The following is a 72089-nucleotide window of genomic DNA, read 5'->3' on the forward strand; positions in this document are numbered from 1 at the left end:
AGAAGGAAATGGCAACCCACTCCAGTGTTCTTGTCTTGAGAATCCCAGGGATGGGGGAGCCTATTGGGCTGCCGTCTATGGGGTCATACAGAGTCGGACACGACTGAAGTGACTTACAGTTACAGTTACAATTACAGTATATTTGCCGTTAGGTCTTTTGTAGAAGTGGTTTCCTTCTACTAATTTATTTTTTTGTTTGTTTGCATGGGTCAAACAAACATTTATTTCTTTGTATGACTTGTGATTTTGTTGTTGTTGAACATTGGATATTTGAGTCTAGTAATGTGGTAACTTTGGAAATCAGATTCTCCTTTTCCCCAGGGTTTTCTATTTTTTAAAGTAATTTTTTATTAATTTGATTGATTGATTTTATTTTTGCCTGCACTGGGTCTTTTCTTTGTTGCTGCAAGCAGTCTTTCTCTAGCTGAGACAAGTGGGGGCTACTCTCTAGTTGCAGTGCACAAGCTTGCTTCTCATTGCCATGGTTTCTATTGTTGTGGAGCCTGGGCTCTAGATACTTGGGCTTCAGCAGTTGTCACACCTGGGCCTAACTTCCCTGTGGCATGTGGAATCTTTTCAGAGCAGGGATCAAACCTGTGTCTCTTGCATTGATTGTTTTAAAATCTATCTCTTTGCCAAGGACCTGCCTGAAGTGTAAACTTAAGGTCTTCTCAGGCATTTTCTCTGCTGTTCCCTGGGCATGAATGGTCACTCTAATTTTTCCCATGTGTACAGTTGCTTTTTAATACACTAGTCTTTAATACCTGGTTCCACAAAAGGGAAAAAGTGAAAATGAAGGAGGGGTAGGGAAGGGTGCTGGTCCTTTAAAACCCCTGGAAGTCACTTCAGCTAAAGCATACTGCAGCAGTAGAGAGAGGTACCCCAACAACAATAGCTCCCCCTCTTTGTCTGTGCCTTTGTGTTGAGAAGCAGAAATCCTCTTGAGTACAGATCCCCAATATTTGGAGGATAGGTACCTTTTTGCCCTCCCTGGCTCCTACAAGCTGTCAACTGAAAAAAAAAAAAAAAATCCACAGTGTGAGAGTTGTGAGTTGTTTTATTTGGGGCAAAATGAGGGCTACAGCCCGGGAGACAGCATTTCAGAGAGCTTTGAGAAACTGCTCCAAAGAGGCATGGTGGGGAGTGGGGGGGCGGTGGAGGGACTGTCAATATAGATGTGATTTTGGTGAAGGGAGGAATACACGCAATCAAGGACATATATTTTGCAGAAGGTTACTGTTAGTCACGAAGAGCAGACGTCACCATGAAGGATTTTAGTGGTTTTCTAGATACAAGGAAAGGCAAGGATTGGTCTCATAAAATCATCTCCTGAAAATATCTATCTGAAGACCTGTTCGGCCAGTTTCTCCCAGAGCACAGAGGACCTCTTTCCTGATCTCCACCCCGAACTCCTTTCAGGGGTGTTGAACATCAGCAGCTGCAGTGGCTCATAATTTGATCCTTGCAGAGGTAGATGGCAAGTGCCATTTGTAGGCGACAGAGCTGTGTACTACCATGTGGCTGGTGGTGGAGGACGTGTAGCTGCTACTGTGCAAAGAGCTGAAGTTGATCAAAATCAACAGCAATTTGCTGTCCAAGTCTTCCCCTAGAATTTACCAGCCTTCAACAGAGTCCATAGTTCTAAAATAAGTACAGCAAACAGATTCTGCTAGTGAAATTGTTTACGTAGGAAGACAGACTCCTGGTGATCCAAACTCTGCTATCTTCCCAGAATCCTTGAATTCACTTATTTTTATTTTCAGTTTGGCCAAGAAGTGTTTTTTTTTTTTTTTTGGCTATTCTTTGCACTCAATTTTTACCACATTCCACAGGCTTTGATAATTCAGTGTCTTCATTTTTTCTATTATGATTTTATTGTCCCTTACCAGATACAAGTGTTAGTTGCTCAGTCCTGACTCTTTGAGACCCTGTGGACTGTAGCCCTGCCAGACTCCTCTGTCCATGGCATTTCCCAGGCAAGAATACTTGCATTCCCTTCTTCAAGGGATCTTCCCGACCCAGGGATGGAACCTGGGTCTTCTGGATTGCAGATTCTTTACCATGAGCCACCAGTTCAGTTCAGTTCAGTCGCTCAGTCCTGTCCGACTCTTTGTGACCCCATGAATCACAGCACGCCAGGCCTCCCTGTCCATCACCAACTCCCGGAGTTCACCCAGACTCACGTCCATCGAGTCAGTGATGCCATCCAGCCATCTCATCCTCTGTCGTCCCCTTCTCCTCCTGCCCCCAATCCCTCCCAGCATCAGTCTTTTCCAATGAGTCAACTCTTCGCATGAGGTGGCCAAAGTACTGGAGTTTCAGCTTTAGCATCGTTCCTTCCAAAGAAATCCCAGGGCTGCCCTAATTTACTTTGGTACCTTTGAGGGGTTTTGTTTGTTTTTTGAGATTTAGAATACGGTCAATTTTTGGTAATTCAAACACATTTTAAAAAGAAGAAGAAAAGGAAAGAAAAAAGAATCCCTGATCTATATAGATACCAAAAATAGAGGCAGAAGAGGGAGGAGGAAAGGGGGAGGCTGTTACATGTAGAAGGGCTCCACGCTTGCTCCCAGTATTACCACAGGAACAGTGCCCCTCTGGAGAGGTGACTTCGAGGATTCCTAGAGCAGGGGGCCACGTGAAATCACCTTCTCCCCTCTCACGACCTTTCTTGGTCATGCCCTCCGCCCCCTCCTCTTCCAGACGTGAAACTCGCAGAAGGAGAGCCTAGGAACTCGTCCTGGATACAAGTGGGAGGCGCTGCAGTTGGTGAGGAGGGGCCTAAGGGAAGGAAGGGGCCAGCCTTTTAGCCCCGGTAGAACTCCCACCTCCGGGAGCGCTGGGCACCTCGCAAAGGGTACCGCCCCCGCCAGGCCTAGCTGGGGCGGCCCCGCGGCGGGGACGCGCCTCCGCCTCCCAGCCCTGCGGCGGGGACGCGCGCCGGACAGCTCGGGGAGGGGCCGGCGGAGGCGCGCGGCCTCCGGAAGCGCCTTTCCCGGAAGGTAGGGAGGCGGCGCCGGCCTCGGCGATGGCGGTTGGGCGGCCGCACCGCTCTCTCTAGCCTGCGGAGCCGCGCCGCTGGAGGATGGCCTCGCTCGGACCAGCAGTTACGGGCGAGCAGGTCCCGGGGGCTGAAGCGGAGCCGCCGCCGCCGTCGACTTCCTCTCTGGGGCCCCTGCTCCCCCTGAAGCGGGAGCCGCTGTACAACTGGCAGGCGACCAAGGCGTCGCTGAAGGAGCGTTTCGCCTTCCTCTTCAACTCGGAGCTCCTGAGCGATGTGCGCTTCGTGCTGGGCAAGGGCCGCGGCGGCGGCGGCGCTGCCGGGGGCCCGCAGCGCATCCCGGCCCACCGCTTCGTGCTGGCGGCCGGCAGCGCCGTCTTCGACGCCATGTTCAACGGCGGTATGGCCACGACGTCGGCCGAGATCGAGCTGCCCGACGTGGAGCCCGCCGCCTTTCTGGCGCTGCTGAGGTGAGGACGGCCGCCGAGCCGTGACTTTGGGCGAGGCTCTGCTTACCCCCCGGCCTCAGTTTCCTCCCGCGTCGGTGATGCTCGGGGAGGTCGAAACACATTCGTTAGCCGGGACGGCTGCCCGCCTTGTCGTTAGGGTAAATACTAGTGTCTGGGGCCCAGGAGCGTGCGTTTTCCCGTTTCCAGTAGCGGGGTTTTTAGGGAATTAGAGACGTGATGAGAACAGAGTTTGGGTCAAGTCGCCCTGATGGCCTATTTGCGATGTTTTAGGTTTTTGGGGGAGACGGGTAGTTGCGGAGTCTTGGAAGACCGATGACGTTTTAATTTTATTTTTTTGTAATTCTTACTCCTTTTTCATTAATATTAGTTGTCATGATCCAGGAAAGTGAACACCTAAACAAATAAGTTTGGTTCTAGCTAGCTTGCATTCCTGCAGACAAGATTATGTTTGCTAAAAAAACACAATCTTCCTATCAGTGTTAGAATTGGCTTTTTGATTATGTGAGGATAGAAGATTGACTTCTGATTAATATTATTTAATGGAGGGAGCTAATAGTCTGGCATTATTAGCTGTTATTCACAAAAGTCCATTTAGGAAGGTGTAAGTATTGTAAAGAAAGCTGAGCGCCGAAGAATTGATGCTTTTGAACTGTGGTGTTGGAGGAGACTCTTGAGAGTCCCTTGAACTGCAAGGAGATCCAACCAGTCCATTCTAAAGATCAGTCCTGGGTGTTCCTTGGAAGGAGTGATGCTAAAGCTGAAACTCCAGTACTTTGGCCACCTTATGCGAAGAGTTGACTCATTGGAAAAGACCCTAATGCTGGGAGGGATTGGGGGCAGGAAGAAAAGGGGACGACAGAGGATGAGATGGCTGGATGGCATCACCGACTCGATGGACGTGAGTTTGGGTGAACTCCGGGAGTTGGTGATGGACAGGGAGGCCTGGCGTGCTGTGATTCATGGGGTCGCAAAAAGCGACTGAACTGAACTGAACTGAACTGAAGTATTGTTTTATACAGTTTTATTAATGAGACTGAGCCCCAAAGAAGTCAAGTAACTTGACGGAGGTAACAGAGCCAGCCCATACCAGAGACCATTGGGTTTCATTATGAGATGGTTTTAGCTGCCTGAATAGAATGTATTGTTAAAACAGCAGGCTTGGACGGTACTGAGGCATAACAGGTAGGTCAGGGAACAGATAAGTTCTCCACAAAGGCTCACAGCTCACTGAGGAAGATCAGTAGGAAATGGAATACAAAGTTAACACAGGTAGAAAGTAATACCAAAATCCCATTAAAAAATGAATAAAGGACAGGATAGATCATTTAGGGAAAAAAATATAATTAGCAGCCAGTGTTTAACCTCATTAACAATTAAAGAAGTGCAAATTAAAAGTACAGTACTTTTCCTCTTCTTACAAACCCTCCAGTTTTTTTGTTTTATTTTGTGTGTGTGTGTGTGAAGATAACATCTGGCAAGACCTTTCCGACAAAGGTGGTAGGAAAACAGTTTGGCATTGTAGATTATTTTCCCCACAGGTAGGAAGTAGTCAAGTACTGAAAATGTTCCACACAAAAATATTTAAGCAGGACTATTTATAGTAGTGAGGAAGTAGTGTACCAGAGGGAATGGTTTTAACAGTGGTAGGTCCATCTGATGGTATGTGGTGCAGCTGCTAAGCAGAGCACCGAAACCCACACCAGTATTCTTGCCTGGAGAATCCCATGGACAGAGGAGTTTGGTGGGCTGTGGTCCATAGGGTTGCAGAGAGTTGACTGAAGTGACTTAGCAGGAATGCATCTACCAAGTAGGATAGTCATGAAGACTAGATAATAAGAAGACTAGATTATTGTAGGGACAAAAATGTGTATAATTAGCATTTGAAACAGTGCTCACAGTAATTAAAAACTGAGAAAAGAAACAGCAAAGATATACTTAGAGAAAGGGAGAGAGGAACTATACTGAAATGCTAACCAAAGTTGTGTTGGAGTGGCAAGATGGTGTTGACTTGTTTTTCATTTGTTTCTCATATGTTTTGTAATTTAGTTCAGTTACATTTATAAAAGGAAAAACAACAACAGCTCAAAAGCTAATATCTAGATCATTTTGGGATTTGGTTTGAAGTTGACTGGGAGCATTGGTTCTGCTGCTTTAGATTTTCTAAATTGGAAGTACTTTTTAATGAATTGTTGGTTCACCTTCATTGTAATCACCTGTTAAATTCTTAATTCGCTTCCTCCCTCCTCACAATATTGTAATGTTTGCCAGTGGGACCTTGAGAGCATATTTAATACTCTCCCTGAATCTGATATTGGCTGTGTTTGAGAGCCACTGATCTAAATATCGTTGGGTAGGTTTTTCTTTTAAAAAATACAGAGATTGCTACGATAAGAATGTAGAGAGAAAATACTGGTTTCATATTTTCACTGAAACTGTTAATCAGTCCGTTGTTTCCCACGAATAGAAAATAAGTGAATTCATCTGAGTCCTTGAAATTTTTCTAGTTTCAGTGTGGTCATGGGTACTTATACTTCTTCAGGCTCTAGTCATTGTTTTATTCTGAAAGTGATCTCTGGACTGATTTTTAAACTTAGGTTATTGGCTGGTTGTGAAGCAGAGATGCTGTACTTAACGTATTATTGTGTGACAAAAAAATGTCTCATGGTACTTACTGAGGTTGAAAAGCAGGTTAGCTTGGGCATACTTTTATGTTTACAACTTGAATTAAACATTACTTAAAGGCTTTTGAACTTGAGTGTGAAGCACTTTAAGTAACTGCTCATTTTGATCTGCCAGACCTTTAAGTGATGTTCTTAGTTGTTCATTTGAAAAACACTGCCTTCCTTGTACTATTTTAGATATTGGATACAGCAGTGAACAATAGGAAGTCCCTGCCCTCTCAGAGTTAATCATCTAGTAGGGAGAAACAAAGACAAAATGTCAAGTACAAAAAAGTGTTTTAAGGAAAGATGATCAACCTGTGGGAGAAGGACCATTCATCGCAAGGAAAAACGTGTTTAAGCCCCAAAATTTCTCCTGTTAGACAAACTGCAAGAGTAAACCAGTGTGATCTGAACAGATAGAATAAGGGGGAAAGTAGTAGAAGATGAGGTCAACAAGATAGGCTGGCCAGGATTGTGCACAGCTGTAGAGCCCATGGAAGGACTTGGATTCCCCGTCTATGGTGGGAATCCTTTGAAAGGTTTTGAGCAGGGAGTTGATAGGAAACGTGAAAGTGTTAGTCACCCAGTAGTGTCCCATTCTTTGTGGCCCCACCAGGACTGCATAGCCCGCCAGGCTTGTCTGTCCATGGAGTCAGGGGTTGCTATGATCTGGTTTAAAAACTCCTAGCAGTTGTTTGGAGATTAGACTGTGGAAGGAGTAAAAGGAGCAGGTGACAGCTGTTCCACAGGTTCTGTCTTTAGCTGTTGTCTTCCTTTCTCCCATTAACCTATGGCGCTACATACTACCCCAGCGGTACTGTGAAACGTCTACTCAACCCAAACCGAGTTTCCAACTGGACAGTCACAAATGAGTGTCTATTTAGTACACATGCAGATGGACTGTCAACAATAAAAATATCTTAACACTTAATGAGTGCTTGCCATGTTCTGCTTACTGTTGTTCCTGAGCACCTTGTGTGAACCCAAATTTCAGAACAGTCTTTGAGGCAGGCATACTTCATATGTCCTGTCTCAGGCAGCTTTTGTCATAATAATGCTATAAAGCACCCCAGAAATTGAGGGCTTAGAAAAACAATCGTGTATTCTTCCTCTGAATATTCTTGTTATGTGGGTCAGTTGGGGATGTCTCAGGTGGGCTTGGCTCCAGGTTGTAGTTTGGTTCCATTATGTTCCATTTGTTTCTCATCCTGTTTGGACCAGTCTTGAAGGTTCTACTCAATTCTCTTGATTTTTTTTTTGGCATTGCTTCAAACAGATCACGGAGAAGGCAATGGCACCCTGCTCCAGTACTTTTACCTGGAAAAATCCCATGGATGGAGGAGCCTGGTAGGCTGCAGTCCATGGGGTCGCACAGAGTCGGACACGACTGAGCAACTTCACTTTCACTTTTCACTTTCATGCATTGGAGAAGGAAATGGCAACCCACTCCAGTGTTCTTGCCTGGAGAATCCCAGGGACAGGGGAGCCTGGTAGGCTGCCGTCTGTGGAGTCACACAGAGTCGGACACGACTGAAGTGACTTAGCATAGTATAGCATAGCATAGCAAACAGATCACACTGCCTTTAGACTCAGCTCACTTCATTCTTCACGCTGTTAACAAAGTTATCTCTCTGATATCTAGACATTATCACAGTACTCCCCTGAATCTCTTAATGACTTCTATTTGCGTATGGGATGCATTTAAACATTTTAGCCGATATGCAAGACCTTTATGATTTGATATCTCTTCCTCTCCGTCTACTGAGTACCCCAGTCCTGCTGATGGTCTTTTTCTTATTTTAATACTTGCCTTCTAATGCCTCCTTGCCTTTGTACTTCTTTGTCCGCCTAGAAGGTTTACACACTTAATTATTACCCTTCAGATATACTTGAGGCTTTATCTCTTTATGAAACGTCGCTGCTGGCAGATTTGTGCTCTGCCTCATGTAATGTCTTGTATTGAGTTTTTTATCTGTTGCTGTAGAACAAGCCACTCCAACACTTAGTGGCTTAAACATAGTCTTATTATCTTTCACAGCTGTGTGAGAGGTTCTTCTAGCATATTCTTCAGGTCTCCCATGCAGTCAGAGTCTGATAGCTGTTGAGGCAAGGGTCATCTGGAGGTTTGATTCACATTATGGTTTGGCTGAGCCTTTCTCTCTCTCCATGGCTCCTGCAGCTGATCTTTGCAAGGTTAGCCTGACTTCCTGGCGAGCAGCAGGCCATGGCTCCTGAAAGCACAAAAGTAGGAGCTTCTGCATCCTCAGAGTTTAGGCCCCAGGCTGGCAGAGTGTTACTTGTGCCACGTTCTGTTGATTAAAGGGAATCAATCAGGACGAGCCCAGAATCATTATGGGACAGCTCTGTGTAAAGGTCTGGATCATAGAAAGCATGATTAATTGGGGCCATCTTTAGAGATTATTTATCAAATCATGCCTAATGTATAATGCTGTTATAATTATGACATTACTTTTTAATCGTTTTATTACCAAACCATGAGCTTTTTGTGCACAGTGTTGTCTGTGTTTGTATTTCTGGGACCTGTTTATTATTATATAGTCCTCAGTAAATGCTTTTGAGGAAAATGAATGAATCAGTAGTGACACAGTTTCTTGTACATAATCTTACGATTTTTCTATTTTACAATGAAGTTTGTACCTTACTCGTTTAATTTTTAAATTGGATTAAATGTAACCTAAGTTTTAAATTTTGGAAAGGCATTCATCTTCAGGAAAAAACCAGAAATAGTTTGATGACCTGTAATTATTTCTCTGTGCTCTTGTTCTTAGAGGTAGTGTATTAGGAATGTTAATTTTAAAATGCAATGTACTGTGGTAATATTATGTTTAATTTTAAGTTATAATTTGTAAATATTGGCTTACAGAGTTTTTTTTAATTGCAGCACTGTTAGTAATTAAATAAGATGTGAGAAAAACATGTATGTAAAGTATGAATCGGGGTGATTCTTGGATTTTTAAGTAGCCTTTTTTCTACTAGAAATGAAAATGATTTCCCTATCAATAGCTAGAAACTTGTACTGAGCTGTGTAGTTGACTAACGTGTATTTATTAAATCTTTGCGAGGTGCCAAAACTGAGCCTGGTGCTGTAGGAAAATATGGGAAAAAATATAGAAACACAGAGTTCCCTTTCTTACAGTTTATAGTCTTGTATTTATTTATAACTTGCATTGCTCCAAAAACAATTTAAAATGTCTACCAAGAAACACAGAGGTAAGAAATAAATTGTCAAGATGCTGCTAATATAAAAATACATGCTATACACATTCTACAGACTTAATTTTGATCATTTTAGCAACTATTACGAAAAGGGAAAGCTGGCCAGTCAGTTACAGTTCACAGTGTTTGTCAGATTAAAAACAGGCCAACTGCTTAAGGGATGCACAACTTTTATCTGATAATAGATCAGATCAGATCAGATCAGTCACTCAGTCATGTCCGACTCTTTGCGACCCCATGAATCGAAGCGCGCCAGGCCTCCCTGTCCATCACCAACTCCGGAGTTCACTCAGACTCAAGTCCATCGAGTCAGTGATGCCATCCAGCCATCTCATCCTCTGTCGTCCCCTCTCCTGCCCCCAGTCCCTCCCAGCATCAGAGTCTTTTCCAATGAGTCAACTCTTTGCATGAGATGGCCAAAGTACTGGAGTTTCAGCTTTAGCATCATTCCTTCCAAAGAAATCCCAGGGCTGATCTCCTTCAGAACGGACTGGTTGGATCTCCTTGCAGTCCAAGGGACTCTCAAGAGTCTCCTCCAACACCACAGTTCAAAAGCATCAATTCTTCAGCGCTCAGCCTTCTTCACAGTCCAACTCTCACATCCATACATTACCACAGGAAAAACCATAGCCTTGACTAGACGAACCTTTGTTGGCAAAGTAATGTCTCTGCTTTTGAATGTGCTATCTAGGTTGGTCATAACTTTCCTTCCAAGGAGTAAGCGTCTTTTAATTTCATGACTGCAGTCACCATCTGCAGTGATTTTGAAGCCCAGAAAAATAAAGTCTACACTGTTTCCACTGTTTCCCCATCTATTTCCCATGAAGTGGTGGGACCGGATGCCATGATCTTCGTTTTCTGAATGTTGAGCTTTAAGCCAACTTTTTCACTCTCCACTTTCACTTTCATCAAGAGGCTTTTGAGTTCCTCTTCACTTTCTGCCATAAGGGTAGTGTCATCTGCATATCTGAGGTTATTGATATTTCTCCCGGCAATCTTGATTCCAGCTTGTGTTTCTTCCAGTCCAGCGTTTCTCATGATGTACTCTGCATATAAGTTAAATAAACAGGGTGACAATGTACAGCCTTGACGTACTCCTTTTCCTATTTGGAACCAGTCTGTTCTTCCATGTCCAGTTCTAACTGTTGCTTCCTGACCTGCATACAAATTTCTCAAGAGGCAGATCAGGTGGTCTGGTATTCCCATCTCTTTCAGAATTTTCCACAGTTTCTTGTGATCCATACAGTGAAAGGCTTTGGCATAGTCAATAAAGCAGAAATAGATGTTTTTCTGGAACTCTCTTGCTTTTTCGATGATCCAGTGGATGTTGGCAATTTGATCTCTGGTTCCTCTGCCTTTTCTAAAACCAGCTTGAACATCTGGAAGTTCACAGTTCACGTGTTGCTGAAGCCTGACTTAGAGAATTTTGAGCATTACTTTACTAGCATGTGAGATGAGTGCATTTGTGCGGTAGTTTGAGCCTTCTTTGGCATTGCCTTTCTTTGGGATTGGAATGAAAACTGACCTTTTTCAGTCCTGTGGCCACTGCTGAGTTTTCCAAATTTGCTGGCATATTGAGTGCAGCACTTTCACAGCATCATCTTTCAGGATTTGAAATAGCCCAACTGGAGTTCCATCACCTCCACTAGCTTTGTTGGTAGTGATGCTTTCTAAGGCCCACTTGACTTCACGTTCCAGGATGTCTGGCTCTAGGTCAGTGATCACACCATCGTGATTATCTGGGTCGTGAAGACCTTTTTTGTACAGTTCTTCTGTGTATTCTTGCCATCTCTTCTTAATATCTTCTGCTTCTGTTAGGTCCATACCATTTCTGTCCTTTTTCGAGCCCATCTTTGCATGAAATGTTTCTTTGGTATCTCTGATTTTCTTGAAGAGATCTCTAGTCTTTCCCATTCTGTTGTTTTCCTCTTTTTCTTTGCATTTATCACTGAAGAAGGCTTTCATATCTCTTCTTGCCATTCTTTGGAACTCTGCATTCAGATGTTTATATCTTTCCTTTTCTCCTTTGCTTTTTGCTTCTCTTCTTTTCACAGCTATTTGTAAGGCCACCCCAGACAGCCATTTTGCTTTTTTGCATTTCTTTTCCATGGGGATGGTCTTGATCCCTGTCTCCTGTACAATGTCACGAACCTCATTCCATAGTTCATCAGGCACTCTATCTATCAGATCTAGGCCCTTAAATCTATTTCTCACTTCCACTGTATAATCATAAGGGATTTGATTTAGGTCATACCTGAATGGTCTAATGGTTTTCCCTACTTTGTTCAAGTTAAGTCTGAATTTGGCAATAAGGAGTTCATGATCTGAGCCACAGTCAGCTCCCGGTCTTGTTTTTGCTGACTGTATAGAGCTTCTCCATCTTCGGCTGCAAAGAATATAATCAATCTGATTTTGGTGTTGACCATCTGGTGATGTCCATGTGTAGAGTCTTCTCTTGTGTTGTTGGAAGAGGGTGTTTGTTATGACCAGTGCATTTTCTTGGCAAAACTCTATTAGTCTTTGCCCTGCTTCATTCCGTATTCCGAGGCCAAATTTGCCTGTTACTTCAGGTGTTTCTTGACTTCCTACTTTTGCATTCCAGTCCCCTATAATGAAAAGAACATTCATCTTTTTTGGGTGTTAGTTCTAAAAGGTCTTGGAGGTCTTCATAGAACCATTCAACTTCAGGTTCTTCAGCGTTACTGGTTGGGGCATAAACTTGGATTACTGTGATATTGAATGGTTTGCCTTGGAAACGAACAGAGATCATTCTGTCGTTTTTGAGATTGCATCCAAGTACTGCATTTCGGAATCTTTTGCTGACCATGATGGCTACTCCTTTTCTTCTGAGGGATTCCTGCCTGCAGTAGTAGATATAATGGTCATCTGAGTTAAATTCATCCATTCCAGTCCATTTCAGTTTGCTGATTCCTAGAATGTCGACATTCACTCTTGCCATCTCTTGTTTGACCACTTCCAATTTGCCTTGATTCGTGGACCTGACATTCCAGGTTCCTATGCAGTATTGCTCTTTACAGCATTGGACCTTGCTTCTATCACTAGTCACATCCACAGCTGGGTATTGTTTTTGCTTTGGCTCCATCCCTTCATTCTTTTTGGAGTTATTTCTCCACTGATCTCCCGTAGCATATTGGGCACCTACTGACCTGGGGAATTCCTCTTTCAGTATCCTATCATTTTGCCTTTTCATACTGTTCATGGGGTTCTCAAGGCAAGAATACTGAAGTGGTTTGCTATTCCCTTCTCCAGTGGACCACATTCTGTCAGATCTCTCCACCATGACCCGCCCATCTTGGGTTGCCCCACGGGCATGGCTTAGTTTCATTGAGTTAGACAAGGCTGTGGTCCTAGTGTGATTAGATTGACTAGTTTTCTGTGAGTATGGTTTCAGTGTGTCTGCCCTCTGATGCCCTCTGCAACACCTTCCGTCTTACTTGGGTTTCTCTTACCTCAGGCGTGGGGTATCTCTTCACGGCTGCTCCAGCAAAGCGCAGCCAATGCTCCTTACCTTGGACAAGGGGTATCTCCTCACCACCACCCTTCCTGACCTTCAACGTGGGATAGCTCCTCTAGGCCCTCCTGTGCCCGTGCAGCCACGGCGTGGGGTTGGTCTTCCCGGCCACCGCAATTCCTGATGCTGTCCCATCATAAAGAAGGCATTACTGAGATGAATAGTGTCCTTAACCTACATCTTTAGATATAAATATAGATGTTTCTTAAATATATTCAAGCCAAAGATATATTACCAAGGTATAGTTTCAGTTCAGTTCAGTCACTCAGTCACGTCTGACTCTTTGCGACCCCATGGACTGAAGCACACGAGGCTTCCCTGTCCATCACCAACTCCCGGAGTTTACCCAAATTCGTGTCCATTGAGTCGGTGATGCCATCCAACCATCTCATCCTCTGTTGTCCCCTTCTCCTCTTGCCCTCAATCTTTCCCAGCATCAAGGTCTTTTCCAGTGAGTCAGTTCTTTGCATCAGGTGGCCAAAGTATTGGAGCTTCAGCTTCAGCATCAGTCCTTCCAATGAATATTCAGGACTGATTTCCTTTAGGATGGACTGGTTGGATCTCCTTGCAGTTCAAGGGACTCTCAAGAGTCTTCTCCGACACCCCAGTTCAAAAGCATCAATTCTTTGGCGCTCAGCTTTCTTTATAGTCCAACTCTCACATCCATACATGACTACTAGAAAAACCATGGCTTTGACTATACGGACCTTTGTTAGCAAAGTAATGTCTCTGCTTTTTAATATTCTCTCTAGGTTGGTCATAGCTTTTCTTCCAAGGAGCAAGCATCTTTTAATTTCATGCCTGCAGTCACCATCTGCAGTGATTTTGAAGCCCCCCAAAATAAAAGTCTCTCACTATTTCCCTATTTCCCATGAAGTGATGGGACCAGATGCCATGATTTTAGTTTTCTGAATGTTGAATTTTAAGCCAACTTTTCCACTCTGCTCTTTCACGTTCATCAAGCTCTTTAGTTTTTTGCTTTCTTCCGTAAGGGTGGTGTCATCTGCTTATCTGAGGTTATTGATATTTCTCCCTGCAATCTTGATTCCAGCTTGTGCTTCATCCAGCCTGGCATTTTGCATGATGTATTCTGCATGTAAGTGAAATAAACAGGGTGACAGTATACAGCCTTGACATACTCCTTTCCCGATTTGGAACCAGTCTGTTGTTCCATGTCCAGTTCTAACCGTTGCTTCTTGACCTACATAAAGATTTCTCAGGAGGCAAGTAAGGTGGTCTGGTATTCCCATCTCTTGAAGAATTTTCCACACTTCCTTGTGATCCACATAGTCAGAGGCTTTGGCAGAGTCAATAAAGCAAAAGTAGATGCTTTTCTGGAACTCTCTTGCTTTTTCGATGATCCAGTGGATGTTGGCAATTTGATCTCTGGTTCCTCTGCCTTTTCTAAATCCAGCTTGAACATCTGGAAGTTCAATTCATGGTTCACGTACTGCTGAAGCCTGGCTTGGAGAATATTGAGCATTACTTTGCTAGCGTATGAGATGAGTGCAATTGTGCAGTATTGTGAGCATTCTTTGGCATTGCCTTTCTTTGGAATTGGAATGAAAACAGACCTTTTCTAGTCCTGTGGCCAGTGCTGAGTTTTCCAAATTTGGCATATTGAGTGCAGCACTTTCACAGCATCATCTTTTAGGATTTGAGGTAGCTCAACTGGAATTCCATCACCTTCTCTAGCTTTGTTCATAGTGATGGTTCCAAAGGCCCACTTGACTTTGCATTCCAGGATGTCTGCCTTTAGATGAGTGATCATACCATTGTGGTTATCTGGGTCATGAAAGGCAACTTGAATGGAGTTGTGGGCCATATGTTAGTGACTCAGTCGTGTCCGACTCTGTGCGACCCTGTGGACTGCAGCCCACCAGGCTCTTCTGTCTGTTGGATTTTCCAGGCAAGAATACTGAAGGGCCTTGCCATTCCCTTCTCCAGGAAATCTTCCCGACCTCCGGATCAAGCCCACATCTCCTGCATTGCAGGCAGGTTCTTTACCACTGAGCCACCAGGGAAGCCCTGTGGGCCATATAGTATAGTCTGAAAACACAATTCTTTGGTTCCTGGAATGTTCTTCCTACCCTCTTTTCATGTTTTGGATCTTAAGTAGAAGTTCTTGTGGGAACCTTTTCCAGCTCTTTTTGTCAGGGACCCCAATTATAGATTGTTACAGAACCATGTACTTCAGTTTTGTGGAACTGGTTTCCTTAAGCTTGAATCTATTCAAACAATGGTAATAAAGGCCCTGCATCTCAGCTCTATAGTTTATAACTAGTAATTTTTGCCTGAAAACAAACTAAGACAAATATGAAGACTTCTTCCTATCTGTCCCTTAAAAACTTAATCGGTTTCTCGTTTAAGAAGGGAATTGAGCATGTTGTTAGCCTTCTGTCTGTTCCAGTTAAAATGACTATATAGAGAAATACAAAAGAAATAAACCCATTACAGTGAAGACAAAAAGGGAGAGAGGTTGGAAGGCAGTGTAGAAAGGGACAAGGCAGTTGGAAGTGTGTTGATAATGAAGTGGAGTGGCTGGAGCCCAGAATCCAGAGAAGGAAGAGCTGTGGTGGAGGTGGGGGCTGTCTTTCCTGGCTGAGCCCCAGCATGGCTCTAGGTTGAGAGCTGGTGGTGAGCAAGGTGAAATGAGAAGGTCATCCCCTCAACCAGCTCTTGTATGCTAACCATTGCACGCCACCCCCACCCCTGCCCCTGCCCCCGCCCCCCTCCGCAATAGCTGACAGTCTCCTCTTGACAGAAACTAGACAAACCACCTGGGGAGAACGAGGATGCTGGCTTATCTTAGGGAATTCAGGGTGATGGCATTGAAAGGGGGTGGAGGAGGTGTGGTATCTGACCTAAAGGCTGCTTTCCCACTCTCAGGTAAGGTGTCAGACGAGCCTCCCACATACACAGCTCCCCACCCACCTCTCCATCTTGGAGAAGGTTTTAGCTGGAAAGCAGTCCTGCTTACACAACAGCAAAGAAAACACACCAGCTACTGGAATGGTCACTGGAGATAATCATTAAACTTTGACGTATAAGGACAATCAGAATATGAATGAATGATAAAGACCAAGAACAGCTGGTCCTCAAGGAAATAGGTAATTCAGGGAACAGAAAGGAACTTTTAAAACTTGGAGACTGAGAACATTTTTCACATCCATAAAAATGAGACATGGTACTGTGGAGTTAAAAAAAAGTACTCAAGAGGCAAGAATGCTTAGAAATTTAACTGTATGATTGCTAGGGGAAAAATAGAAGGGCTGGAACACTTGAAATCTTGTGAAATATAGAGGAAAATAGAGATAAAAAATGAAGCAGTATAAAAAATAAATAGCTAATGTTTACTAAGTATTTGTGTGTATTTTAACTGATACTAATCCTCACCAGAGCATTATGAAGAAGATACTGTTGTACAAATCTCTTTAACAGAGAGGAGCACAGTGATAACTTATTTAAAGTCATGTAGCTAGGAAGTGATAGATTCAAACTCAAGCAATCTCTTCTTGAGTCCAGGCAAATTAAGAGGGCTCCCACCTGACTGGCCTGAGAGTCTAACACTGAAAGCAGTCAGAGCCCAGAGATGGTGTGTTATGGTAGACAGCTCTTGTGTTTCCTCAGCCTGTTAACCCATCTTTAAAATGCAGGTAGCAGCACCTCCCTTCTTTGTGAGAGGATTAAATGAATTGGCATCTGTCACATGATAGAGACTCAACAAATGCTAATTTTCCCTCCTCTTTTTATTCATCCCCCTACCCCTAACTATAAGAGACTTAAGGTTTTTTTTAATTCCGTGCACTCATCACTAAATGACATGTGTCATTAAGTGAATATTATGAGGGTGGTACAGATGGATGGCTTGAAGGGTTTTGGAAAAATGTTTGAAAACAATGTAATCTTGAAAAACAGCAACCTTTACTTTTGCACCTGAGTTGTAAGGGAGTCACTCAATTGTGTCCGACTTTTTGTGAACCAGGCTCCTCTGTTCATGGGATTCTCCAGGCAAGAATACTGGAGTGGGTAGCCATACCCTTCTCCAGGGGATCTTCCCTACCCAGGGATCAAACCCCGGGTCTCCTGCATTGCAGGGAGATTCTTTACCATCTGAACCACCAGGGAAGGATGGGAGTGAACAGCTTCCACTGGAAGTAGTTGTAAGGATAATGATCTTATTGGAGGGATGCCAGCATTTGGTTAAAGTGGGAAGTTGGGGGATGTAACCAGCTAGAATTTGATCTTGGGCAGTGATTCTGGCCACCAGAATAGAGAAATTGAAAAGCAAAGAAAAGGGACATGAACTAGAACCTCCTTTCCTCACTCACTCTACTGTATAGTGTTCTGAAAGATATTCATGGTTCTAAGTCTTAATACGTATTGCTAAAATAAAATACTTGTTCTCAATGCCTTATTTCTCCAGCACCCTCAGCTGCTCTGAGTGTAACTGAGAATTGGGCAGTAAGCTCAAGGGTCTCTGAGGAACGGCAGAAGAACTAAAATGAATATGCAGTAGCTTCAGTATAATTCAGCAGGAACTGCCCAGGCCTTCTCTGAGATTCTTATCCTCTATGTGTACTTCTAGGAATCTGATTTATCTAGTAACAGGTAGAATCAGCTCCTGAGGCGGTGGGTAAGGTGGTATTGGTTTGGTAGTATTTCAAGAGAAAATTGGACTTATATACCCAAAAGCACATAGCAGTATGGGGTTATTTAAGATATCATTAAACTGTTTTATTCTTCTGAACCCCTGTACTCTAGTCTTTGGTCATAATACTAATTCTGGGATAATAAGGAAAGGTTAAAAGATGCCCAGAATAAGAAGATACCATCATCAGGAAATAAATGGATGTTTTGACATTTAGAGATGTGAACTTAAGCTGTCTGTAAGTTTGTTTAAGTGAACATTTTTTGATGAAGAAGAGAGAAAGCTGCTCTGGAGTGCTAAAAGGCCTTTAAAAATTTGGCTTGAAGACTTAACTTTAGTCTCTATAAATGGAGACTGCCTACCTCTCAGGATTGAGTCAGAGTAAAATGAGGTGATGTATGTGCAAATAACCTGGGAAGTCTGATGTGCTTTTCAAGTTATTTTTCACTTTGCTCATTATCTTTTCAAATATTCCTCAGAGACTTAACTCCAATGGATTGCTTGTCTAAAACCCTCCTGACTGTCTCTGCAATTTCCACTTGCTTCCCAGATTTCTGTATTCAGATGAAGTTCAAATTGGCCCAGAAACAGTTATGACGACTCTTTATACGGCTAAGAAGTATGCAGTCCCAGCCTTGGAAGCTCATTGTGTGGAATTTCTCACCAAACATCTCAGGGCAGATAATGCCTTCATGTTACTTACGCAGGTAAGTTGATGTAGCTAAGGTATGTATCTTTTAACTTTAAAAATTGTGTTTAATTGTATATGAATGTTTAATATTTCCTGGAGAATTAGTCTGAGATCATCATTTTTAAAGCATATGAAGTCTTCTGATTTCATTGAGGGAAATATATCAGGTTCATGTGATTTTAGAATAGAAAAACAAAGTAGAGTTAATGTATCATATAGGTGAAGAAACTGAAGAAAGTGTTAGTCACTCAGTTGTGTCCAACTCTTTGAGACCCCACAGACTGTAGCCCATCAGGCTCATCTGTCCGTGGAATTCTCCAGGCAAGGATACTGGAGTGGGTTGCCATTCCCTTCTGCAAGGGATCTTCCTGACCCAAGGATCAAACCCAGGTTTCCTGCATTGCAGGCATCGCAAGCAGGTTCTTTACCGTCTGAGCCAAGCCTTAATGTAAATAGGGTGTTTCATCTCTGTAAAGTTACATAGCTGTTTAGGGTTGGAGTTGAGAGTAGTGTCCAGCGTTGTTTCTGCTGTGATTGAGAGTAGGAGAGTATGAAGCTTTCTGGACCTTAGTGCTCTATTTTTGTTGGGTCTGAAATTAACATTGAGTATTTCAAGTCCAGAGCAGTTGTAAGATTTACTGTATTCTGTCAGCTTGGTGACCCACTTCTGGAGGGTTTAGAATTTATTTTTATTTTTGAACACCAAAAACATTTTGTATTGGGGTATAGCCAATTAACAATGTTGGGATACTTTCAGTTGAACAGCGAAGGGCTCAGCCGTAGATATACATGTATCCATCCTCCCTCAGACTCCCCTCCCATCCACACTAGGACAAAACATTGAGCAGAGTTCCATGTGCTATATAATAGGTTTTTGTTGGTTATCCATTTTTAATATAGCAATGTGTACATGACTTTTCCAGAGTCCTCAACTGTACCTTCCCCCTGGCAACCATGAGTTCATTTTCTAAATCTTTCTGTGAGTCTCTTTGTGTTTTGAAAGTAAGTTCATTTGTATCATTTCTTTTTTCATTCTACATGTAAGGGATGTCATATGATATTTTGGAGAAGTTAAAATTTAAGAATATTCTTTCTTTGACACTTATGAAAATTTTCAACGAGTATACTTTAAATACAGAATGATACGTGTATAGTCTGAATATTTACATACTGAACACATTTATGGAACCATTAACCAATCCTCAACATACACTATCTAGCACTTGTTAAATGCCTATAATCTGAGCTTCATACTTGAGATATAAGTAAATCGATTTTTTTTTTCTTAGATAAGGTAATGATACCCTTTTACGAATTGTTTACAAAAATCCTAAGCTAGTCTGTAACTCAGTGCCAGGTGGTGAATTGTGTCCTCAGAATTCACATGTTGAAATTTTAATCCCCAGGACCCTCAGAATGTGACCTTACTTGGAGATAGGGTCTTTACAGAGGTGAGAGAGTTAAAATGAGGGGGGTGGGGGGGATGTCTAAGTTGATAATATGTAATCCTGCTGAATATTAGTAGTGGAAATAATCACAGATATTCCTTAACTTAACCCTCTCATTTTGCACATGAAAAAACTAAAACCTGACTAGTTAACTACCTGCCCAGAGTCTCACAACAGGCTGGGTGGAGTCAGACTTGTTTCCCATTGTGCATGCATTCTGTCACATCACAAATGATGATACTTCTTTTTGTAAATCTTTGGTCATTGAGTATTTATAGTTACAGAAGAAAGAACATGCTGATGTCACCTCTTCTTGGACATAATCACAGAACTCCATGTCTGTGTGTATTGTACACCAGACACAGGTTATTCCATTTGTATATATTATCACATTTACTCCTTCTTTAAGCTGTGATGATATTTATTATTATTATTATCCCCCTTTCAAAGATGAAATAGAAGCTTAAAGAGGTAAATGTCTAACGTAAGGTAAGATAGCAAGTGGTAAAAGGTCTCAACCTTAAACCAGTAGAGTATGGTGATATTGATAATAACTGCAAGATGTATTGAGTGACTTAGTGTGTGCCAGGTCCCATTCTAAATACTTTGTATGCATTAATTCATTTAATCTTTACAATAACTTTAGGAGTTGTAGCTATCCTCGGTGAAGATTTTCTTATCATCCCCTTTTTATATAGAAGCACAGAGAGGTGAAATAACTCAATAAAGATTATATAACTAACAAGTGATATCTGTTGTTCAGTTGCTAAGTCTCATCCGACTCTTTTGCGACCAACCCCATGGAATGAAGCCCGCCAGGCTCCTCTGTCCGTGGGATTTCCCAGGCAAAAATACTGGAGTGGGTTGCCATTTCCTTCTCCAGGGCATCTTCCTGACCGGGGAATCACTTGCATCTCCTGCATTGGCAGGTGGATTCTTTACCACTTGCATTTTTTTTTTTCCTTTTCTGAACTTGTGATGAAAATCTAATGAAGAAGTTGATCATCATGATTCTTTGTTGTCTGAAGAATTTTATTGTGTGTGAAGAGGGTCACTTAACTACTTTCATTTTTTTTAATTCAGTCATAAAATTTAGAAACCAGTAGGACTTTCCTAGCTGTCCAGTGGTTAAGGCTCCGAGCTTCCACTGCAGAGGGCTTGGGTCAGATGGATCCCTGGCTGGGAAACTAGGATCCCATGTGCTACACAATGTGACCATAAAAAGAAAAATTAGAAGTCAATAAATTAAACTTTGACAATGAAAATCCACTTTCTAGTTCAGTAAGCCAAAGTCAGCTGTATACTTTTGCTCAACATGTATCTTACTTTCTTTTGCTTACCATTAAGTTTCTGGGATTCATTCCTGTTGTTATAGATCTACACACAGCAATATGGGCCTGAAAGTCTGCATTTCTAACAGACTTTCAGATGATGCTGGTGCTTCTGAACCTCATTTTGAGTAGCAAGGCTTAACATATGTCACTGAGGAAGAAAGGAACTTTTCAGTGCTTTGTTGGTCTTAGAACTCAACATTACTCCAGATTTTTCTTTAGTGGGGTCATGTGAATTAGCCCATGAATTGTCATGTGAATGTCTTGTTCCTGCCAAGTGAATCATTTGAACTGAGCATGTTCATTTACTTGAGAGGACCTATGCCAGCATCCCTCTAAAACAAAGAACCAGTGTGCTGTCCCAGCGTGGATTACATAGGGAATACACTCTGGGGCAATATAGTCATTAAAAATAGTGCCACACTCAAATTTAGAGAAAACTAGTTTTACTCCAAAGTAGCAGCAGTAGATTCCCAGGCAAATATGACATCGTATTGAAAGACTGAAAATATTGCTACTCTGAATAAAATAACTTTTACCAAAAATTATTTTTCCTAAAAGTGAAATAATCCATTTTTCTGCATAAATACTAACTCAACTATAAACACTGAGTTGGCCAGCTAGAATATCTGCCAACGTTAGAATTTTACTTACTTTTAAACTTGTTTTTTTGAATTATAATGTACATCCAGGTAAAGCACATATTATAAGTTTGACTTCTGACTTCTTAAAGCTCAGCTTTGCAGAAATCATATAGCAGTTGACTCTTGACCAACATGGCCTTGAACTTAGTGGTAAAAAATTACACATGTAAATTTTACCACTAAGTGGTAAAAACTAGTAAATAGTGCATGATTTGTGGTTGATTGAATTCACGGATATGGAAGAACCTCAGATGCAAAGGTCCAACTGTAAGTTCTGTGTGGATTTTCAACTACACAGAGATCAGTGCCCCCAACCTGCAAGTTGTTCAAGGGTCAGCTGTATACTCTTTTGCTCAACATATACATTACTTCGTTATGCTTACCATTAAGTTTGTGGGATTCATTCCTATTGCTGTGTGTAGTTGTAGATCGTTCATTCTCATTGTATAATATCCTATCATGTGAATTTACTTATTTGCTTTGCTGTTTGTTAGGCCTCGTTTTTGCTTAGGTTCCCAGAACCTTAATGCTCTAAAATTTTTGTACTTTATTCTCTTCCCCCCAATCAAACAGGAAATGGTGGGAAAAATCTGTTTGTACTGGTATGCTTGACAATTGATGTTATCATTTAGTGAAAAGATCCTAAGACTGGGCTTTAAGGGCTGGCTTCTCCTGTGGCTCAGCTGGTTAAGAATCCGCCTGCAATCCAGGCGACCTGGATTCAATCCCTGGGTTGGGAAGATACCCTGGAGAAGGGAAAGGCTACCCACTCCAGTATTCTGGCCTGGAGAATTCCCTGGACTGTATAGTCTATGGGTTGTAAAGAGTCAGGCACAACTGAGCGATTTTCACTTTCACTTTGGAACATAGCTGGCTAGAGTCAGTGCACCTCTCTGAGCCTCTCTTTTCTCATGTGTATAATGGGAAGATGTCTGCCTTATCTACCCTAGAGTGTTTCACTAAGGATCAAAATATGTAATATATAAGTGCATATATATACATATAGAAATAAAAATAACAGTTGTTTAATGGTAATTGAATTGTTATCTTTTGGACATTTGTGCTTTTCGCTTTTATTTCGATTTTGAAATGAAAGTTTTAAGCATATTATAATTGTATTTTAAGTATGAGTTTTTATATAATTGGCAGTTATAACTGTTTACAGTATTACCGTTGAATATGGACAGTCTGAAGTTAGAATAACTGTGAAAATAACTATCTTTTTATATGTTTAGGCTCGTTTATTTGATGAACCTCAGCTTGCTAGTCTTTGTCTAGACACAATAGACAAAAACACAATGGATGCAATAAGTGCAGAAGGGTTTACTGATATTGACATAGGTAAGTTCACTGTGAATTAAAATGTTAACCTTTTAAGTACAGTAATGTGTTACTAGTGAGCCTTGTTGGCAGAGGAGCTGTTTTTAAATCAGTGGTTTTTCCAAGTGATTTTTAAGTTAGCCTCTTTAAGAGATTTGCTTTATTTTGCTGAAATAGTCCTAAAAGTCTTAACTACCTCATTGCCTTTTAAAAGATATCAGATCAAACAAATTTTCATGCTCACCATATGCATAGCATTGTATCAGGGCCCTATAAGAAATACAAAGATGGGTAAGATTTTTATTTTTTTTTCTTTAGGAAACTCATCTATTTGGAGAATCAGGGAAGAAATATGTGAAAATTAAGATTAAGACATTACATAGAAAAGATGACATATGGCAAAATGTCTTTTTTCCTTTTCGGAACTAGATACATAGAAAATAATTACTATGCAAATCCAAAATGTGAATAGAGCTCCTCATAATGGGATGTTAGGAGAATCTTGGCACAGGAAGTTCTGACATGGGCCTTAGGGAATGGATAGTATTTGGGTAATGAAGAGGGGAGGGCATTAGAGGAAGGTAGAACCACATGAAGAAAGCGTGTGTAGAAGATGGGCAGTGCAGGGCAAGTGAAATCCAGGGTGTGGGGGCCATGTAGTCACAGACCCAGGAGTTTGAATTTTGTCATGTAGGGTAGCAGAAAGAGCGGATCCAGCCTATAACTCTAAATATCATCATCATCTAATGAGCTCAAAATATCTTTTATCTTATACTGGGCTCCAAATTTGTGTAGCCAACTATTTACTTTACATCTTCATTTGGAGCTTTTATAGGCATTTCCAATAGCACAGCTAAAAGAAAGCCATTGATTGTCCCATACTCCCTGTTGTCTTTTCTGTTCCTTTCCAGTGTTGTTGTTGTTGTTGTTGTTTTAACTCTTCCTTAATGGCACCACCATGCATAACTAAAAACCTAGAAGTTATTTTTAACTACTCTCTTTCATACCCCACATGCAGTTTATCAGCACATGTTTTCTGCTCTCCAGTCAAAATGTATGCTGAGGAAATTCCTGGTGATCCAGTGGCTAGGAGTTGGTGCTTTCATTGCTGGGCCCAGGTTCAGTCCCTGGTCGGAGAACTAAAATATGACAAGCTGTATGGTGCAGCCCACATCCCACCCCCCTAAAAAATAGTATCCTGAGTTCTGACTATGTCTTACTTTGTCTGTTGCTCCCACCTGGTCTAAGTCACTGTTCTCATTCACCTGGATAAGCTCTGTGCTCTCCTGTTGTCTCCCTGCTGCCACTCACTCTTTTTTTTACTTTATTTTTATTTTTTATTGGAGTATAATTGCTTTACAATGTTGTATTGGTTTCTACCATATGACATTGTGAATTAGCTATCAGTGTGTGTGTGTACCCTCCCTCTTGTGCCTCCCTCCCACCCCTTTAGGTCATCACAGAGCACCTAGCTGTGCTCCCTGTGCGATACAGCATCTTCCCACTGGCTATCTGTTTGCATACGATGAGGTGTATGTTTCAGTGCTACTCTTTCAACCCGTCCCACCCTCTCCTTCCCCTATTGTGTCCACAATTCCCACAGACACATCTGTGTCTATTCCTGCCCTGCAGATAGGTTCATCAATACCATTTTTCTAGAGTCCATATATATGCATTAATGTATGAATATTTATTTTTCTCTTTCTTGCATTTCACTCTGTATAACAGTCTCTAGGTTCATCCACCTCAGATCAACTGACTCAAGTTTCTTCCTTTTTATGGCTGAGCAATATTCCATTGTATATGTGTACTGCAACTTCTTTATCCATTCATCTGTTGGTGGACATCTATGTTGCATCCGTGTCCTGGCTGTTATAAATAGTGCTGCAGTGAACATTGAGGTACAGGAGTATTTCTGAATTACGGTTTTCTTATGGTATATGCCCAGTAGTGGGATTGCTGGGTCAAGTTGTTTCGTCTCTCAGTTGTGTCCAACTGTGACCCCATGAACTGCAGCACACTAGGCTTCCTGTCCTTCTCTGTCTCTTGGAGTTTGCTCAGACTCATGTCCATTGAGTCAGTGATGCCATCCAACCATCTCGTCCTCTGTCACCCCCTTTTCCTCCTGCCCTCAGTCTCTCCCAGCATCAGGGTCTTTTCCAGTGAGTTGGCTCTTCACGTCAAGTGGCCAAAGTATTGGAGCTTCAGCATCAGTTCTTCCAGGGTTGAATATGCAGGGTTGATTTTCTTTAGGATTGACTGGTTTGATCTCCTTGCTATTCAAGGGACTACAGAGTCTTCTCCAGCTGGGTCATGTGGTAGTTTTATTCCTAGTTTTTAAAGGAATCTCCATACTGTTCTCCATAGTGGCTGTATCAATTTACATTCCCACCAACAGTGCAAGAGTGTTCCCTCCTCTCCACACCCTCTCCAGCATTTATTGTTTGTAGATTTTTTGATGATGGTCATTCTGACTGGTATGAGATGATACCTTTTTGTGGTTTTGATTTGCATTTGTCTAATGGCAAGCAGTGTTGAGCATCTTTTTGTGTGTGTGTTGGCCATCTGTATGTCTTCTTTGGAGAAATGTCTGTTGAGGTCTTCTGCCCATTTTTTGATTGGGTTGTTTGTGTTTCTGATATTGAGCTGCAAGAGCTGCTTAAATTTTGGGGACTAATCCTCTGTCTGTTGCTTCATTTGCAGTTATTTTCTCCCAACCTGAGGGTTGTCTTCTCATCTTGTCCACTCACTCCTGCTTTCATCCTGTCCATTCTCTACACAGCAGCAAATTATATCACCTCGGCTTCCAGTGTCTTCCCACTGCAATTAGAGTAAGATTCAAATCGCTTACAAAACTTAGAAGATCCTGCATGATTAGGCCTTTTATTAGGGTAGGCCACGCTTGGGCATGGTGTTCATAACAGATATACCCCAAAATGCAAGCTCAACACATTTGCACAGATAAACCCCCCAAATGCATACTGTTTCCAACACAAAGAAATTTATTTCACACTCACACAGCAATCCGAGGCAGTATCCCTGGCCAGTGATTAGCTTTCTGCTACTTCCTGTGGCTGAGTTATTATCTGTACCTTGCTGACAGATGGGAAAACACCCACGTTTTATGAGCTTTGGCCTTGAAATGGCACCCTCATTTTGGCTCTTACTTCACTGGACAGAATTCAGTCACCAGACCTCTCCTCACTTCAGGGGAGGTGAGGAGATGCACATGATTCACATCCCAGGAAGAAGAGAAAACAGAAGTTTTGTAAAGAGCTGGCAGTCATTACTTACCCTCTCTCTCTCTCACCTGTCCCCTGCCATTCTTTTCCTCATTCGCTGTGTTCCATATACACTGGCCACAGTTATTTTGATTTTTTGAGCCTTTGTATTTGCTATTCCTTTTGATTGGAATCCTTTTCCCCACTCTAAATCTTTGTATTATTGTTGTTCAGTCACTCAGTCGTGTCTTACTCTGCAACCCCATGGACTGCAGCATGCTGGGCCTCCCTGTCCTTCACTATTTCCCAAAGTTTGCTCAGACTCATGTCCACTGAGTAAGTGATCCCATCCAACCATCTCATCCTCTGTTGCCCCTTCTCCTCATGCCCACAATTTTTCCCAGCTTTAGGGTCTTTTCCAATGAGTTGGCTCTTTGCATCAGATGACCAAAGTATTGGAGCTTCTTTGTATGGCTACCTCTTTCTGATCATTCAGATCTTAGGTTAAAGGAGACCTGAGATGCGCCATCTCACACCTACTTAAAGTAGATACCACATTCCCCTAAACAATCCCTGTTCCATTATTCAGATTTATTTTTCTCTTAATATGTATCACTCTCTGAATATCTTGTCTGGGTCTTTGTTTATGTATATGTTGATTGTCGACCTTCCCCTTCTAGATTGTAAACTTCTTAAACTCTAAACTCCTTTGTCTTGTTTACCACTATACCTTCAACACTGAAAGCAGTAGAACACAATACGTGTTCAGTTAATATTTGTTAGACTGATTGGCTGTGTCTAGAATGTTGCCTTTCCTTCCCATCTTGGCTGGTTCTTACTCAGTCTTCATGTCTTGGCTCAGATTATAACTCTGCAGAGACTCCTTTCTTAAAAGCTGCAACCCTCCCCCTTCCATGAAATTTAATATATTCCTGTTTACAGTAACATCTCTGTCTTGATTTGCCTGTCTATTGCGTATTATCGTGGGAAGGATTTATACTCTTCCTGCATTATCCTGAAGGGCAGGCACTACATTAGGTTCCTCCCCAGCACCTGCACATTGTGTGCTCTTGAGTTTTTGTTGAGTTACTGGATGTTTGAGAGCCCTGAACACTCCACCTGTTGGCAAGGAAGCATGACTCAGTCCCTGTTTCTTTCCTTTGAAGGGGCATCAGGTGCTCCACTTCAGTCCACTCATGTGAAATAATGCTGCTGGCATCAGGGTGACTCACTCCAAGAAGCTGTTTTGTAAATAGCTTCTACATTAGTCATGCCATTGGGTCCTGGAAGTCTTGAAGTAGCTCCTTGCACAGGATGAAAACCCCATAAATATTTGTTGATTGAATTTGACTCGGCAGTGGTTTATATTAAACCCAGTATTGTATTATGTATATAAATATAATCTTATGTGCTTTCATGATCTTTATTAGGCTCTCAGCTGTCATTTCTTATTATAACACATCCATCAATAGAAGACCTGTGTGTTCTCACCTCATAGTCTAGTTTGTGTGAAGTGTACTTGTTAAGACTTGGGAATGAAAGAGCAGTCTAGGAGCTGAGAGGAAGCAAGCCCTGGCTTCAGGAGCTTTTTTTCAATAGCTGTTTTACATTCTGGGGGTGCTTTTTCTCCTCTGGCGTTTGAATATGTGCTCTAGAGGGATATGCTTACCTTTTTACAAGTAGTGAGATACTGTTTCTCTTGCAGCATTCTGTCAAAGGAAAAAGATAATATATCCTTTGATAGAACAGAATCAATTTACATTATGCCAGGGGCAGTATAATGTGCCTTTTTTTTTTTAAGTCTTTAAGTTTCTGTGTTTATCTTTTCTGCAGTTACTAGCATACAAGGTAGCATACAATGTAAGTTGGAAGTTGTCTATTTTTCTATTGAATGATTAAATATTATGGTAATGATGTTTTCCTAATTCTACAACTATTGAGGTATACTGATTTACATTCATTTTCTGGGTTTTCCTGGGGCCTTAGTTTATACACATCTACTCAGCTGTTAGAGAAGAAAAAAGCTTGAGTTTATGAAAATCAAAGGGTTATGTTTAACCTTTTCATTTTTAACATACCCTTGAGCCCCTTCTGTGTTCTAGGGACTGTGACGTCTTTGCTGGAATGATACCTGTGTTTGTTATTAAATCTATATTTGGTTCTGGTATGAATGTGTAGGCCACTGCAGAATAAAATTTTGTTTTTAACAAATTTTTCTGAGGTGTGTGTTTCTGGGCAATTTAACTGTATTTTAATGTTTTCATTGATTTCTACAATATAGCATCCTCATTTTTATTTAAACTTAAAATACAATTATTAGATATTTTGTAATAGTGCCTACTGTATTGAGGGTCTTTAGAAAATCTTGAACAATCTCTTTTTTTTTTTTTTAAAGAAACAAAGCTTTCATTTTGGCCATTTGAGAAAGATACCTAAAAAATGTTTTACTTTGCTTGTCCTTATTAAACAATACATATTGACTATAATTTAAGATTCTTCTGGTTATTAGTAGTCATTATTATCAATATCAGTTATTGTAAACTGAAGCCGTCAGGTCTCTGAAGTTCTTTTAACATCTCTCTCTCTTTGTGTAGAAGACTCCACACCGTCCTTTTCAAGTACTTCTGTCTACTTTTCAGAGATTTCCTCTCTTCTTGTCCCTGTTAGATTGCAGCATGTCATCTCGTGTTAATGAGTTAGCCTCTAAAGCCCTTTTCTCTGAACTTACTGCTTCTGGTCTACTGTAGCTTAAAAATAACTCAGCCTATTTTAATTTTGCCCATGATAAGAGGAAAGGATTCTGAGTGAGGGCCTGAGTTACGGTCATGACATTTATACTCAGATGTCAAATAGGACTTCAGACTTAGTACGTCCAAAATTAAACTTCAGCCTCTCCCCACTTCCTCTCCCCACCCTACTTCTGCATAGTTGCTCTCATCTCAGTTGGTGCCACTGTCAGCCCGCCATTGCTTACCATCAACCTGAAAGTTACCCTGGACTTAGGCTTCCTGTCACCCCTTTATCCAATCTGTTAGGAAGTCTCCTGTCTCCTTTCAGAATATACCGTGAATCCTATCATTTTTCACCACTTCTGTCTGGTCCAAGCCACCATCACCTCTCACCTGGAACCCCACAAGAAGCTCCCTACTGATAGTGTTTCCACTTTTGCCTCTGTTACCATCTCTTCTCATCACAGCTTCCAGAGTGGTCCTTGTAGAGCATAAAATGTCACAGCCCAATACCCTCCAGAGAGGTTCCCTTTTTCACTCAAAAGCCAAATGATCTGCAGGATGCCTTATGAATGCATCCTGCTTCCCCCGTGTTCTAGCTTCCTCACCTCCTACTTTCCCCTCTTGCTCACTCACTTCCCACCACACTGGCCTCCTGGTTCTTCCTCCGACACGCCAGGCATGCCCTCATAAGAGACCCTTCACACTGGCTGGTCCTGGAGTGCTGCTTCTCTCGAGATGTCTATCTGGCCTACCAACCCTGACCCAAAGCCTCCTTCAGATCTTAGCTCACATGAGGCCAATCCAAACCATCCTGTTTTAAGCTCCATTTCTGATTATTCCACTTACCCTGCTATTTTTTCCTACATTTCTTATTTGACACATTATAACTTACTTATGTGTATTTAGTGTTTCTCCCATTAGAATGTAAGCTCCATGAAGGAAAGAATTTTTAAACCTTTTTGTTTAATGATGTATCCTTGGTGTCTAAAATAGTACCTGACACGTTGTGAGTGGTTAATCAGAAATATTTGCTGAATGAATGAATTAACTGTAATCTGTAGACTCTATGAATTTGTTCATTACTGATTGGGAGCCTTTTACTCTGACTTATTATTCTTATCCTGGATATTTAAGTATGCTTGTAAATGGCATGAAATATATGAGGAGATACTGTATCTACATAATAGATATGATAACAAGTTCAATATTAGCTTTCTGGTAATTTTTTAAAGAATTCTTTGTAGTTCCTTTAATTCTTTAATATTTTTAAATGTAGAATCTATAGCTTTAAATAACCTATTTTTTATTGAGAGTTGAAATTTTAATATAAGCATATTTGTCAGTATTTTGTTAAATAGCAAAATATTCCTAATTTGACTTATTTTTGTAAATTACTTGTAGACACACTCTGTGCGGTTCTAGAAAGAGACACTCTAAGTATTAGAGAATGTCGACTTTTTGGAGCTGTTGTACGATGGGCAGAAGCAGAATGTCAAAGACAACAATTGCCTATGACCTTTGGAAACAAGCAGAAAGTTCTGGGGAAAGCACTGGCCTTGATCCGCTTCCCATTGATGACCATTGAGGAGTTTGCGGCAGGTAAGGCTGTAACTTGTCCAAAATCTACTTGAAACTATTGCAATGGGCAGTCAGTCTCCCTCTGCGAGAGAGAAAAAGAAGCTATTCATGTATATACATTTGTGTGTGTAATGTCCTCCAGTTCTCCTGATAGCCCTTGAAGATATATTGTAGGTTATATATCTTTTAAAAATATTATGAATACATAGAAGTTATACGGTATCTTATAGGTTTAAGAATGGAACCTGGGAGGGGTTAAGCACCTTACCCAGAGTTACAGTGACAGATCTTTCTGACCCTTAGGGTTGATGCTTCTTAGTTCTATGACCAGTTCTTATTTCCCATATCAACACTGAGTATATTCTGCTTCTAAGTCATGGCCAGATTGATTTAAAAGAAAAAAATCTCATAATTGTTTACAGTTATACTTCTTTATGTTTATTGGCCATTTGCATTTTTTTCTTAACATTCATGACTTTTATTCTGTTGAGGTATTCAAATTTTTCTTATTATGTTCCAGTATTCTCCCAAGTTGTTGTTGCTGGTTGGAATCATTTTTTTCTTTCTGTAAATTGTTTATAACATCTACCTAGTAAAGTGGATAAATACTGTGAACACACCTATGTAACCACACATACCACTTTATAGTACATTATCATATCCCTCCAGTCTCCTTCATGCATGTCTCTCCTAGTCTTTCATCTCCCTCCCAAAGGTGACTACTTTCTGGCTTCTATAAATGAGTTTTGTCTGTTTTTAAACTTATTATAAAGGAAGCCATGCGTTCAACATGTATTCTTTTGTGTGTGGCTTCTTTCTCTTGACATTATGTCTGTTAGATTCATCTACGTGGCTGTGTGTGGCACAACCACACACTTTTTCATTGCTGCATAGTCTGTATGGATGAACCATGATTTATTTATCCACTTTACTGTTGGACGTTTGTGTTGTTTCTATATGGGACCATTGAGAACATTCTTATACCTGTGGCTTGGTGTGTATATGTGAACATTTCTATGAGTGGGAGCAGTATAATTGCAGAGTTGCAGAGTGTACATATGTTAGCATTGGTATATCCTACCAAACAGTGGCCCAAAGTAGTTGTAACAGTTCACAGCCAAATACCAAACTTAGTCAAGTGTTCATTCCAGTTGCCTCATATCCTCTCCATTCAGTTCAGTCACTCAGTCGTGTCCAACTCTTTGCAACCCCATGAATCGCAGCACGCCAGGCCTCCCTGTCTATCACCAACTCCCAGAGTTCACCCAAACTCATGTGCATCGAGTCGGTGATGCCATCCAGCCATCTCATCCTCTGTTGTCCCCTTCTCCTCCTGCCCCCAATCCCTCCCAGCATCAGGGTGTTTTCCAATGAGTCAACTCTTCCCATGAAGTGGCCAAAGTATTGGAGTTTCAGCCTCAGTATCAGTCCTTCCAATGAACACCAAGGACTGATCTTCTTTAGGATGGACTAGTTGGATCTCCTTGCAGTCCAAGGGACTCTCAAGAGTCTTCTCCAGCACCACAGTTGAAAAGCATCAATTCTTTGGCGCTCAGCTTTCTTCACAGTCCAATTCTCACATCCATACATGACCACTGGAAAGACCATAGCCTTGACTAGATGGACCTTTGTTGGCAAAGTAATATCTCTGCTTTTTAATATGCTATCTAGGTTGGTGATAACTTTCCTTTCAAGGAGTAAGCGTCTTTTAATTTCATGGCTGCAGTCACCATCTGCAGTGATTTTGGAGCCCAGAAAATTAAAGTCTGACACTGTTTCCCCATCTATTTGCCATGAAGTGATGGGACCGGATGCCATGATCTTAGTTTTCTGAATGTTGAGCTTTAAGCCAACTTTTTCACTCTCCTCTTTCACTTTCATCAAGAGGCTTTTGAGTTCCTCTTTACTTTCTGCCATAAGGGTGGTGTCATCTGCGTATCTGAGGTTATTGATATTTCTCCCGGCAGTCTTGATTCCAGCTCGTGCTTCTTCCAGTCCAGCGTTTCTCATGATGTACTCTGCATATAAGTTAAATAAGCAGGGTGACAATATACAGCCTTGACGTACTCCTTTTCCTATCTAGAACCAGTCTGTTGTTCCCTGTCCAGTTCTAACTGTTGCTTCCTAACGTGCATATAGGTTTCTCAAGAGGCAAGTCAGGTGGTCTGGTATGCCTGTCTCTTAAAGAATTTTCCACAGTTTCTTGTGATCCACACAGTCAAAGGCTTTGGCATAGTCAATAAAGCAGAAATAGATGTTCTTCTGGAACTCTCTTGCTTTTTCGATGATCCAGCGAATGTTGGCAATTTGATCTCTGGTTCCTCTGCCTTTTCTAAAACCAGCTTGAACATCTGGAAGTTCACGGTTCACGTATTGCTGAAGCCTGGCTTGGAAAATTTTGAGCATTACTTTACCAGCGTGTGAGATGAGTGCAATTGTGTGGTAGTTTGAGCATTCTTTGGCATTGCCTTTCTTTGGGATTAGAATGAAAACTGACCTTTTCCAGTCCTGTGGCCACTGCTCAGTTTTCCAAATTTGCTGGCATGTTGAGTGTAGCACTTTCACAGCATCATCTTTCAGGATTTGAAATAGCTCAACTGGAATTCCATTACCTCCACTGGCTTTGTTCAGTGTATATAATCTGACAGAAGACTTGTATCCAGAATATGTTAGACACATATAATGTGTGTATATACAGTTAATATCCCCCAGTCTGTGAATTGTCTTTTCATTATCTTAATGCTGTCTTTTTATAAATAGAAGATCTTAATTTTAATGAATTAATTTATCAATCTTTTTGTTTAAGGTGAAGGCTTTTTTTGTCTTCCTTAAGAAATTTTACCTGCCTCAAGGTGATAAAAGATATTCTCTTAAGTTTTCGTCTAGGAAGTTTATTGTTTTTCATTTAACTTTTCAGTCTGTAATCCAATTGGGTTTTTGTTTTTTGTGATTTTTTCCCCCACACACGTGTGTGGTGTGAGGTTAGGGGTCAAGATTCATTTTTTCCCCATGCGACTATGGATTAAAAACTACCCTTGCCTCCATGCCCAGCAGTGCTAAAGTGACTCTTTGCAACCCCATGGACTTTAAGCCCTCCAGGTTCCTCTGTCCATGGAATTTTCCAGGCAAGAATACTGGAGTGGGTTGCCATTTCCTCCTCCAGGGGATCTTCCTGACCCAGGGATTGAACCTACGACTCCCACATTGCAGGCTGCTGCTTTGCTGTCTGAGCCAGCGACAATGATAGTGAGAGTGAAACTTGCTCAGTGTCGGACTCTTTGTGACCCCATGGACTAATTCTCCAGGCCAGAATACTGGACTGGGCAGCCTTTCCCTTCTTCAGGGGGTCTTCCCAAACCAGAGATCGAACCCAGGTCTCCTGCATTGCAGGTGGATTCTTTATCAGCTGAACCACAAGGGAAGCCCAAGAATACTGGAGTGGGTAGCCTATCCCTTCTCCAGCGGATATTCCCTACCCAGGAATCAATCCGGGGTCTCCTGCCTTGCAGGCGGATTCTTTAGCAACTGAGCTACAGCAGTGCTAACTTTTGTAAATCAACTCACTATATATGAATGAATCTATTTCTGTAATATTTATTTGACTCTGCTGTTGTATTATTTATACTTGAACCAATCTGTGGAGTTTTCATTTCTGTAGTTTTAAAGTGAATTTTGAAATCTGATAGTGAAAATCCTCTAGCTTTGTTCTTCTGTATTATCTTGGCTATTCTTGGTCTTAAGTATTTTCATATAAACAATTTAAGCAGCTTTTTAGTTTCCACCCCCAAAAAAAGTCATGGGTTTCTGATTGGAATTGCATAGAATCCATTGATTGGTGTGGGAATAATTGATATTTTTATGATGCTCTGTTTTCTAATCCATAAACTTTGATTTAAGTCTTTAAACATTTCTCTTAGTAGTATTAATATTTGAGTTTTCTGGTAGCTGTCTTGCATATTTTTTGGTAGGTTTATTCTGTACATATTTGGCTTGCTAAATGTTATTACAGTGATTGTTTTTTTAATTTTCATGTCCTAATTAATTGTTTGCCAGTAGAAGTGCAGTTGGTTTTCCTGTATTGACTTTGTATCTAGTGACCTTGCTAAAATCACAAATTCTAATAATTCATTTGTAGTTCATTGTGCATAGTCTACATGTACAGTTAGGTGATCTGCAAACAATGATAATTCTGTTCTTCCCTTCTAATCCTTAAGACATTTCTTTTTCTTGCCTTACTGTATGACTTAGAAGCTTGAGCGTGCTAAGAGGTATGGATAAGTGGATATCTTGTATTATTTCATCTTAGGCAGAAAGTTTTCAGTATTTCCCAACAGAGGAATTTATGCTTGCTGTAAATTTTTTGTAGATAGCCTTTATTGGATTAAGAAAGTTTCCTTCTATTACTACTCTGCTAAGAGTTTTATTGTGAATTTTATCAAATGTTTCTCCTCTGTTGAGATAGTGATGCAGTTTTCCCCTTTAATTTTCTTAATATGAATTGTTTGATTTTCCAAGTTAAACCTTTGGATTCCTTACATAAACCAGACTTGGTTGTCATGCATTATTCTTTTTATATATTACTAGATCCTCTTTACCAAATTTAAAAAATATTTTAAGGACTGCTTCATGAGTGAAATTAGTCTATAATTTTCCTTTCTTGTAATGAAATTATCAGATTTTTGATTATCAAGTTTATGCTGGACTCATACAAAACTAAGGAATATTTCTTTTTTCAGTATTCAAGAGTTTATATAAAATTGGTGCTATTTTTCCTTAAATGTTTAGGGCAACTCATCAGTGAAGCTATCTGGATCTAGTGTTTTCTTTGTGGAAGTATTTTAATTAGAGATACAATTTCTTGAGTAGAGTAAGACTTTTCAGGTTTCCTCTTTTTGTAACAGTTTCATCTAGACCTTTAATTTATTAATGTGAATTTCATAATATCCGTTTATTATCTCTGTGAAATCTAAATTATGTCCCCTATTTCATTTCTGATAGTGATTTATTGTGCCTTTAATCAGCCTTGCCTAGGAGTTTATCCATTTTGTTAGTTTTTTCCAAGAACTGACTTCTGGCTTTATTAATTTCTTTATATATGTTTTCCATTTCACTGATTTCTGCTTTTTTCTTTATTATTTCCTGTAATTTTAATTTGCTCGGGATTATTTACTTAGTCATTATGACTTTTTGAGATATACCCAAAACAGTGGCTTTCAACTTTATTCTTTTCATGTCTAGTTTTCTGTCTAAACATCCATTTTTCCCCCAGAAATTTTGATATGTTGTATTTTCATTGCCATTCAATACAAATTATTTTCATGGTAATTTTTTTTTGATCCAAGGGCTATAAATACATAGCTTAATTTTCAAATATTTGGGCATTTTTCTTCCCAACATTAAGACAGAAATTTCTCTTTAACTGTTTATCTCTTAGCAGCTCCTTTCTGCTTGGTTTCTTGGTGTCATGGTTTTCTCTTTCTTGTGCATAGCTTAGGAATTGACCAATACTTCAAGGAGAAGTCATGCACAAGATGTTGATCTTGTTTGTCTATTAAGTATTCTCTTCCAGATCATTGTCTGGCTGCCTTGGTGGCTTTTTGTCTCTTCAGTTGAGTGAGGACTACAGTTTCTAGATTGCCCGTTTCTGTGTGACATTAAAGCTCTGTGAAGCAGATCAGCAAGTATTCCAAGGGGAAAGTGATGACAAATATAGGGCTTAATCTCAGTACACTTTGCTTCTGAAACACTGTCTCAGTTGTTCACTGTTAATGTGAAATAACTGTTTTATGTACTGTTTCATCTATGGTTCTCCAGGCAAGAATACCGGAGGGGGTAGCCATTCCCTTCTCCAGGGGATCTTCCCGACCCAGGGATCGAACCTGGGTCTCCTGCATTGCAGTCGGATTCTTTACCATCTGAGCCACCAGGGAAGCCCATAGTTGTTCTCAAACGTAGGCTGTTCCATCCCACAGACTTCTTAATATTTTTATGTAGTCAAATAACATTTCTTCTTTTGCTGTTGTGCATGCTGTTTTCTGTTGTGCATATTATTCTGTATTATATTTTTCAAAAATGTTTTGGGGAGAATTCCCTTTATATTCTCTTTTTTGATACTGTGTGTGTTTAACACTTTTTTTTCCTTCTAGAGATTAGGAAATAATAAATTTGCATTTAATTTTTTCCCTTTCAATTTTATTAATTCTCCATTTCATAATAAAACAGTATTTATTGGCCTTTCTATTTCAGATATGAATGTTAGTATGGTGTTTCATCCTTTCACCTTTTGACTACTTTAGGTAGATTGTACACCCACACAACATGCTGCAAAAATACAACTCTCTTAGACTTAACTATAGGTTGTATTGGTTTTAGTGCTCATCCCGAGTGTATTCCTGATTACTTTCTTTAGACAGGTATATGGTATGTATCTGAAAGTGTTTTTCATGATCTGAAGACTTCTTTTTTCAACTAAGGAAATTTTATTATACAGGCATTCCTTGGAGATAGTGTGGGTTAGATTCCAGACCACCACAATAAATGGAATATCACAGTAGAGTGAGTCACACAAATTGTTTGGTTTCCCAGTGCATATAAAAGTTATATTTACACTATATTGTTGTCTATTAAGTGTGCAGTAGTATTATGTCTTAAAAAACAAAGTGCATAACTACATTTAAAAAGACTATTGCTAAAGAACACTAGAGCCTTTAGCAAGTCATAATTTTTTTGCTGGTGGAGGATCTTGCCTTGATGTTAGTGGATGCTTACTAATCAGGGTGGTGGTTGCTGAAGATCAAGGTGGCCTTGGCAATTTCTTGAAATAAGACAACAGTGAAATCTGCCACATTGATTCCTTTTACAGATTGTTTCCTTTCACAAGTGATTTCTCTGTGGTAGGCAATGCTGTTGAATAGCATTTTACCCACAGTAGAACTTCTTTCAAAATTGGAGACAACCCTCTCACACTCTGCCATTGCTTTATCAACCACGTTTATGTAATACTGTAAATCCTTTGTTGTCATGACAACAGTCTTCACAGCATATTCACCAGGAGGACATTCTGTCTCAAGAAACCTCTTTTCTCATCTGTAGAAGCAGCTCCTTATGTGTTCAAGTTTTACCATGAAAGTGTAGCAGTTTAGTCACATTTTCAGGCTCCACTTCTAATTCTAGTTGTCTTCCTGTTTGTACCACATCTGCAGTTACTTTCTCCACTGAAGTCTTTGAACCTCTCAATGTTACGCATGAGGGGTGCAATTTACTTCCTCTAAACTTTGTTTGGCTTTGATATTTTGACTCTTCCCATGAATCATAAATGTTCTTAGTGGCATTTAAAATGGTGACTCCTTTCCAGATTTTCAGTTTACTTTGCCCAGATGCATCAGAGGAATCTGTAGCTTTACAAAATGTACTTCTTAAATAATAAGGCTTGAAACTCTACACTCTTTGATCCAGATTTAGCATAATTCTTAAGGACCCTAGGATTTTCAGATTGGTGAATGAGCCTTGAGTTCAGCTGAATGTCACCAGCTGTATTAATCCCTAGCAAGAGAGTCAACCTGTCCTTTGAAGGCAGGCATTGACTTCTCCTCTCTAGCTGTCAAAGTCCTAGATGACATCTTCTTCCGATGGAAGGCTGTTTGTCTTCATTGAAAATCTGTTGTTTTGTGTAGTCACCTTCATTAATTATCTTAATTAGATCTTCTAAATAAGTCATTTCATCTTCTATATCAGCTACTTCACCTTGCCCTTCTATGTCAGGGGGCAACTTCTTTCCTTACACCTCCTGAACTAACCTCTGCTGGCTTCAGATGTTTCTTCTGCAACCTCCTCACTCTTCTCAGCCTTCACAGACTTGAGGAGAGTTAGGCCTTGCTCTGGATTAGACTCTGGCTTAAGGGACTGTTGTGCCTGGTTTGATCTGTCCAAACCACTCAAACTTCCTCCACATCAGCTTTAAGGCTATATCGCTTTCTTATTATTTATGTGTTCAGTGGAGAAGCACCTAATTTTCTACAGGAATTTTTCCTTTGCATCCATAGCCTGGCTAATGTTTGGTGCCAGAGATCTAGCTTTTGACGTGCCTTTCTCATTCAGCTTAATCATTTCTAGCTTTTGATTTAAAGGAGACATGTGTGACTGTTGCTTTTTTTTGAAACACAGGAGGACACTGTAGGGTTGTTAATTGGCCTTATTTCATTATTGTTGTATCTCAGAAGGAGATGGGAATGGCTGATCAATGGAGCAGTCAGAACACACACATTTATCCATCAAGTTCACAGTCTTATGGGTGTGGTTCAAAACTATTACAGTAGTAACATGAAAGGTAACTGATCACAGATCATCATAACAAATACAATGGAAAAGTTTGAACTGTTGTAAGAATTACCAAAATGTGACACAGAGGCACAAAGTGAACAAACGCTGTTGGAAAAATGACGGCAATAGACTTGTTTGGTGCCACAAACCTTTAATTTGTGGGAAAAAATAAAAATATATCTGCGAAACATAATAAAGCGAGATGTACCAGTACCTTGAATTACTGCATCATCCTATTTTTGTTAGTTCTTAGGAATGCTAGTTACTATATGTTGAACTCTGCTTTTTATCATCCATTTTAATAACGTTTAACATTTTAATTCTTTTGTCTTACCTCTCGTTATTCTCAGAAAGTTACATGAGTTTTCACCTCCATCTCTCTTCTGATCTTATGCAGTTCCAGTTCTATTGTTTTTTTCCCCCTCTAAAATGCATGTTTTAAGTTTGTAATTGTATTTTTTCTTCTTTACAGTCTCTATTCAGACTATTCTCTATCCAGAGATTCCAAATGAACCATAGGGCACACACATATTTTGTGTGTGGTATTTTAAAATATTTTATTAAAAATTAGGGTGTTTTCTGTTAAAATATGATTTATAGCTTCCTAAACCAAATTTCACTGCAGATGGTGATTGCAGCCATGAAATTAAAAGACGCTTACTCCTTGGAAGGAAAGTTATGACCAACCTAGATAGCATATTCAAAAGCAGAGACATTACTTTGCCAACAAAGGTCTGTCTGGTCAAAGCTATGGTCTTTCCAGCAGTCATGTATGGATGTGAGAGTTGGACTGTGAAGAAAGCTGAGTGCCGAAGAATTGATGCTTTTGAACTGTGGTGTTGGAGAAGACTCTTGAGCATCCCTTGGACTGCAAGGAGATCCAGCCAGTCCATTCTAAAGGAGATCAGTCCTGGGTGTTCATTGGAAGGACTGATGCTGAAGCTGAAACTCCAATACTTTGGCCATCTCATGTGAAGAGTTAACTCATTGGAAAAGACCCTGATGCTGGGAGGGATTGAGGGCAGGAGGAGAAGGGGACGACAGAAGATGAGACGGCTGGATCGCATCACCGACTCGATGCACATGAGATTGGGTAAACTCCGAGAATTGGTGATGGACAGGGAGGCCTGGCGTGCTGCGGTTCATGGGGTTGCAAAGAGTCGGATGCAACTGAACTGAACTGAACTGAAACCAAATTTCTAGTGTATTGCAATCTCTTATTTAAATTGTTTTTCCAGCCTTGGAAGAGATCTCCTGGCATCTTTTATGAGGAATAGCATTTATTCCTGGGTAAATTTAAGCAGTTTGGAGTTTTCTCAGAAGCAGTGAGTGAGAGAAGTATAGCATGTGAGATGCTGCTTTCACAACTCTTCAAGTCTTAACTCCTGCCCTCTGCTAATTTCAAAATCTCACAGTGAAAGAGCACTGTGCCATCTATTTCCACCTGTATATATTCCATTGTTCAATTATAGCCTCAGACAGGTGAGGAATGGAAAGGTCAGAATAAGTCTTGTCTACCACTGTAAGCATTTCTTCACTTTTCCTTTCTGATAAACAGAATCCTCAGAGAGGGTGAATGGATAGCAAAGTCCAGAGATCTTTCTCTGAGCTCAAGGTTTCACCTAAGCTTTGATTTATCAGTGATTTGCACACTTATATATTAGGTTAACCTCAGATGAATTTAGTAAAAGTTTTAAATATATGCTAAAATTACATATTATAATATGTAATTACAAAATTACATATTGAGTAAGTTCCTGGAGTTGGTGATGGACAGGGAAGCTTGGCGTGCTGCAGTCCATGGGGTCTCAAAGAGTTGGGCACAGCTGAGCAACAGAACTGAACTGAACATATGCTAAGATTTTTTTACCTCATTTTTGCTTTACATCTTTCCCATTTGAATTCACCTTATTATGTGGACTATTACACAGTTAGGAATTGTAGTGAAGTTAGTTTTACTGAGGTTTATGCTTTTATTTCTACAGGTCCTGCTCAGTCTGGAATTCTGTCAGATCGGGAGGTGGTCAATCTCTTTCTTCATTTCACTGTCAATCCTAAACCCCGTGTTGAATACATTGATCGACCGAGATGCTGCCTCAGAGGAAAGGAGTGCTGCATCAATAGGTTCCAGCAAGTAGAGAGCCGGTGGGGCTACAGTGGCACGAGTGACCGGATCAGGTATCTGCCACATTGGAGTCTCAGGAGTGGGCAGGACAGGGGTTAGCCTTTGACTCTCTGTTCATATCCTGGGAGATGATTTACTACATTTTATTTTATACTTTGTTTAATACATGTCTAACTTGATACAGCAACAAGGGAGGCTTACTGGTCTCCTTACTGAATTATGAGCGAGGGAACCTTTCAGGAAACAGGTAAAGTAAGGAAGGATTGAATGGGGCTATGAGTTTTGTAAGGATTGTCACTGGTGGGGAGCTGAAGTCTAGACCTTAATTGACCAAACACTGTTTTAACAGTCTTAGGGCTACAGTTTAATACATTGAACATTAACTCAGTTTAATGTAAGTTTTTTCTTTGCATAGGTGTTACATGGAAAATACCTCAGTATACATTTATAACAATTTTGAATGGGAAAAAATTTTTTAATCTTAAAAGATGTATGCATATAATCCTTTTGGAATTTATATTTGCCCTACCGTGTTTCTTAGGCTAAATGTGAAAATAGGATATGTATCTGTTTTCATAAAACCTACCTTTTGGATTTTTCACTTATTGAATGTTAATAGCACTTTGGTGTAAAACTAGAAACTAACAGCAAGTTTGTTTAAAACTAGAACTCCCAAGGGGGAGAGGACTCCTATAATTATTGGGTTAAAATAGAAATAAAAATGCATTTGTGGCCTATTTAGTAGTAATTCACACAGTGAGAATACTATATATGAAAACTTAGGGGATGAGGCCAAAGCATCACAGAGAGAATTAGCAATAATTAACTACTTTTACTAAATAGAGTAGAAATAAATGATTTAACCATTTCACCCATGAAGCTAGAAAATGAACAGCAAAAAACCATATGAAAAAAGAAAAGAAATAGATAAAAATAGAAATTAATGAATTAAAAATAGTAGAATTGCTAAATCCATAAGCTGGTTCCTGAAAAAGACCAATAAAGTAAATCTCTAGCAAAGGTAATAAACTACATCTACAAATAATGGAATATAATCATATACTGAGGACGTTTTTATTTTAATTCTGGGTTTACTCTGTGCTAATAAATTGAACATCTTCATGGAATGGATCATTTTATAGGCAAATATAAATAATCAAAATTGACTGAAGAAGAAAGCCTGACTAGACCAGTTACCATGGAAGAAATTAAAAGTTATCAAAGAACTGTCCCTTCACAAGGTGGTTTTGACAGGTGAGTTTGATCAGACCTTCAGGGAACAAATTGTTTCCTTGAACATTCAAAGAAGAAAATACTTCTTGGTTAATTATTGAAGGAAGCCTAACCCTTATACAGGAATCTAACAAGCTCACTGATATAGAAAAGACATCCTACCAAAAATAGCTTATTGAGTCTGGCAGTACCTCACAAGGATAATACTATAAAAGCAAGTAGGTGTAAATCAGAAATAGGTGTACATCAACTATACTCCAATTTAAAAAAAGATAAATCAGAGTTGGAAAAATACATCCAGTGGAGATAAATATGCAAGATCCAAGTTCTGACATCTTAAGTTTGGTTCTGAAGCTGTAAAGTTACAGAAATTGAAGTGTTTATAACATGAAAGGCACACATATTGCTCAGGAGAAGTGTGGCCATTTCAGATACAGAGACTTAAGTTCCTCCTGTGGTTTCTTAAAAAGAGGACACTGAGTGATGCATTGAACATCTTTTAAAGCAGCATCCATCCAACAGTGAGTTTTGTAGGACTATTCCTAATAAAGTCCATCAATGGAAAAGGAGTGCAAAGAAACGATAAAAGGGAAAGTTTGTTTGAAGTTTGAAAGAATGGCTCAATACTAGTGTTACTTTAACTCACCATGGTAGCAGATCAAAGAAAAATAAACAGTGTATTTGGAGAGATGTCAAAAACTTTTGATAAAATTTCACCCTCAATCCAGGTATAACTATTAATAGGCTAGGTCTAGAGGAATACTTATTTTAATACAATAGACTATTGAACCCTCAAGATAGGGGTGCCTGGTAACCTTGCTGATTTCAGCAGTATTCTTTTAACACTGATTGATGTAGGCATAAAGGATAAAGAAACATAGTAATTAGCACAGCGCTGTAAATCAAGTATACTTCAATATAAATAAATATTGGAAAGGAAGAGTCTTTTTCATTTTTTGCAGATAACATCTATGTTAGTAGTTCTGCAGTCCATCAGATCTAGGTCTCCCTCTTTTATAATAAATATTTTGTATTCCCCCCTTTAGTAACCTGAAATGAAATTTATAATGTGTTTCTTTTTCTCTTTTAAGAGTAACTTTTTCTTGTATAATTATTTAGTTTTAGCTTTTTCTCTAGTTGCATTGAGCAGGAGCTATTCTCTAGTTGCAGTGCCTGGGCTTATTGCAGTGGCTTCTCTTGTTGCAGAGCACAGGCTTAGTAGTTGTGGTGCACGGCCTTAGTTGCTCTGCACATGTGAAGTCTTTCTGGATCAGGGATTGAACGTGTGTCACCTGCGGATTCTTTATCCCTGAGCCACCAGGGAAGCCTGTGTTTCTTTCTTTTTAAGTAGTATAATGGCTTAGTTGTAATGTAAAGGAAAATAAATGTAACTGATAGTAAAATAAAATGCATACCTCAACATGTAGGCACTTGGGCAGCAACAAAAGACAAGAAGCAATCAGACATAGTTCCTGTGCACACCAGCACGCCGACACAGCTGCAGGTGCAGAGAACAGGGTGTGGAGTGCTGCTGCCAATTTTGTCATTTTCTTTAAAGGTTTTCAAGCAAAGCACATTACAGTCCATCCTATTTTTCCATATTTGAGAACTCATCTACTCACTAGAATTTATTTGTGACCCCCAAATCAACACCAGTAGCGCGTTCTCAGTCATTCCCAGGAAACATCTGAATCATTCTTAGAATTTAAGATTATACTCCACATAAGTCGGGTGTTTGTGTTGTTGTTTAGTCGCGAAGTCATGTCTGACTCTTTTGTGACCCCATAGACCATGGCCCTCCATGCTTCTTTGTCCATGGGATTTCCCAGACAAGAATACTGGAGTGAGTTGCCATTTCCTTCTCCAGAGGGTGTTCTCAACCAGGGATTGAACCCTCATTTCCTGCATTGGCAGGAGCCTCCAGGGAAGCCTCGGGTGTGCATACATATTCCCCCAAGAGCAGTGCAGTGGTTTAGTATTTGCTGATTCTGTGTTTGTGAAAACTATAAAATATAACTACCATAAACAATGAGAATTGACCAAAATTCTACTTCCTTGATTTGAATTGTAATCACCTCTTGTAAAAGTCAGTGAATATTAAAATTGCCGTAAAAATCTTTGCTCTATAAATAAGTTTTGATTAGGTTCAAGGCTCATAGTTAAAAACAGGTGTTTTATCTGCATGAATTCTGACCGGACACTTGAACTGATAGGGGTTCTTTGTTTTGGGAGCCTGTCCCAAGCACTGCAGCAAACCTGGTGCCCCTGGCTGCCTGCTAGTGGTGCTTCGTAGTCCTCATGGAAACAGCATACCTCGTAGGGGTAGGAAGCCTTTTGAGAACAAGTATTTAACCCAGACAGCTTCAGGATCAGTAAAAATCTGTTAGAACCAATAAAAAAGAATAGTGGTCAGTTACAAAATGTATTTACAAAAGCCAGTGATGTTCTCATGTCATTAAAATTCCATTACAGGGATGGATGGTGCTGGTGGTTAGCAGCAGTCTGAATGTGCTTAATACCACTGAACTAGAGACTTTAAAATACTTAAGATTGTACATTTTGTTATATATTTTGTCACAGTAAAAATTTTTAGGGAATTCCTGGCAGTCCAGTGGTTAGAACTTAGCACTTTCACTGCAGAGGCCCAAGTTCAATCCTCGGTCAGGGAAACTGAGATCCTGCCAGCCACACAGCACAGCCAAAAAAAAGAAAATTTAATGTTTGAATTTTCATTTATAATAGTAAAAACAGACCCACCTGCAATAGTAACAAAGTAGCAGAATTAAATCCTATAGGAAATGTACAGTGTGGTATACCACCTAAAGAACTGGAGAACTTTGACTGAATTCAGACAGTATCTTTCCGAACTAACCTCTGTGTTATGCAGTTCCTTATAGAGGTCGCATGTTTTTGGTAGGGAGGGGTGGGTTGGCAAAACTATTCCAAAATTAATCTGCAAAAATAAATATTTCTTTTAAGAGAGTGGTATTAATATGAAAAATATTGTAAAGCTATAATAAGATAGTATATATAAAGAGTTCAGAAACCAATCTAATGTAAACGAACATTCAGAATGTGAGGCAAGAATTAACCACTGGGAAAATAAAGTTCAGTCTTTACTGATGCCATCTTCCAGCATTTGCATAAATTAAAATTTTAACATTAAAAAAATGAAACTGAGAAAGTGTTGGAACAGAATGTTTATTATAAGGATGAGATAGGCCTTTCTAAACTTGGCATAGATCATAACTGGACTACAAATAAGTCAAATGTTTACATCCAAAACCACCATAAAATTGAAAGATAAATGACAAATGAAACTTTCTGAAATGGATATTACTGACAAAGCATGAGCTTTCAAATCCACATGAAAAAGACACTCAGCCGAGAAATAGGGGAAAGAACATGGGTGGGATTTTCATTAAAAGAGAAAATCCAGTAGACAGTATGCATATAAGCAAATGTGCTGACTCATTAATGGTGGTGGTGGTGGTTTAGTCACTAAGTCGTGTCCAACTGTTGGGACACCATGGACTGTGGCCTACGAGGTTCCTCTGTCCATGGGATTCTCTAGGCAAGAGTACTAGAGTGGTTAGCAATTTCCTTCTCCAGGGGATCTTCCTGATCCAGGAAGCAAACCCAAGGCTCCTGCATTGCAGACAGATTCTCTGCTGACTGAGCTAAGAGGGAAGCCCAAACTCATTAATAATCAAATATAAATAGAATTTGTCAGTCATCAGTTTCTCAACAGTAAAAAGATGATACTTGTATTTGAGAGTGAGATAGCAGTGATTTTCATTCCTTCTTGGGTGTGAAGTTTTATAATCTGCCCAGAGAGCAGTTTGATAAAGTTCATCTAATACCTTAAGACTATACCTTTTTTTTCCCCCAGAAAATCTCCTTACAGGAATTTATTCTAGGAAATAGTCAAGGCACTGTGATATGATTTAGCTATAAGGTTGTTCACTGTGGCATTGTTATATAACAACAAATATTGCAAACAACCTAGATTATCTAACATATAGGAATTAAATATAATGAATCGGTAATAATCTTTCACCTTTTTATATGAAGTTATAAAAATATATACTGGCATGGTTTTTTAAATAGTACATGTATATTCACAGAAAAAAAGTCTATTTTTCTGTTCTTTAAAAATAGAAGTAAAAGTCTGAAAGGGAAATGCACCAAATTAAAAATGAAGTTATCTCTAGATAGTATATTTAGAGATGCTTTAAATTTTTCCTCTTATTTGTTTAGCTACATTTTCTAACTTTTTAAAATAGTATATTGCTTTTCTATAATAAAAACTACATTATAAATTTTTTAAATTTTAAGGAGAGTCTCATACTGGGAGTTTTAGCATGATGTTTAAGAGCGTGACCTTTTGATTCATGCAGCTCTGGGGTTGTGTCCCAGCTCAGGTATGCAGTTTTAATCCAGGCAGATTGATTTCTCTAAACCTCAGTTTCTTCAACTATAAAAACTGAGGATGATAAAAATAATACTGTTACTTAGTATATAGAACTATTATGACTAAAGGAAATATTTCATATAAAGAACTGGGCTCAGTGCCTAACACAGGAAATGCTCATAAAGTGGTAATAGTGTGGTAGTAGTAATAGTAAAATTAAACTTGTGACTTCAATTCTTGAAACATGAAATGTTGAGGATAACTCCTTTATGTTATAGATTCTTTATTATTATACAGTCATTTGTGCCATTTGTGCTTGATGCTAGTTTTCATACGTTTATAAATGGAGTAAGGTGAGTCTGTTTCTTAACTATAGTAACCAGACTGGACCTGCTCGTTGTTCTAGTGTGGAATCCCATTCTCATCCACTGGTGTAACTCAGGTCCTATGCCCAAGTCCTCACCACCTATTCTGTTACAGCAGCCTGCTTCCTTCACAGTTCTTAACACAGTTTATAATTAATGATTAACTCTTTGTTTACTTATCTATAATCAGTGTCCTCGACATAAGTGCAGTAGGGCCAGAGACTGTCTTGTTGACCATTATTTCCGCAGGGCCAGGCGCAGTGCCTCCATCTAATAGGCCCTCAGTAGACCAACCTAGGTAGCATATTCAAAAGCAGAGACGTTACTTTGCCAACAAAGGTCCGTCTAGTCAAGGCTATGGTTTTTCCAGGGGTCATGTATGGATGTGAGAGTTGGACTGTGAAGAAAGCTGAGCGCCAAAGAATTGATGCTTTTGAACTGTGGTGTTGGAGAAGACTCTTGAGAGTCCCTTGGACTGCAAGGAGATCCAACCAGTCCATTCTAAAGGAGATCAGTCCTGGGTGTTCATTGGAAGGACTGATGCTAAAGCTGAAACTCCAATACTTTGGCCACCTCATGTGAAGAGTTGACTCATTGGAAAAGACTCTGGTGCTGGGAGGGATTGGGGGCAGGAGGAGAAGGGGACGACAGAGGATGAGATGGCTGGATGGCATCACCGACTCGATGGATGTGAGTTTGAGTGAACTCCGGGAGTTGGTGATGGACAGGGAGGCCTGGCATGCTGTGATACATGGGGTCACAAAGAGTTGGACACGACTGAGCGACTGAATTGAACTGAACTGAAGTAGTCATCCAGCCGAGGAATTGTCAGTTTGGGATGCTGCTGGTTGACACATCTGTGTTCAGGAAGGAGATGTACAGGCAGATGTGGACTAAAATGATGACAAAAGAAGTGGGCATGTAGGCTGAAATGCTTGACTCAAAGGTGTACAGTACAGGCAACAGATTCTAGTTAAGTTCCTGTTAAGTTACTCTAGCTAGAGGTTTTGGGTAAGCAGAAGACATTTCTCAGGATGTTTAATTTTTAATAGTTTTCTTTATTATGAGCAAAGTTAGATGTGCTGAGTAACACTTAAAAAATGTATAAGCCTTTAGAACATGAATGCTTATTGAATTTTGTATGTTATTTGATATTTGGCCTCATTCCCTTAGGTTCACAGTTAACAGAAGAATCTCTATAGTTGGATTTGGTTTATATGGCTCTATTCATGGTCCCACGGATTATCAAGTGAATATACAGGTACACTTTTTTCACCCACTCTATACCATCTGAAATATATAACAAGTGTAATTTTGCAGTAAGGTACTGTTTTGATGAAATCCAAGTTTCAGTATAATTATCAAAGGCATCAGAAAGCCTACTAGTAGCATTTTAAGCCTAGAGGGTTCCTTTTTACAATTGATCTAAAGTGTGTGGTTTCAGAAAATTGGGGTCCTGGGGCTCTTAACAGAAGCATTCACTATAAGGAGCTCTCCTTTGTCCGGGAAGCCCTTCTGTTAGCCCTTCCTATCTGCACTGGCTATCTGCAAACCCCCACCTGCTTTCTTCCTGATACTTGAATTCTAGAGCTTGAAACTGCCTAATTGCCTATAACTCCTGGTGACATCTCCGATCTCTGATGGTCTGTCTGTGCCCTGCCCCATTCTTAGGTCTGCTCCACCTCAGTTTTTTCCGATAAGGCATGATCATTTACCCTTGGAGAAAGTGAAGCTCTTCTCTCCTTCCCTCCCAGTCCACCAGTGTTCTCCACACTTTCCATTGCATGCCCTAGTTAGTAAAATTATTTTTGAAACACATCTACATTGTACTTTTATCTACTATACACATACACCTATGCAGTACTATACTAATTTTATATATAAATAAACACACAAAGGAAAAAAGGAAGTAAACAATATTTCAGACTTCCATAAACAGAAAATACTGCCCTCTAAAATGTTATTAATATTCTATTTTTAATAGTGAAAACATGAGTGAACTTTGTGATCAAAATGCATCATTAGTCTTTAGGACCACACGACAATTCAAAGACCTTGTCTGATGACACCCAGAAAAGATACTTCACTTCTTCACAAAGACTCACAAAGTAGCCCAGTCATGTCCAACTCTTTGTGAACCTATGGACTATACAGTCCATGGAATTCTCCAGGCCAGGATACTGGAATGGGTAGCCTTTCTGTTCTCCAGGGGATCTTCCCAACCCAGGGATCAAACCCAGGTCTCCCGCATTGCAGGCGGATTCTTTACCAGCTGGGCCACAGGGGAAGCCCAAGAATACTGGAGTGCGTAGCTTATCCCTTCTCCAGCGGATCTTCCCCGCCCAGGAATCAATCTGGGGTCTTCTGCATTGCAGGCGGATTCTTTACCAACTCAGCTATCAGGGAAGCCCCCTCACAAAGATACCTCATTCCAAATGGAAGAATTGCTTTATTGGCTGGGCTAATGAAATCATGCTCATTTTAAAATCCTGTCCACTAAAATCTAGTGAAATTCAGCTATAAATTTATATTGTTCATATTAATTCGTTGCTCTTATAAATCAGAAAGTTACAGTTTTAATATTTTTAACAAATAGGTTCAAAAGCCACTGAAATTTGTTTATCTGAGAGATTTTAAAGGTTAGAAAATAAAAAAATCACAGAAGACCTCTGAGGGGTATAAAGATTTTCATGATCACTCCTGGTTTTACTGTATATATTGTTGCTGCTAACTGCTAAGTCTCTTCAGTCGTGTCCAACTCTGCAACCCCATAGACAGCAGCCCACCAGGCTCCCCCATCCCTGGGAGTCTCCAGGCAAGAACAGTGGAGTGGGTTGCCATCTCCTTCTCCAATGCATGAAAGTGAAAAGTGAAAGTGAAGTCCCTTGGTCGTGTCCGACTCTTAGCAACCCCATGGACTGCAGCCCACCAGGCTCCTCCATCCATGGGATTTTCCAGGCAAGAGTACTGGAGTGGGGTGCCATTGCCTTCTCCTATATATTGTTGAGATCCTATCTAATAGGATCCGTAAACCCACTTAGGCAGGCTGTGTAATCTGCAGGCCTGGAAGAGCGAGGGCCTGACGATCATTCTCTATGGCTGAAGAGCCCTCTCTTCCTTCAGTGCCCGTCACATGTTACATAAAACTCCAGAGCCCTTGACAAACTGAGGGAGGGCATCAGGGTTATAGGTGTACTTAGCTGATAAAATAGAAAATGAATAGAAATAGGACTTCTCTTTATGTTCTTCCACTGAGTGACTGGTCTTATGCACCCTCTAGATACATTACCAGATAGATCTCCCTGGGTTTGAATTTCAACTCTGCTATCTCCACCGTGTGACTGTGGGCAGATTGTGTGACCCCTGTAAGCCTCAGTTTCCTTGTTTACTTTGATAGGCATGCTATGCTATGCCAAGTCACTTCAGTCGTGTCCAACTCTGTGCGACCCCATAGACGGCAGCCCACCAGGCTTCCCCGTCCCTGGGATTCTCCAGGCAAGAACACTGGAGTGGGTTGCCATTTCCTTCTCCAATGCATGAAAGTGAAAAGTGAAAGTGCAGTCGCTCAGTCGTGTCTGACCCTCAGCGACCCCATGGACTGCAGCCCTCCAGGCTCCTCCATCCATGGGATTTGGAATTCCAGGCAAGAGTACTGGAGTGGGGTGCCATTGATAGGCATAGTACCTCCATTATAATGTTCTGAGGACCAGTTGAGACGATGCCTGTAAAGTGTTTGAAACAGAGTCTGTTGCTGTCATTGTTGCTCTAGTTTTATAATTTGATTCTCACAATAGCCTTAGGAAGAAGGCAAACAAATTTTTTCCCAAATTAAAAGGTAAAACTGAGTGGCTTGCTGTAGGTTGCATTGCCACAGCCAAATGTTGTGTCTCAGCTACTTTATTCCCGGGTGCCAGCATGTCTTTTGTTTCTTTTAAATTTTTTACTGAGCTGTGATACAGTGTGGTCCCTCCATATCCTTGAGCGGTTGGTTCCAGGACCCCACATGGTTACGAGAACCCATAGATACTGAAGCCCCTTATATAAAATGATGTCATACAGTAAGCCCTTCACGTCCACAGGGGCCAATTGTATATACAGAAAAGTACACATAGTTATAAGTGTGTGACTTCCTTTCCATTTACTGTGGACTTGCTTGTGTAACCAGTGGCCTGATGAAGGAACAGTGCAATACAGCACCCCAGACATCCTGCATGATCTTTTCTGGTCTCTCCCCGCAAGGTAGCCACTGTCCCCATCTTCCACTGCATGTACTGGTTCAGCCTGTGTTGCTATTACTCTCTTTATCTGAAATATGCAAAAAGATGGTTTTGTGAGCCTTGGCTTCCACACATACTGTCTTTGCATGAAAACTTTTCTCTTATAACCTGGACCTCTGGCTTGAGCTTTTAAAACTCTTCTGTGGAGCCTCACCACTTCCTGATAAAATCAGTGTTTCCTGTCCTCCTCCACTTCATCTCAAGCACAACTCTCCTACTGCAGGTGCTGTTCTGAATTGTCCCTGTTTACTTGTCTTCTCATGACTAGAAGCTCCTTGAGGGTGTCTCAGTGCCTGGCACAGGTTATGGGACAGACAGAATTATCATATTTTAAATATCCACATAGGATATTACAGGAATTTCCCATCAACAAGACAGAGGCTTCTGCTGCTGCTGCTGCTGCTAAGTTGCTTCAGTCGTGTCCAACTCTGTGTGACCCCATAGACAGCAGCCCACCAGGCTCCGCCGTCCCTGGGATTCTCTAGGCAAGAACACTGGATTGGGTTGCCATTTCCTTCTCCAATGCATGAAAGTGAAAAGTGAAAGTGAAGTCGCTCAGTCATGCCCAACTCTTAGCGACCCCATGGACTGCAGCCCACCAGGCTTCTCCATCCATGGGATTTTCCAGGCAAGAGTACTGGAGTAGGGTGCCATTGCCTTCTCCAAAGACAGAGGCTAGCAAGGAGTAAAGGCTCATTTCCCTCAGGTTTCTAAAATCCACACGTTCTTTAACACCAGTTCCCAAGCCATGTGTCCTTTTTAGAAGCTCCTCTTCTACAGCCAAGGCCGGTGAATGCGTTTTCTGACAGCGTGTTTCAAGCCATCTTTGGTGGTTAGAGATGGCAGAGAAAAATGACAACAGAAAGTAGAAGCCTGCTGTGCTGTTCCTAAGGGCTTCATATTCTTTTCTAGGAAACTTTATTTCAGTTGATGTAACTTAAATTTAACTTTTCTTTTAAAAATTACAGATCATAGAATATGAAAAAAAACAAACACTGGGACAAAATGATACTGGATTCAGTTGTGACGGAACTGCTAACACATTCAGGGTCATGTTCAAAGAACCCATAGAGATCCTGCCCAACTTGTGCTACATGGCATGCGCAACACTCAAAGTAAGAGTCTTCCCGAGTGTTCTACCTGGTGAGCTGCAGGGCCTGGGGTTTCCTCCTGCATGTTGCAGAGCACGTGTTTCAATAGCAGCTGAGAATCACTCACAATAAATCCTTGGCGGAAGCAGGGAAGGCAGGAAGCTGGGAGCTAAATTGTACCATGGCTTTGAGAAAAGCAGTGCCTCTCAGCACAGCTCTGCTCGGGAGAGCTGTTAGTTCTCCACAAGAATCTAGTAGCCCTTTGTTTGATCAGGAGATTGCAAGTTTAATAGAAGATAAAACAGTTTTTGTTTTTTTTTTTTTAAACCATTTCACTGTTCTCTAATACCCGAGCTCTACGTTCAGTATTTTTAGTCATTAATTAGCTTGTAGCAGAAACTACATTTTTCAGTAAATGACTTGGCATAAATTTTTATACAAGAGCTATAAAGAAATAAAGTAGATCGTTAATCTAATTGAAATGCCATGTCCAGTTGAGTGCTTATTAAATGAAAATGACTAATGAACCGTTTGCTCTCATTTAGGGTCCGGATTCCCACTATGGTACAAAAGGACTGAAGAAGGTGGTGCACGAAACACCTACTGCTAGCAAGACTGTCTTTTTCTTTTTTAGTTCTCCTGGCAATAATAATGGCACTTCAATAGAAGATGGGCAAATACCAGAAATAATATTTTATACATAATTCAGCTTTATAACATCCAGCTGAACAATACCTAATTCAGCATTATCATACACCCCGGCTAAGCAGTACCATACAGTCTAGTCTCAACGGCATAAAGAACTGGTCACAAAAAAAGAGTTGGCGTGTTATGAATATTTATAACTGTAAGATAAGAGACATTTTGGTTTCTTAGGTAAATAAATGTTGACTTAAATCTCTGCATGATTTAATGGGTGATTTCCATTTTCTTGTAACCTTAAGGGAAAAAAGAATGGGTTTAATTGTTTTTAAAAAAACAGCTGTTTCAGCTTTATCTTGTATAATTTCTTAGATCAGCTGACTCATGATATTTCAGCAGTTTTATAATTGAAAGATTCTTGTTTTATGTAGCTTGTTTGTGTTTTTTGTTTGTTTCTGTTTGAACTATTTTGAAGGTTACATAAGATGAAGTAGGTCAGTATTTCCACAGAATTCCTACTAACTCAAGTTAATTTTCAGAAAATGAAGAAAGCTGACTTCATCCTTGGAGTTTTTAAATATCTGGTTGTTAGCATTTGGCATATTGCTAGAAATAGGCTTAACAAATGCCTCAGAAAATTTTGAGTGCATTTATAGGAAAAATATTTCATAATAATCTAGTAATATATTACATAGTACAATTTTAAACGATAAATTGAATTTGTACAAATTCACAGTAATCTGTTATGAACAGAGGATCTAAAGGTGTACTTTAAGACTGGATTCTTTATCACGTAATCTTTATCACTTAAAGTTTATAGTATATATAAACTATACCCATCTCTCTGAATGAGGCATGCTGTTGAGAATTCCCAAAATTGAAGTGATGATGGTGATGGTGGTGGTGCCTGGCTAAACAGACATCATCAATTCAACATTTGGTGATAATCTCATAAAGGAAGAAATGGAATGAAATACTAACATCTCTAATGACTGCTTTGATATCCAACAGAATCACACCTGCTGGAAAATATACTTTCTGAACACCTACACAGTTCTATCCAAGAAATAAGATTTAATATTTACGACCTCACTGTCACAGGTGCAGCTGCCTTAGGAGGGAATGGAAAGTATATTGGCAGGATGATATTTATACACTTTTATAAAGCAAAATTTTTATATAAATAACTTTCTTTTTCTTTCCCTTGAAAATGATTATCTCATTTAAAATGTATGTATAATTAAGCTCTATCAAATAGTTGTGGAAGATGTGCAGAAATCACAATTCTCTTTAGTATCAACTTAAAAAGAATTTTTTCTAAATGGTAATTAGGATAAAAAAATTTCCATCTAAAGTAGTATTTCACTGGATATTTTCATGAAGATAGGGAGGTGTGTTGGTGGCAGAGGTCTCTTTAAATGGCTAGAGGAAAAGGGAAATTTTTCCCTCTCTGGTAATATGATCTTAAGACTGTAAACCTCAGTTAACTGGAATAACTCTGAAATGTGTGGTCTGGTAAACTGAAGATTAACCAGCAAACACTCTTTAGTTTTGCTGGAAAGTACGACTGCAGAAAATACTTCTGCCTTAAAAAATACAGTATGCCAGAGGTAAGTTAATGTTTTTTGACGCTTGAAGTATTTCAGTTGCTTCAGATGTGTTACACTGAACGATTGTAACTGAAAGTAGTCATAGAAGGGACAAGAAATGGAACAGTTTACTGATATGGGACATCCCCTGGAATTATAAATAAATAAATATTATCCTTTTATTTTTTGTTACTTGTCTTTTTTTTCTAAAAGTGTTTGCTGCTCAGTTGTGTCTGAGTCTTTGTGACCCCATGGACTGTGGCCCACCAGGCTCCTCTGTCCAAGAGATTCTCCAGGCAAGAATACTGGAATGGGTTGCCAAAGACACTGTTTTGAATAAAAGTTCTAGTTAATTGAGGTTTAACATTATTTTTGTTGATGTGTGTGTATGTGTGCTCAGTTGCTCAGTCAGTATCTGACTCCTTGCAGACCCATAGACTGTAGCCCACCAGGCTCCTGTGTCCACGGGATTCTCCAGGCAAGAATACTGCAGTGGCTTGTCCACTCATCCTCCCCGCCCCAGCCTGGTCAGCTCATTGCAGAACAGGCCAAATTTGAGAATTCCTTGGCCTTGATAATAGGTTGGAGTGAGGGGACAGAGCACAAAGGCTATGGACATTTAAATTTTTTTAAACGCTGGTGCCAAAGAATTTCTGCCCAAAGGGAAAAAAGAACAGGAGAGAGTCAACCAAGCTTTCAGAATAAACAAATTGGATTTAACAAGAGAAACTTTTTTTTTTCCCAGCATGTCTGTGGACTGCCATCTCTTATTTGATGGCCATTTGGAGATCATTTCAAGTCCATTCCATAATTGTTTTCTTGCTAAGCTTCCTTTATGCAGAAAAATGACAATACAGTTAGGATGCTTTCAGAAGTCCCCAGGGAAATTAATTTGTTTACAGGATTGTGTATCGTACAGTTAAACCAACAAGGAGGAACAGAGGCTTTCTCTATGCTGCACTAAAACCACTGCCCTGCGAGGTCACAGGCAGGCAATACTCTCAGGGCCCCAGTGAGCTCAACAGGTGCTTTGTTTTTTGTTTTTATTTTTGTTTTCTTCACAGTTTTAAAAATTAATTTTTATTGGAGCACAGTTGCTTTACAGTGTTGGGCTAGTTTCTGTTGTGCAACAAAATGAATCACCTATACCTATACATACGTGAAAGTGTTAGTGGCTCATTCGTGTCTGACTCTGCGACCCCATGGACGTCAGGCTCCTTCGTTCATGTGATTCTCCAGGCAAGAATACTTGAGTGGGTTGCCATTTCCTTCTCCAGGGCATCTTCCCAATCCAAGGATCGAACCTCAGTCTCCTGAATTGCAGGCAGACTCTTTACTGTGTGAGCCACCAGGGAGGCCCATATATGTATATGTGTATGTATGTGTGTATATATATATATATATATATATATATATATGCCTTTTTGTGAATTTCCTTAACATTTAGTTCACTACAGAGCATTGAGTAGAGTTCCCTGAGCTGTACCGCAAGTTATCTCATTTGTTACCTATTTTATATGGTGTTCAGTCACTTTAGTTGTGTCCAATTCTTGCAACCCAATGCACTATAGCCCACCAGGCTCCTCTGTTCATGGGCTTTCCCAGGCAAGGATGTGGAGTGGATTGCCATTTCCTTCTCCAGGGGATTTTCCTGACCCAGAGATGGAACCTGGGTCTCCTGCATTGCAGGCAGATTCTTTCCCAGCTGAGCCACCCTCTATTTTATACATAGTAGTGTGTATATACTTAAACCCTGGCCATCCAGATGCACCCTAGAGCCATGCTTCTGAGAGTTGCTTCCACATCATCCCCACAGGGGGACTCTTCAGCTCAGCTCTCTGCTCTGGAATTTTGGTCATCTTCCCAAGACTGATGAGTGCAGCACAGACTGACACCCCTTCTGTAAGCCACCCCTGCTGCATCCTTGCTTGTGCGCTCATGAACCTCTCTCCATCTTAAAACCACGCAGATGCTTTGTGACACATGAGTATTATTCCTTCAGCCTGAGGTGAACCTTGATAACACTGAAGCAGATGGCACTAGGAGTCAAAAATAAGTGCACAGGGACTTCCCTGGTGGTCCAGTGGTTAAGACTTCAGCTTCCACTGCAGGAGGTTCAGGCTCGATCCCTGTTCAGGGAGCTAAGATCCCACATGTCTCGTGGCCAAAAAGTCAAAACACAAAGCAGAAGCAGTGTTGTAACAAATCTAATGAAGACTTCAAAAATGGTGGTTGTCCGTTTTAGTTGATAAGTTGTATCCTGACTCTTGCGACCCCTTGATCTGTAGCCCGCCAGACTCCTCTGTCCATGGAATTTCCCAGCCAAGAGTACTGGAGTAGGTTGCAGTTCTCTTCTCCAGGGGTTCTTCCCAACCCAGGGATTGAACCCAAGTCTCCTGCATTGGCAGATGGATTCTTTACCAATGAGCCATACCAAAAAAAGAAAATCTAAAAACTAAGTGCACAAAATTGAGAGATGATAAACTCACATAAGGGGCTTTCCTGGTAGCTTAGTGGTAAAGAATTCTTGCCTGGGAAATCCCGTGGGCAGAGGAGCCTGTCAGATTACAGTCCATGGGGTTGCAAAAGAGTCAGATACAATTTAGCAACTAAATAATAAACACACAAATGATTGGTCTGTATCATCCAACGGTGCACTGTTAATAGAGAATTTCCACTTGACGGCACTGAATCATATATCTTAATTGTCTTTCACATACACCAAGTCTGCATTATCACAGTTTCCGAATTTGCAGGGCAGAAATTTAATAAGAGTGATCATAATTAGCTCTAGTTTGTCTTGTTAAATCTCAAGAAAAATAGTGCTAACATTTAATCCTTCCTGTGATCAGGCTGGGACCATGCATTCAATCACACAGTGCGTTCTCCCTCAGCAGTCAGCCTACTTGCCAGGGAGCTCCAATAAAAATGAAAACAAAAGAATTAGTGACAGTGTGTATATTGAGTTTAACACAGTGCCTGGAGCATTGTGGAAACCTGAAAAGCAGCAACCTCACCATGGACGCATGGCTAGGAAGGTTGGAGTTTAGCAGTTATATATGAACTATTGTTATGACCATCATCACCATTACTAACATTATTTCAACTTCAGCCTAAAAGCTTGATTAGAATGGTTTTGAAATTATTTATTTTTCAAGACCTGACCTGGTTCATGTAGAGAATCTGTAAAGAAAGTATATTGCTTCCCTATGTTTCTGGACCTTGCAGGCTGCTTCCCTCATCCATGGCTGACTGCAATAAATGCAAACACCCACAGTTAAATTCTACACTGTTGATTGACTACTGTGGCATGTCAATTAGATTCGTATGCTTTTTGGAAAGAGGAGGCATTTTCACAATTTTATTTGTAGCCAGATTAAAGAGCACATGCGTATCTGTTAGATAATTCTGTTATATAATTAGTAAGCAAATTTGCAATATACTTTCTTTACAAATAATTGCTAAACTCCTACCTTTCTAGCTGTGCTTCCATGGTGAGGTTTAAATAATATCATTAGAGACACAACAATAAAACAGTTGTCAGTTTTTAGGTTTCCACTATGCTCCAGGTGGGCTTCCTGGTGGCTCAGATGGTGAAAACTGCCTGCAATGAGGGAGACTAGGGTTTTATCCCTGGATCAGGAAGACCCCTGGAGAAGAAAATGGCAACACACTCCAGTATTCTTTCCTGGAGAATTCCATGGACAGAGGAGCCTGGCATGCTACAGTCCATAGGGTCACAAAGAGTCAGACAGGACTGAGTGACTAACATGCTCCAGGCTCTGTGCTAAACTCAACATACATGCTATTACTAAATTTTTTTTTTTTTTTTTTACTTTTTATTGAAGTATAGTTGCTTCTACAGAGTTGCATTAGTTTCTGCTGTACAGCAATGTAAATCAGCTACATGTATACATATATCCCCTCTTTTTTGGAATTCCTTCCCATTTAGGTCACCAAAGAGCCTTGAGTAGAGTTCCCTGTGCCATACAGTAGGTTCTCGTTAGTTGTCTATTGTATACATACTTACGTATACATGTCAATCTTAATATCCCAATCCATGCCACACCCCCTTTCACCTTGACAACTTTACAAGGTGATTTCCACTTTACAGGTAAGAAAAGAAAGGCTCAAGGATAATCAGTGACTGTTCAGAATTCTCTCATAAGCTTCTAACTTTTGAATAAAGATTTGAAGGAAGAAAGCAGGAATTCCATCCAGTAGAAGCAGATGTGTTTCTTTTTTTATTTTTTAATTAGGTGAAATCTACAGGAGCACTAGGAACTGAGAAAGAGAGCCTTCCACACACTAAATGCTTCAAGAAGTTTCTAGAAGATAAGGTAAAATGGAAGAAGATTAAGGAATGCTCTGATGACCACTTTAAAACTTGTTCGTAGAAAGTGGAAGTGCATTCAACAGAAGCTTGCTGGAGTCCACTGTTCAGTAGAAAAATTGTGTCCAACTCTTTGCAACCCCATGGATTGCAGCACACCAGGCTGCCCCGTCCTCTGCTATCTCCCAGAGTTTGCTCAGATTCATGTCTACTGAGTCAGTAATACTATCTAACCATCTCATCCTCCATTGCCCCTTTCTCCTTTTGCCTTCAGTATTTCCCTGAATCAGGGTCTTTTCTAGTGAGTCAGCTCTTCACATCATATGGCCAAAGTATTGGAGCTTCAGCTTCAGCATCATACACAAATTTATCAAATTTACTAGATTGATTCACGAATGTCCTTAGAGTTTATGTGTTCTAATCAAGACCCAAACAAGGTTCACTTATTACAAATGGTTGTTAATCTCTTTAGGTTCTTTTAAAAATATATATTATTAATATTAATGTTTTACTATTAATAGTATGGTACCTATATCACAGTAAATGAGCCAAATTGATACTCTATTATTAACTAAAACATACTTTATCAGGTTTTCTTAGTTTCTGCCCTGGATCCCATCCAGCTACTACATTAGGTTTAGTTACCTTGTCTCCTGAGGCTGTTCTCGACTGTGATGGTTTCTTGGCATTGCTTGTTTGGAATGGCCTTGATATGTTGGAGGATTCCTAGTCAGTTTTTTTGTAGAATGTCCCTCAGCTGAGATTTGTCTGCGATTTTTCTCATGATTATACTAGGGTTATTGCTTTTTATATACACTCCCTCCATTGCATCACATTCCTCCTCCTCATGTTACTGTGAAGCCATTTCTAGACCTTATGTAATTTCATCTATAGTTGTATGTGTTTATTGCACTTTTTATATATTTATACAAAATCATAATGGCTCCTAAGACACAATTAATGGTAATCCTCTAATATGAAATATCTAATAGATACCAAAATTTGTTCTATAGTTTTTATAGTGTCTTTGTTTGAATTAAAATCCCAATAATGGGCACATATTGTCATTGGTTGCTATGTCTCCTTTGGGTATTTTGTTGTCATTTAGTTATGTGTGTAGGGGGGAGGGGTATAAGCAGGGGTCTTTTTTTCCATGATATTACTTATCTGGGAAACTCAAAATATCTCACCAATTATACTCATGGATTCCGTATGACCTCAAGAAAATTAATCACTCTGCATCAGACTCTACATCTTTAAAATGAGAATAATTAGACACGAATCCAATTAGTAATCTTTTATTATATCCCCATAAGAACAATGACATTTTAAAATATTTTTAAAAATAAAGTTTTAAAGTCATTTTACTATTATACAGAGCATATGATTAAGCATATTGAAGATGGCCTTGAGATCAGGTACACATATGAACAACATGAAGTGATACACAAAGGTTTGGTTGGGCCAGTTCAACCTATCCAGTAGTCATGTATGGATGTGAGAGTTGGACCATGAAGAAGGCTGAGCGCCAAAGAACTGATGCTTTCGAATTGTACTGCAAGGAGATCAAACCAGTCCATCCTAAAGGACATCAATCCTGAATATTCATTGGAAGGACTGATGCTAAAGCTGCAGCTCCAGTACTTTGGCCACCTGATGCAAAGAGCCAACTCATTGGCAAAGACCCTGATGCTGGGAAAGATTGAGGGCAGAAGGAGAAGGGGACGACAGAGGATGAGATGGTTGAATGGTGTCATCAATTCAATGGACATGAGTTTGAGCAAATTCCAGGAGATAATGAAGGACAGGGAAGCCTGGCATGCTGTAGTCTGTGGAGTCTCAAAGAGTCAGACACGACTGAGCAACAGAACGACAAGTTCACGCTATATTTTATCATCAGCAACTGGGAAAATGTTTGCTTTATAGTTTTTTTCTTTTTTTTTTATTGGAATGTAATTGCTTTACAATGCTGTATTAATCTCTGCTTGCAACAATGCGAATCAGCTGTATGCATACATACATACATGAGCCTCTTGAGCCTCCCTCTCACCCTCCACATCCATCCCACCCCTCTAGATCATCACAGAATACCAAGCTGAGTTCCTTGTGTTATACAGCAGCTTCGCACTGGCTGTTTATTTTACACATGGTAGTGTATGGAGGGAGAAGGCAGTGGCACCCCACTCCAGTAGTCTTGCCTGGAAAATCCCATGGATGGAGGAGCCTGGTGGGCTGCAGTCCATGGGGTCGCTAAGAGTCAGACACGACTGAGTGACTTCACTTTCACTTTTCACTTTCATGCATTGGAGAAGGAAATGGCAACCCACTCCACTGTTCTTGCCTGGAGACTCCCAGGGACGGGGAGCCTGGTGGGCTGCCGTCTATAGGGTCGCACAGAGTCGGACATGACTGAAGTGACTTAGCAGCAGTAGCAGCAGCATAAGAGCATTCCACTTCCTTGAACCCCTGTTACACTGGTATGATATTTCAAAACTCAAAAACAGTTATATCTTGATATAATAATTTTTTTTTCATTTGGAACAGAGAAGCAAAAAAAACCAGGAGCCCTATTTGTTCAGTTTCTTCAAGGAGAAAAATGAAACTCTTAGAAAACAAAATACATGCACCTCATGGGCTCTTTGAGTCACTATTTGTTTGCAGGAAAATTTTTTTTTTTTCAAATATGACCTTTCATTTCATATAACAACAAAACACAGAATTAGAAGAAACTAATTTGAAATGATGGCTTATTTCTACCCAGAAAATCTGAATACAAAGGAACCAATGGGAAACACAATGATTAGAGTGCCAAGATTTTAAGAATATTTTAGGTTTGCAAATAATAACTAGAATGCTTGCAATTTCAACAACATATTTCTATTCTGATAAAGAATGTACTTTTCTAGAAGGCTTCCAGTGTGGCCGCCTCCTGCTGGAGGCCTGGGATGCTGGAATCAGGCCACTTCCGGTGTATCTTTATAGGAGACTGGGCTGCACTCTAAGAAATTCCTGGGTCTCCCCTTCATCCTGATGATCATGTGGCCAGAGAAATTGATAACACTGTTGTTTTGCCTGCTGAAATGTGTAATGATACAGATCCTTTCAGTTTCCTGATGTGGGTGAAGTGTGGAGCCCAGTGATGATTTCTTCTTCAAGAAATGTACATCCTAGTTCCCACATGAGGGTGAGCCCCTGTCCAACGATGAGAGACCTTACATGTGTGTGACCTGTGCCTGCTGGGAGACCAGCCCTAAACTAGTCTGAACTTGACCAAGTTCTGTCTACATGGTAGATTTAGACCTCTCTAAGTCCTGTCTACACTGATGATGTTGAGAGATGAGACCGTGTGCTTTCTGCAGTGAGGACATTTAGGCCTGACTGTTCTGTGTGCGCTGGGACGTGGGGACCCGGGTGCAGGCCTGGCCTGGCCTCTGTCTGGGAAACTCCGTGCCTGCGTCTGAACGTCAGTGCTCAGATGTCTGGGCTCTGGGGCTGGGCAGACTTCTCTGGGAACCGTGCTCTCCTCTGAGTGGGCTTCCCTGGCCCTCCCAGGGGTCAGTGCTGCGGTCGGGCTCCTAGTCTGTCCCCCACCAGGTTCACCTCCCTGGGGCTCCTGGAGACCCCTCAGGTGGGCTACCTGGTAATCATTCCAATTTTCCAGCGCATTCAGGTTGAGTAGGGAGGCAGGTACACCCGGTGAATTGATTACAGGGCACAGGGATCAGACAAAAAGTCAATGGGCAGCAGGTGAGGTTGCTGCTGTGCTCTCCTTCCACTCGACTCTCTCCTCGGAAGGGAACAGAGCTGCCCCTCATCTTTCAGCCCAGCTCTCCTGTTTTCTCCGGAGAAGGCAATGGCACCCCACTCCAGTACTCTTGCCTAGAAAATCCCATGGACAGAGGAGCCTGGTAGGCTGTAGTCCATGGGGTCGCTAGGAGTCAAGACACGACTGAGAGACTTCACTTTCACTTTTCACTTTCATGCATTGGAGAAGGAAATGGCAACCCACTCCAGTGTTCTTGCCTTGAGAATCCCAGGGACAGGGGAGCCTGGTGGGCTGCCATCTATGGGGTCGCACAGGGTCGGACACGACTGAAGCGACTTAGCAGCAGCAGCAGCTCCTGTTTTCTCAGCACCTCAGCAGGACAAGAAAGACAGAGCCTGCCAGAACCAAGGTAGAGTATTCACCTCTAGAATGAACTTTCAAAGCAGCAAAAATCACACAGAACCAAAGTGAAAACAAGAGGAGCCTGACTTCTCAGGGACAATTGTGGGGAGAGAAGACTGACCCTAGACTTCTTTCTAGGGTCCCTGGAAGTCCCAGGGACCTGGCTTGTTTACACGTTGGGAACCCGCCAACCACAGCCATGGTGTCCTTGTCCTGACAGAGGGGATTTGTGACCCCAGGTGGGGGGTCTGGGTACTGTGTGAGTCTCACACGATCTGCATGGGTCAGGATCATGTATACAGAGAGACCACACACAGACAACTAGGAAAAAGGGAAAAATACACGTGCGCTTCACTTGTGTTTAGAAATTAATGCTTTACGGTGTTCACTTTATACAGGCCTGTGCCTGTCTGCCTCTTTACCCCCGAGAGGTTCACCCTCCCTGGGGCTCCTGGGGATTCCTCAGGTGTCTACCTGGTAATTATTCCAATTCACCAGCACAAGCATAGTGGTAAGGGAGGCAGGTTCACCTGGTGAGTTGATTGCAGGGTACATGGATCAGACAAAAGGCCAATGGGCAGCAGGTGAGGTCGCTGCTGTGATCTCCTTCTGGTTGACCATCCCTCCTCAGGAGAGACTAGACCCGGCCCTCGTCTCCCAGCCCTGCGTCTGGTGTGTGTTTTCTCAACACCTCAGTGGAACAAGAAAGGACCTAGCCTGCCAGAACCAAGGTAGTGTGTTCAACATTATCATGACAGCTGTAGAAACAGTTAATATCACACAGAACCAAAGGGAAGAGAGGAGGACTTCTCTGGGACAGTGTGGGGAGAGGAGACCGACCTTATACTTCTTTCTACCATCCCAGGGGGTTATAGGAACACACTTGCTTCCACTTTAGGGGCCCAATTGGCAGAGACCTGGTGACCTAACCAAGGGCCATGGGACCCCAAGTCTGGGGATTCTGTGGGCTCACCCCCATGCGCATGGGTCAGGTTCCTGTACCCGGAGACCCTGTATCTGCTCTTTACCTGCAGTGTGTCCTGTCTCCTCAGAGATTCCCAATTTCTGAATTGAGGGTGTTGCCCTGATTAACCTGTGGTCCTTTTTCTTCTCTTCACCTTGTCGCATTCACATGAGGTCAGGCACCTTTGAGTGGGTTGCTGCTCTGTGTTCTGCTGAGTGAAAACCTTTGGAGGTGTCATATTAATATCATAGTATATCACATGTCTAATTCATAGGTCACCACTGTCTGGTTTCCCCTTCACCAAGCTCAGGTAATTTAATTTTTATTTTACAGTGGAGTAGAGTTGATTTCCACTGTCTTGTTGGTACAGGAACTTGATTTGATTCTACATAGAAGTATATCTATTCTTTTTCCAGTTTTTTCCTTATATAGGTTATTACAGTTTTTTCTGTAGAGTCCCCTGTTCTATTCAGTAGGGCCTATTTGATTATCAATTTGATAAATATTAGTGTTTATAGCAAACACACACACACACACAGAAGGCAATGGCAACCCACTCCAGTACTCTTGCCTGGAAAATCCTATGGATGGAGGAGCCTGGTGGGCTGCAGTCCATGGGATCGCTAAGAGTCGGACACAACTGATCGACTTCACTTTCACTTTTCACTTTCATGCATTGGAGAAGGAAATGGCAACCCACTCCAGTATTCTTGCCTGGAGACTCCTAGGGACAGGGGAGCCTGGTGGGCTGCCGTCTCTGGAATCACACAGAGTCGGACACGACTGAAGCGATTTAGCAGCAGCGGCAGTGTTTATATATTAATCAAAACTCTTAATTTATCCCTCCCTTTTAACTATCTTTTGATAATCAGAATTTGGTTTTCTCAGTCTGTGAGTCCATTTTTGTTTTGTACATTAGTTCATTGGGATGAATTTATAGATTCCACCTGTGTGTGATATCTTAGGATATTCGTCTTTTTCTCTTTGGCTTGCTTCACTTGGGATGAAAACTTCTCAGTCCATCCATGCAGCTGCCAGTGTCTTATTTCATTCTCTTTAATGGCTGAGTAGTATTCCAGTGTATAGATATACCACATAGTCTTCATTTTTCTGTCAGTGGACATTTTGGTGGATTCTACATCTTTGGTATTGTAAATAGTGCTAGCCTGAAAACAGGGGTGCACGTGTCATTTCGCTGAATGAATTTCAATGATGAATTTCTCCAGATCTAAACCTAGGAGTGGGATTGTAGCATCATGTGATACCTGTATGTTTAGTGTTCAAGGAAACTGCATGCTGTTTGCAATAGTGGCTTCACCAGTTACATTCCCACAAAGATTGTGGGAAGATTCCCTTTTCTGTACATCCTCTGTAGTATTTATTCTTTGTAGAGCTTTTTTTTTAATTTCATTTTTTTTAAATTCTAAATATAAATTCATTTATTTTAATTGGAGGTTAATTACTTTACAATATTGTATTGGTTTTGCCATACATCAACATGAATCCACCACAGGTATACACGTGTTCCCAATCCTGAACCCCACTCCCACCCCCCTCCACGTACCACCATCCCTCTGGGTCGTCCCAGTGCACCAGCCCCAAGCATCCAGTATCATGCATCAAACCTGGACTGGCGATTCGTTTCATATATGATATTATACATGTTTCAATGCCATTCTCCCAAATCATCCCACCCTTTCCCTCTCCCACAGAGTCCAAAAGACTGTTCTATACCTCTATGTCTCTTTTGCTGTCTCGCATACAGGGTTATCATTACCATCTTTCTAAATTCCATATATATGCATTAGTATACTGTATTGGTGTTTTTCTTTCTGGCTTCACTCTGTATAATCAGCTCCAGTTTCATCCACCTCACTAGAACTGATTCAAATGTATTCTATTTAATGGCCAAGTAATACTCCATTGTGTATATGTACCACAGCTTTCTTATCCCTTCATCTGCTGATGGACATCTAGGTTTCTTCCATGTCCTGGCTATTCTAAACAGTGCTGCGATGAACATCAGGGTACACGTGTCTGTCTCAATTCTGGTTTCCTCGGTGTGTATGCCCAGCAGTGGGATTGCTGGATCATAAGGCAGTTCTATTTCCAGTTTTTTAAGGAATCTCCATACTGTTCTCCATAGTGGCTGTACTTTTGTAGAGCTTTTTGATGATGGCAACTGTGACCAGTGTGAGGTGATACTTCATTGTAGTTTTGATTGGCATTGACTTAATAATTGCTGATGTGGAGTATCTTTCCATGTGCTTTTGTTATTTTACACCTTGTATGTAAAATTTACCTCTTAAATCTGCTTTCCTGAAAGTTGGCCCTGTATGGAATTCTTTTCCAATGATTTATCCCAGGACATTTCTTGAGGGCGGATGTCATTTATAGCCCTGTCAGACTTGTGACTGTTAAGAACCCTTCAGCACCTTTTTTATGGTATATATATTAATCTTAACCAGCTAATGGCTCTCTGCCCCCTGAAACTTTCTTCTTTTGTAACCATAAGTTTCTTTTTTAAGTCTCTGAGGTTGATTCTCTTTTGTAAAAAGTTCATTTGTATCCATTTTCAGGTTCCACCTGAAATGATATCCTGTGACACCTGTCTTTCCCTGTCTCAATTAGTATGATCATCTCTAGTTTCTTCCCTGTAACTGGAAATGGCATTATTTCATCCCTCTTTATTTCTGAGTAATATTGCATTATGTATACATACCACATCTTCTGCATCCATCCATCTGTCCTTGTACACTTAAGTTGCTTCCCTGTATCTGCTATTGTACCCAGTACTGCCATGATCACTGGGGTGCAGGTGTCTTTTAAAGGTTTGGGTTTCACTGGATCTGTGCCTAGGTATAGAATTGCTGGGTCACTTGGTGCCTCTGTGTTTAGTGTTTTAAAGAACCTCCATAATGTTCTCCCTAGTGGATGTAGCTGTGTACATTCCTATCCACGGTGGGAGGGTTTTCTTCTCTCTCCATCTTCTGCAGAATTTATTGTTGTAGATTTTTGCGAGATAGTGATTCTGATTGATGTGAGGTAATACCTAATGGGACAACTGACTTGCCTTTCGGGTAAGTACCTAGTGATATAAGAATCTTTTCTTGTTCTTTATGGCCATCTCCATGCCTTCTGTGGAGAAATGTACATTTAGATCTTTGGCCAATTTTTTATTGGATTGTTTGTTTTTGATACTGAGCTGTATGAAATGTTTGTATATGTAAAGTCCCTGTGTCTATCTTCATTTACACGAATTGTGTCCATTCTTGGTTGTCTTTTTTTCTTTCACTGATGGTTTCCTTTGTTGTACAAATGTTTTTAACCTCTGTTAGGTCCCACTTGTTTATTTTTGTTTTATATGTCCTGATTCTTAGATGTGGATCAAAAAAGATCTTACTGCATTTTATGTCAGAGTGTGTTCTGCTTTTTTTCCTCCAGAGTTCCATAGAATCTGTCCATTTATTTAGACCTTGAATTTTTTTGCAGTTTGTTTTTGTGTATGGTGTTAGGTTGTAGTCTAATTTCATTCTCATTTTCATGCTAAGGACCTGCCCTGTGTCCTCCACCGTGGCTGCTCCCAATTTCCATTCCCCGCATCAGTGTGGGAGGGTTCCCTTTGCTCTATACCCTCTCCAGCATTTATTGTTTACAGAGTTTCTGCCTCTGGCCATTGTGACCTGTGTGAGGTGATAACCTCGTTGAAGTTTTGATTTGCAGTTCTCTTGGATTTAGTGATCTTGACATCTTTTCATGTGATTTTTTTAAAACAGTGTGTTAAACTTTCTTATTCAAATTGGCTTGTTGAATGACTTCCCTGTTTTGAATGTTTTTCTGATGACCTCCCCTAGGATATTTCTTGAGGGCAGGTGTTTTTTAACCTAAGCCCCTCAAGCCTTATGCCTATGAGCATTGGTTTTACGGTTGTTGTTATGGGAAATGGCCACAAGGTGGCAGCATGTCTTTATGCCCAACTCTGGTTACTGGGGGAACCAGAGCTTTGGGGAAAGCACTGTTCCTGGATTGTTAGAGTGGAATGTGACAGAAGAAAGACCCAAGGCTTGTGTCCCATTCCTTCTTCCTTCCCTATCCCTGTCTCCTGGACACATCCCAGTTCCTGCAACACCATTTTGTGGAGCATGCTTTCACCCATAGCTTGGGCAACCCTAAGGAAGGAGGTTGGAGGTGGAATTCCACCACCAGGAGACAGGAGCCCATGGGGCTTTTCAAAGCTCTTTCAGCCCAGAGGCTCCACATCCTTTGGGTGCAGTAGGCATAGTTTCACTGCAGGAGGACCCTCCTGGATCTGGAGGTTGTGGGCCCGTGCAGAGGGGAGCAGGCATGCCAGGTCCAAGGGGCAGAGCTCATTGGCTGGCACATCCTTCCCAGCTCTGTCAGCCCCATGACAGTCCATCCTTGGGAACCAAGTCTGCCCAGGCTTCAGGGATGTGACAGCAGCCCAAGTCACCAAAGCCTGAGGGGAATAGAGTTGACATTCACTCTTTGTAATTTGTATTTTGTATTGGTATGCAGGTGACTTACAATGTTGTAGGGTCTGTCTGTTTTTGTTTTAGGTGGACAGCAACATGATTCACTTATGCATAGATGTGTACATGTCCTTTTTTGGGGTTCTCTTCCCATATAGTTTATTATGCAATGTTGATCTTGGGTCCCCCTTGGTTTTTATAAAGAGTAATGTGTATACACTCATCAACACCTGCTCATTCTTACCACCCACCACCTTTCCCTTTTGGTAAACATAAGGTGCTTTGCTATGTTGCAAGGCCGTTTCTATTTGGTAAAGTTCATTTGTATCCATTTTTAGAATTCAGCACTAAGTGATATCGTATGATACTTGTCTTTCTTTCTCTCATTTCACTTCCTATGATCCCCTTATTGCTGGACATGGCATGATGTCACGCTTTTATGGCTGAGTAATAATGCGCTGTGTGCGTGTACCCCATCTTGTTTACCCATTCATCTGTCCTTATCCACTGAGGTTGCTTCCAGGTCTCAGCTATTGTACATGGTGCTGCCATGAACGTAGCATGCACCTGTCTTTAAAATTATGATTTTCTCTGAATTTATGCCCAAGAATGGGATTGCCAGGTCCTATGGTGCTTCTCTGTTTAGTTTTTAATGAGCCTTTGTTTTGTTCTCCTTCATAGATTTACTGACTTTCATTCCCACCAACAGGGAGAAGGGTTCTTTTTCCTCCATACCCTCTCCAGCATTTATTTTTGTAGATTTTTTTATGCTGACCATTCTGACCCATGTGAGGCAATAACACATTGTATTTCTGATCCACAGTTCTCTAATACTTACAGGTGCTGAGCATCTTTTCATGTGCTTCCTGCCCACCTCTGTGTCTTCTTTGGAGAAATGCCCATTTAAATCTTGTGCCCCTATTTGATTGGGTTGTTTCTTTGATATTGAGGTGCATAAGCTGTTTGTACATTTGGAAGATAAATTCTTTGTGGGTGTCTTTGCAAATATTAGTTTAATTATGAGGATCGTCTTTTTGTTATGTTTCCATTTCCTTTGCTGTTACAACGCTTTTAAGGGTAGTTAGGTCCCATTAATTTATTTTTGTTTTATTCTTCATGATTCTAAGACGTGGGTCAGAAAAGGACTTGCTGCATTTTATGTCAAAGTATATTCTGCTCCTTTCCTCAAGAGTTTCATTATATCCATCCTTTTATTTAGGTCTTTAATCTATTTGGAGTTTATTTTTATGTATGCATCAAGGGGTATTCTAATTGCATTCTCATTCTCATTTCTTTAAAAACCTGCACACCATTCTCCATAGTCTATTACTAATTTAATTACATTTTCACTAACAGTGTAGGAGGGTTTCCTTTTTTCCACACTTTTTCTAGCATTTATTGTTGGTCGACTTTTGGGCAATGGCAATTGTGAATCATATGAGGAAATACCTCATTAGAGTTTTGATTTGCATTTCTCTAATATTTAGCGATGGTGACATATTTTAATGTGATTTTTTTAAGGGTGTGAGTTAAACTTACCACCTTAAATTGGCCACTTGAACACCTACTTTGTGTTGAATTCTTTTTGGATGTCCACTCCTAAGACCTCAAGTGTATGTGTTTTTCCTTACAGAGCTTGAATCCTTGTGAATATTAAATGCCCAACAGCCTAACTTTTCATCATATAATTACAGAAAATGGCCACAAGGTGGCAGCACTTCCTCATGCCACACTTTTTTTTTTTTTAACCTGTAATTTCGTTACTATTTTATATTGGAATAGAGTCGATTTCTGATGTGGTATTTGTTTCCGGTGTACAAGAATTCAATTTAGTAATATATGGATATTTATTCATTCTCTTTAAAGTTCTTTTTGTGTATAGGTGATTACAGTGTTCAATAAACTTCCCTCTGCTTTTCAGCAGTTAATTTTTGATCATCTTTTTGATTATGTATTAATATGTATATGTTAACTCCAAACTCCTCATTTCTCATGCCTGTATCTGGAGGCTCTGCAGAGGGCAAAAGCACTCCAGGTTCTTTGTGGAGGCACACTGCCTGCCACATGCTCGGAGCTCCCTCAGCCCCAGGACACTCCAGCCTTGGGACTCAAGCCAGTCAGGCTCCAGGGATGTGACCACAGCCTAGGTCACTATGGCGTGAGGGGAATAGAGTCAGCATATCTTTTTATTTTTCTTTTTAATGTTGTTATCCTATAATTTGAACTGGAGTCAATAGATGAATTACAATCGTGTGGGTCGTTTTTTTCTTTTTCTTTTTCCTTTTCAATCTAGGATAACTTGATTCACTTCTACATAGATGTATATGCATTATTTTTCAGTTTTTCTATGTATAGGTAATCACATAGTGTTGCACACGTTTTCTTGCGTTACATAGTAGGTCCTGGTGACTTTATAAATAGTAGTGTGCATATATTAGTCTGAAGCAGCTCGTTTCTCCCTCACCCATAGCTTTCTATGTTGGAGAGCAGTTGTTTCTTTTCTAAGTCTGTGAGGTTGTCTCTATTTTAAAAAGAAGTTCATTTTCATCCATTTTTCTATTACACCTAGAAGTGATATCATATGATGCTTGTCTGTCCCTGTTTCCCTTACTTCACTTTGAATGATCATCTCTAATTTCTTTTCTGTGACTGGACTTGGCTTTATCTCCTACCTCTTTATAGCTGAGAAATATTGCATTGTGTATATGTACCCTATCGTTTGTATCCATTCATCTGAAATTTCTACAATTACCTTGCTTCTCAGACTTGGCTGTTGCATCTTTGGCCATGATTGCAGGAGTGTCTTTTACATTTTTTAATTTTCTCTGGATTTATGCCCATGCATGGGATTCCTGGGTCCTAAAATACTTCTGTGTTATTTTTCAAATGAACCTCCATACTGTTCTCCCTACTGGATGAACCTATGTACATTGCGATCAACAGCTCAGGAGGGTTTCCTTGTCTCTACACCCTCTCCAGCATTTATTCATTTCTAAATAATTTTATTTAATCATTTGTCTTTGATTGCACTGGGCCTTGGTTGCAGAAATCCAGCTCTCTCTATCTGCAGTGAGCGGGGGCTACTCTCTAGTTTCACTGTCAGAATGAGGCTTCTCACTGTGGTGGCTTCTGGTTGCAGAACACGGGCTCTAGAGCACCAGGCTCCAGAAGCTGCAGTGGGAGGCCTCAGAAGCTGTAGTTCAGGGGCTCTAGAGCGCAGGCTCAGCAGCTGTGGCACATGTGGGCTTAGTGGCCCCACTGATGTGGAATCTTCTGAGACTATGGTTCCAAACTGTGTCTCCTGCATTGGCAGGCACATTCTTAACGCTGCACCACCAGGGAAGTCCTAGCATTTATTCTTTAAGATGTTTTAAGGTGACCATTCTGACTAATGTGAGTGCTTAGCTCCTTGGATTTTGATTTGTGTTTTCCTAATAATGAGTGATGCTGAGCACATTTTCATGTGCTGGGAGGGATTGGGGGCAGGAGGAGAAGGGGAAGACAGAGGATGAGATGGCAGAATGGCATCACTGACTCAATGGACGTGAGTCTCAGTGAAC

General features: G+C 40.6%; 1 protein-coding gene across 5 annotated transcripts; it reads left to right on the forward strand.

The window, feature by feature from the left end:
• The first annotated feature begins 2822 nt into the window (after positions 1-2822).
• On the forward strand, positions 2823-54756 carry BTBD1 (BTB domain containing 1). 5 transcript variants are annotated; one of them, XM_070358410.1, is made up of 9 exons: positions 2826-3471; positions 18105-18261; positions 19652-19696; positions 22904-23009; positions 30343-30540; positions 40824-41016; positions 48149-48236; positions 52221-52395; positions 52889-54756. In XM_070358410.1, exons 1-9 carry the CDS (start codon positions 3086-3088, stop codon positions 52951-52953), a joined length of 1413 nt encoding a protein of 470 aa, XP_070214511.1. In that variant the 5' UTR covers positions 2826-3085; the 3' UTR covers positions 52954-54756. The 5 variants fall into 5 exon arrangements, with proteins under 5 accessions (XP_070214514.1, XP_070214511.1, XP_070214513.1 ...); XM_070358409.1 differs by having other exon boundaries at positions 2833-3471; positions 52221-52367; XM_070358413.1 differs by lacking the exons at positions 52221-52395; positions 52889-54756 and adding an exon at positions 51141-52138 and having other exon boundaries at positions 2823-3471.
• Positions 54757-72089: the final 17333 nt, after the last annotated feature.

Source organism: Bos mutus, chromosome 21 (genome assembly GCF_027580195.1).
Source record: "Bos mutus isolate GX-2022 chromosome 21, NWIPB_WYAK_1.1, whole genome shotgun sequence".
Lineage (NCBI taxonomy): Eukaryota > Metazoa > Chordata > Mammalia > Artiodactyla > Bovidae > Bos > Bos mutus.

Bases quoted from the DNA above. Each gene is read 5' to 3' on its own strand.
- BTBD1 (XM_070358409.1), top strand. From the start codon at position 3,086: ATGGCCTCGCTCGGACCAGCAGTTACGGGCGAGCAGGTCCCGGGGGCT. The intron at 23,010-30,342 runs GTAAGTTCACTG...AATTACTTGTAG, and splicing joins GTTTACTGATATTGACATAG to ACACACTCTGTGCGGTTCTA. The intron at 30,541-40,823 runs GTAAGGCTGTAA...TTATTTCTACAG, and splicing joins CATTGAGGAGTTTGCGGCAG to GTCCTGCTCAGTCTGGAATT.